The 72,089-nt window shown below is 33.0% G+C and overlaps 4 protein-coding genes and 1 long non-coding RNA gene across 5 annotated transcripts; 1 reads left to right on the forward strand and 4 right to left on the reverse strand.

Annotated features, from left to right (window-relative positions):
- Nucleotides 1-5,373: 5,373 nt before the first annotated feature.
- On the reverse strand, nt 5,374-11,239 carry LOC133879731 (serine carboxypeptidase-like 40). The gene is made up of 7 exons (XM_062318450.1): nt 10,860-11,239; nt 9,621-9,728; nt 9,230-9,504; nt 6,981-7,241; nt 6,008-6,216; nt 5,762-5,867; nt 5,374-5,601 (listed from the first exon to the last, which is right to left on the reverse strand). The coding sequence occupies exons 1-7, from the start codon at nt 11,233-11,235 to the stop codon at nt 5,446-5,448; spliced, it is 1,491 nt and encodes a 496-aa protein (XP_062174434.1). The 5' UTR covers nt 11,236-11,239; the 3' UTR covers nt 5,374-5,445.
- Nucleotides 11,240-14,482: 3,243 nt separating this feature from the next.
- Nucleotides 14,483-16,251, forward strand: LOC133879734 (uncharacterized). Its single transcript, XR_009902142.1, has 3 exons — nt 14,483-14,747; nt 15,538-15,725; nt 15,855-16,251. It is a non-coding gene; the product is annotated as an uncharacterized LOC133879734 (long non-coding RNA).
- A 12,215-nt stretch (nt 16,252-28,466) lies between these two features.
- LOC133879732 (serine carboxypeptidase-like 40) lies at nt 28,467-35,747 on the reverse strand. Its single transcript, XM_062318451.1, has 7 exons — nt 35,622-35,747; nt 35,227-35,501; nt 32,534-32,794; nt 31,541-31,752; nt 31,284-31,389; nt 31,054-31,195; nt 28,467-28,625 (listed from the first exon to the last, which is right to left on the reverse strand). Exons 1-7 carry the CDS (start codon nt 35,695-35,697, stop codon nt 28,588-28,590), a joined length of 1,110 nt encoding a protein of 369 aa, XP_062174435.1. The 5' UTR covers nt 35,698-35,747; the 3' UTR covers nt 28,467-28,587.
- A 1,209-nt stretch (nt 35,748-36,956) lies between these two features.
- LOC133878984 (putative serine carboxypeptidase-like 53) lies at nt 36,957-37,466 on the reverse strand. Its single transcript, XM_062317540.1, has 2 exons — nt 37,091-37,466; nt 36,957-36,994 (listed from the first exon to the last, which is right to left on the reverse strand). The coding sequence occupies exons 1-2, from the start codon at nt 37,464-37,466 to the stop codon at nt 36,957-36,959; spliced, it is 414 nt and encodes a 137-aa protein (XP_062173524.1).
- A 20,060-nt stretch (nt 37,467-57,526) lies between these two features.
- Nucleotides 57,527-63,419, reverse strand: LOC133879450 (serine carboxypeptidase-like 40). The gene is made up of 7 exons (XM_062318021.1): nt 62,949-63,419; nt 62,442-62,549; nt 62,014-62,288; nt 59,111-59,371; nt 58,162-58,373; nt 57,903-58,008; nt 57,527-57,814 (listed from the first exon to the last, which is right to left on the reverse strand). The coding sequence occupies exons 1-7, from the start codon at nt 63,322-63,324 to the stop codon at nt 57,659-57,661; spliced, it is 1,494 nt and encodes a 497-aa protein (XP_062174005.1). The 5' UTR covers nt 63,325-63,419; the 3' UTR covers nt 57,527-57,658.
- Nucleotides 63,420-72,089: the final 8,670 nt, after the last annotated feature.

The raw sequence follows: 72,089 nt of genomic DNA on the forward strand, positions 1-72,089 counted from the left end.
AAGTCCAAAGAAGTTGGGTGCCTCCTCTGTGTATCACTACCGACGCATCAGCCTCTACAATATTATTTATAAGATCATCTCTAAGTTGCTTGCTAATAGGCTAAAACTCCTACTCAACAATATTATATCTCAATTTTAGACAGCCTTTGTACCTAAACGCCATATTCAGGATAATTCTATATTGGCCCATGAGATGCTACACTCTTAAATCTAAGCGAGGTAGAAGGGGCCTAATGGCAGTTAACATTGATATGGAGAAAGCTTTTGACAAAATGGAATGGTCTTTTCTGCTAGCAATTCTTACAGAACTTGGTTTTCATCCAAAGTGGATCAACTGGATCAGGCTTTGCATTTCAACCTCCTCATTTTCAGTGTTACAAAATGGCAGCCCTTTCGGGTTATTTTCCCCATCTAGGGGTCTTCGTCAAGGTGATCCACTATCCCTTTTTCTCTTTATTATTGGCAATGAAGTTATCTCCCGTATGTTTCACCAAAGCCTCCGTGGTTTCAAAATAGCTAGATCATGTTCTCCATTAAACCATCTTTTATTTGTTGATGATCTAGTCATTTTCACCACCGCAACCTCTAGTGAAGCCATTATTATTAAGGATTGTCTTAAAAAATATAGCTCTTGGTCTGGATAAACTGTCAATGCCAACAAATCAATTATTATGTTTTGCAAAAACATAGCTGCTTCCAACATCTCAGCTATCCGGAACGTTCTCCCCTACCAGATTACTCCGACTAATGCAAAACACCTTGGTCTCCCTATCCCGTATGGCAAATCCAAAGCAGCAGTTTTCTTAGATATATTAGACAAGGTTAATGGGAAAATCGAAGGTTGGAGATCCAAAGCTTTGTCTCGGGCAGGTAAAACTATACTAATGAAATCAGTGGTCTCTGCTATACCTTCCTATGCCATGAGCTCTTTTCTTTTCCCAGATAGTCTTTGTAAACAATTGGATAGGGCTTTTAAAAATATCTGGTGGGGTTTCCTCAAGGATAAAACCCGCAACTTCTCACTCAAATCTTGGAGTTCCTTATGTTTACCAAAAGACCAGGGTGGCCTTGGATTCAGACTTATGAAAGATGTGAACTTATCTCGAATATCAAAACTGGGATGGAAATTGCTCTCCAGTTACAATAGCCTATGAGTTTCTCTTTTTTCAGCAAAAGTACATCAGGTATGGAAACTTCTTATCCTCTTCTCTCAAATCTGGCTCCTGGATTTGGAATGACATCAAGGTAACTCTCCCTATCATATTTGTTGGAGCTTGTTTTATTCCTCATAATAACTCAAGCCTTACTATATGGTCCTCACCATGGATTTCTACAGCCCCATCCTTTACACCAATACCTAGATTGCCTTCCATCCCCTCCAACCACCCCCTAATCATTTTGATTTAATTCACTCCCCTACCATGTCCTGGAAGCAAAATGTTTTGCATTTCTTGTTCGATCCTACCACCATCTCTGCAATTTTAAAAATCAATATTCGTCCACACTTTGATTCCCTTCTTTGGACCACATCCACCACCGGTGTTTTCTCGACCAAATCTGCCGATCACCTTATTAGCTCATTCTCCCCTTCCAAATCTTTACCTCTCCCTAAATCTTGTTGGAAAGCACTCTAGAAGCTCAAGTCGAACCATCGCTTAAAACGTTTTCTTTGGAAAATGGTATGGAATATTGTTCCTACCAAATTTTGAATTTCTCAATCCATACATTCTTCCCCTTCAAACAATAGTTGCTCCCTTTTGCTCTTATCTCACAGACTCTCTTTCTCATCTCTTTTTCACTTGTCCCATTGCACGTGTGGTTTGGCGCCAATCTTTTTGGCCTTTGGATACTATTGCATTAAATGTTACTAACATGACAGATTGGCTCCTTATCATTCTCCATCCGTACCATATGCTTGGCATCCCTCCAGCAGAGACTCATAGGTTCCAAATTTTTGTTGCTGTTGCATGTGACTACCTCTGGTTTACCAGGAATAAAGCTTATCATGATGGCATTATCCAGAATGCTCTTCTCATATCAACTACAATCAACAAGACTGCTTTGGAGCACTACTCTGCGTGGACAACTAAATATGATAAAACTCCTGAAGTTTGGAAGAGTCCATCTCCTCCCTATTTCAAGATAAACTATGATACTGCAATCAAAGCCACATTTTCTGCTCAAGTTGCAGTCTGCAGAGACTCTACTGGTTCTATAATCAAATGTATCTCCCTAATTAGCTCACCCTGCTCTGCTCTTTATGGTGAGGCTACTGCTGCTTGTTGGCAACTTCGTTAGGGTTATCTTCTTTTATCTTAGAAGGTGATTCTCTCAATGTCACTTTGGCGCTTCAACATCCGGCAACTACTACAGATTAGAGAATTGATTCCATCATCTCCAACATTCTCTCCATCATCTAACCAACAGCTAGCTGTAAAACTAGTCATGTTAACCGAAGTGCAAACTTCTGTACCTACCATGTGGCAAATTGGGCCGCAACTAGAATTCATTTTGACTGCATTCCCCTCCTCTCCCCTTTATCAACATCTTTTCCTCCATGTATTGGAAAAAACACCCCCTCCACTTTCTTTGTTCCATAAGTTAGTTTCTTTATTTTCTTTTTCGTTTTTTTCTACAATATACTTACAAAAAAAAAAAAAAAAAAAAACTTGTTTCAAAGTGTATTTGAGAATTCTGTATATTACTAAACGCATCATTTAACAAATATGCTTTAATCGACATATTGGAATTCGCAAACCTCCTCATACAACTCACAGTCTTACGCAAATAAATGTTTTGGTCAACACAACGTAACTCAAGCTTTATTTTTTAAATGGTGCATTTTGTCATGTACTACACTTGAAACACATCATTTGTATTGTATTCCTTCTTCGTGATTCTAACCTAATTTCTAAATCTCTGAAAGACTGAACTGTGAAGGCTGAAAATCTGAAACAGTGAGTAACCTAAAGCTCCGAAAAGACTGGAAAAGCTTTGCCTGTAATGTGAATGCCCCTTGATGAGTTGTTGAGGGAGGGCAAATAGAATAATCAGAGGAGTTTTACCGGGGGTAAGAGAAATTTTTAGGGGTTGAGAGGGGCAAAATGGTGAAATTTTACACCCAATTTTTTTTGGTGCGAAATTTTCACTAAAGCACCATTTCCCGCTCCGCCTTTCATCAAAACGGGCTGTTTCAGACAAGTTAGAAGCGCTCGAGTGCACAACAGAAGGGCTTGAGCACAACAGCCCTCGTGCGCACATCTAGAAGATCAAGCGCAGGAATCCAGCCAGTCAGCATGGTGCGCTCAAGCGCAAAAATTAAACGCTTAAGCACAATATTTTCTTCATATGCATGATGGTTGTATAACCTAGAGGATTGCAACTATTGTAATTGGTTTTAATGTTTAATTTCAATTTTGATGAAATACTTATCTTGTCTTAGAAAATTTCTTATCTTGATTGAACTCATCAAATGTTATTTTCTGTGATTATGAGAATGATGGTTATGCAATAGTTTTCTTTGACACGCAATTAAGAAAGTTTGATAGGTCGCGCCTAAGGAAGACGAATCGTAATACAACTTTAGTGTAATGTAGGTAAACAATTCATGCTAACCAAAGATGAGTTATGTTGATTCCTTGATTGTTTTAATTAAATTAAGAGATTTGATAATTCATGCCTAGGGAAGCCGGATTGTGCCACAAATTAGTGGTAGGTTGATGATTCGTGCCAACCAATGATGGTGTTTTCTTGATGACATTGTTGGGCGCTTGACAAACACACACAAGTCATATCATGCATAGAATGAATTTTCATTGTTAAATACAATATCCATTGTTAAAAGGTTAGTGGTGAAATCAATTCCCTTTAATCTACTATAATTTATTTGCATTTCAATTTATGTTTAAGCATTTAGTTTCAAAACAAAAACAACAAATCATTTTTCCGTTGAGTTAAGTTAGAGTAAATTTTGTTAAGACTTGATAACAAAACCAACTCAATCCTTGAGGATCCACACCCTCTCTAGTCCTATTATACTATGACACAAATGGATGGTCTTATCACGATCAATCAAACTAATGCACAAGGATCGATAAGATGTTCTTATCATGATTAATCGAACTAATGCACAAGGGTAATACAAAAATCCATAGAGTTACGATCAATTGGACTATTGCACAATGATCGATCGGGCGATTGATAAGTTGTTCAATCGGACGATTGATCGGTTGTTCGATTGATCCTACGATCCTATCACAATCAATCAGACTAATGCACTAGGATCGATCAGATGTTCAATCAAACCAACAATCCTATCATGATCAATCTTATAATCCTATCACGATTGATTGGACTAATGCACTAGGATCGATAATGCATATGATCGGTCTTATGCACAAGGATCGTCCGGATGGTCTTATCATAATTGATTAGACTAATGCACAATGATTGATCGGATGTTTGTATTATGATTGATCATTATAATGTACAAGGATAATAAAAAAAATTCATAGAGTGATGATTAATCAAAATAGCTGCAAAATGATTGATCGGATGTTCTTATCATGATTGATCGGACTAATGCACGAGGATAATACAAAATCCATACAGTTATGATCAATTGGATTAGTGCATAAGGATCGATCGGATGTTCAACCGATCCTATCACGATCAATCTTATGATCTATCATGATTGATCGGACTAGTACACTACAATCGATTGGACATTCGATCGAACCTTTACTGTGTCAATTAATCAGACTCTATCATGATTGATCAGACTAATGCACTAAAAATGTTATACATTAGATCACTTTGTTGTGTTAATGATACATTGACCAAATATGTTTTAATAGGCAAATATGTTTTTTATATGCTAATATAATTCTAATAGGATAATATCTTTATTATTAATAGTTTTTTTTTAATGTGTTAACTAATATCTTTCTACAACAGCCCGCCCTTTAAAAAAAAACCCTCCAACTTATTAGTGGCAACCGTCAAAAGTGAATGCTAATAATCGACTATTAGCAGCGCCTTCTAACTGTCGCCGCTAATGATCAATTATTAGCGGCAACGTATTAGCGTCGACCAAAAATTCGACGCTATTATTAATGCTTTTGTATATTAGCGTCGACTATTAGTAGTGACATTTAAAGGTCGTTGTTAAAAAGTTGGACACTAATGAAGCAGATTCTTGTAATGAGAATATTGCAAAAATTGAAAGTTTGAGAAACCTTACAAATTGTTTGGTAATTAATTATAGGGGATCGAGTATATATACTTTTTCTAACAAAAAAAAAAAGGAGCAAATTTGGGTTTTTCTCTAATTAAGTAGCAACTTGCTACTTTCTTTATAAATGATGTTAGCTAGATGAAACCAAGCAAATGTAAAATAAAATTAGCATTGAAAAGGCAAGGAAGCCTAAGATGAAATGAAAGCAGTCAGGATCTTTTAGAGTTTGGAAGAGGTGTGCCATCAAGGAAGTGCTTGATCAAAGAAAGTCCTCTGGCGGGCTGGAAGCTTGGCACTTGATGCCCTGCATCTCTCACTGTCGCGAATGTTAGGTCTCCCTTGTACACTTCAGTGTACCCACCAACCTATTACACAAACCCAATCATTCAAGAAATTAATTAATACTACACTTTTGTTTGTATATATGTTGAGAATATATGAGAGAACACAAGCAAATTAAAGCCTAACAGATCTCTCAACTACTAGAAGAAATAGACAAAAAAGATATAATTAATTAATTTATACCTCTCCCATGAGGAACCAAGGGTGCCAATCAATCTTCACAGGAAGCTTCATTTTGTCTAGAGAGTACTTTGTTGAAGTAACAGGAATCATTCCATCAGTGTCGCCACTGCATTTCATCCAATACTTACATTATTTTAGTTGTATAATAGTCTACTAAATAGCATTACTCAATTACGCAACTACTAACCAATGAACAATAGCGATGATGACAATGACAATTAGAAATATAAATGAAGTTTTATTTACCTAAAAACCCAGACTCTGAGACCATTGGCCATCAACTCCTGGAGAAGGGGAAGGATGGTTGAAGGGCTATCTAACCAGTCAATGATATCACTGCATGGCTCCCAGTCATGTGTAAGTTTAGTTACATTGGCATGAATGGCTGCTTGAACATCAGGTCGGTTTAGATAAGCATACACATAATAGTGGCTACACGGATCAAAATTTAGTATCTGCACAAGAAAAATATAATTAATCCAACTTTTATTTTGATTTTTCCAGAGCATATATATGTCATTTAATGATTTAAATAAGGTAAGTTTACTTCATTAATTACTATACCAAATCCTATTTCAATATGAATGCATCATAACTAGTGCATCACATTACCTTATTCAAAGAAAATTCTATTATAATAACTTTTTTCTTTTTAGCTAAATCACATTTTTTGTACACATTTTAAGAACTATTTGGAACCTAGGGAAGCATATTATAAAGGAAAGATACCCTGACCCCGAAATTAGGGTGTTTATTCAAATCTTGTTCTTAAGACCATGTCTTACTTCTTTCTTTCTTTTGTTTCTTTTCTTTTTTTTCTTTTTCTTTTTTTTTTTTTTTTAAAAAAAAAAATCTTTCATTTCCTCTCATTCTTTACAAACCAAAATGGAGGATAAAGAACCAAATTCGCTTCTCTTTTCAAAGAGTCACTAACAATACATATATATATATATATGACGGGAACCCTTAGGGACACTTTGTGCACTCACCCCAACTTTTGACCCGTGCAAGACACCCTTCTCACACGAATTGGTCAAGACCCGATGGAAAAATGCCACCAAGTCCAAGGCATTTACTACCTAAGCTAACCCCTTAGTTGAATTTTGCATATTACTTTTGTAGACCTCTTTTATATATATATATATAGACACACACACACACTCAAGGTCTCCCTAGATCTTTAATACTTGTTAATTAAAAGGGAAAAGCTGTAACTTACAGAAGCTTTTTTGGGCCGGGCTGTGACATTGGTAGAAAAACATAGGGGAGCATAGATGTTGTAGATATTAATTTTGTCAATATTTGGGTCGATTGCATTAGTAGCTGCATTACACTCACTTGACCGATTTTCAGTTTTGAGTGAGAAATCACAGTATTTTTGTATTTGAGACACAGCTCTGTCCGAAATGAGGGCATGTGTTGCATAGTAATCGTACGTTCCTCGTTCATCAGTTTCATCATTGATTACTGCATTTCCAATCTGCAATATGTTGCATGAATTAGTTTTTGGATCAACACTTGTAAAAATAAATAAGGTAAGAATTGATTTTTACTGTCACTCCATTTCAGTTGCATAACAGATATATAACAATCTATTAAATAGCGTACTATTTAAAAGTTACGAAGTTTTCAATATATGATTTTATAAAATAAGAAGAAGAAAAAAAATTAATTGTAAACATCCACTTTCATCTAGTCGACACTTTTGCACCATCCAATGTGGGCAGGGCAGTGCATCAACACTAGCCCAAAGAGAGCAAAGCTTCGATGGTCCATGCACAGAACAAGCCTTTCTATTTTGAAAGGTAGGTAAGAAGAAATTTTTTCAATTCTACCTATATTCTTAAAGCATTTAATTTTCACATATAGTTTCAGAACAAGTGATATTTATCTTTAAAGCGTGTTATTCTCACATGCACTTTAAAAATACATATGCTCTAAAGATCCATATCAATTCTATATACTTGATGGAAGAAATTTCATTTAATTCGATTTGACAAAAAAAAAAAAAAAAACTCTCATTTTCTTTTGTTTATCTATTTATTCACGGATTCGAAATTTCGAATCTCCAACAATTTATTGTTTGAATTGCTACCTATCCCAATAACTGAACGGGCTGCACGGCACTTAATTAGTTGAACAGATGGGTCCTTAAAAACTATTATATTTACCATTCAAATTACTAACAATTTAGACAACAAAATTACGGACCCCTCAGAATCATTGTCACTATCAACAGATGTAGCACATGAAGTGGGTGCTGGGCTGAATGTGACCCAGATGGACCAGAGATTAGCCCAATTTGTTTATATATTTCTGGTGCCAAATAATGACGGCTGAAACAAAATGACGACAAACTAGAAGGCATAAAACAAAAGAAACAGAAGAAGCCTAATTTTTGCACTTACGATAAATTCTATACGTTAATACATAAGAAGAAAGAACGCGCGTTTTGAGTTGATAAGCCCATTGTTCATCTCGTTTTAGCATGTGAAAAAGTAGTTTTCCCATCAAATCAATAGCATTTCACACATCATGAAGCTAAAGTAATAGTGTGACACACCATAAAGTTAGTTTGAGATCTAGAAAATATATATATGGCCGGAGTTAGCATTTGGGATTTGAAGGACCAAATTGAAAAAAAAAATTAAAGGGAGAAAAATTAAAAATTAAAAAACAAAAAATTTAGGGGTAAAATTTAAATTTTTTTATATATAATTTGATTAGTTTTTTTGGAGTTATAGTACAAATGTGGTTTAACATATTTCTTAAGTTGTTACAAATAGTATTTGAGTAACCTAGTGACATTATGTAGCGTTGAGACACTGCATGCACAATGACGAGTACATTAGGAATTTTAGTAGGAGAGTTTGTGTCGCCTTATAAAGTAAGAGTTATAATTCAAATGTAACTAGCATTTTTTCAAGATTGTTACAAACTCACTACTACGCTATTGCCTAAAGGCAAAAAAGGGTTGGTTCGGGATGCCTAATATTGTCATGGGTTTAGGTCCACTTCTACGAGGTCTAACCAAGTATAAGGTTCATATGATTTTCTTTGTTAATGTTAAATTATTGGTTATTTGATGCAGGTACGATTATATTTTGTATTTTTTTTTTTCTTCAAGTATTCTTCTTAGAAAATACTGAAACTTTGCCTATATAAAGACATGTCTGTATTATTTTAGAATCAAGTTTTGAAGTATCAATTAAATTTAAATATTTCAAAGTTATTTATTTTTTTGTTTATTTGAAGAAATTAAGGTCTTTCTCTTCACTATTTTTTATTTTCTCTCTTCCTGAATTATCTTTTCAATCTTTAATTCTTAGAAGCAACAATTAATTTCCATGATTTCTTCATGTTGAAAAGCTAAGGGTAAACACTTTCGAGTTATGATTACTAATTATTTGCTATAGAACTTGAACTTTCCAATTATTGGCCTATGTGGAGAGAGAGAGAGAGACTTACAATGATCCCCTTGAGGTTGATAATGGTCCTATTAGCCTTCTTGTTGTGATGAAGAATGGTGTGTGCAAGTTGAGGAACATAATGCCCAGCATAACTTTCTCCAGAAATATAAAAAGGTCGATTCTTGTACTCAGGAAATCTCTCTAGCCAATTCACCAAAAACAAATAATTATCTGCTGCGGTGATTCTATCCCCCATTTTATCATAATCCGATGTCGTATTGGAGTAAGAATATCCTACCCCAGCAGGTGACTCAAGGAACAGAACATTAGCAGCTGAAGAGAAAATTCCAAAACAAAAGTTAGAATTGAAACCAAAGAAGAAAAGAAAATCTAAACTCTTCATATTTTTCGTTAAAAATAATACAACAAATATCACTAAATAAATTTACCATAATTCCAAGAAAATTTGTTTTTGAAAAGTGTTTTGCCATCGCTACCCACACGAAATGGACCCAGCTCTTGCATTGCTCCATATGCAAGAGATGAACAACCTGGGCCTATACAGACAATAATTAAGTAAGGTTAATCAACAAATTATAACATAGATTATTAAAAATACAAGTTGGTAAAAAACTGTTAAACAAATGCTAAAGAGACAATTGTTTTATAATTTTTTTTTTTTTTTACATTTATTTTTTTTCACGTGCCAGCATATAATTGAATGGTGCTAAAAGGTATTAAACGCTTACGTACAACTTTTAGCTCCAATTACATATTCCCACGTGTCAAAATTTGTTCCAACGACAAGTTTAGTAGTAGTGGTATTAAATGCATGCACTTATAACAACTAACAAATTAAAGTAACAATAGTTTAGAAAAAGTTTCTAATATATTTTGAATATTTTGTATTAATTTTCTGATTTCTTTATTATTGTATTTATTATATCAGCTTCATTCCACCATATAGATTTATTAGGCATGAAATCTACATATTATTAACAAAAGAGGTCACCATATAAGTCCAAATGCATGCATGTTAACGTTGACAATGCTAGAACAAAATAAAATATATATATTAATATATAATTTGACACAAGTTATTTCTACCTATTTTATAATCAAAATATATAATAGAGTAAAAATAGATAAGGGAATAATTAATACTCCAATCTATATATATATATGTGTGTGTGTGTGTGTGTGTGTGTGTGTGAGTTTCCTCCAATTAAATTTCTCTCATTCAGTTTGTCATATTTGTCAATTTAATTTCACGTACGTTTTTAAAACATGTCTAAATTGTCTGAATTTTCTCCGACCAATTTTGAGGATAGTTAAATATTGTTCTCATTGAGTCTACTCCAAGGAAATTAAGGAGAGAAAACTTGGAATGAGGAACATGCAAAGGTGTGGCGTCACTTCTAGAGGAGAGAGAGATAGAGAAAGTAGGCAAGACTTCTACATCAATGGTGAACATATCAAGAGTTCTAGGCCAGGTTCTAAGTTCAATGATTATTTTTTTTTTTTGCAACTTTCTTTGTCTCCCTTAAAAAAACAGGAAACCCCTTAAAAAAAAAAAACCCAACATTAAAAAAGAAAAAGAAAAAAGAAAGAACAAATTACAAGCATTTTATTTGAGTAAAGTAACATGACATTTATTGTAGACTGTATTATATATGTTTAGTGTATACCTCCATTCAGCCAAAGAAGAAGAGGCAATGTATCCTTATACTGTTGAGCTTCGGCGAGGTAGTAATAGAGCGCGCGACCAGTGGCTTTATTCACGGTGACATAACCACCGTATTGAGAGAATTTTACGGGGGGTTGTCCTGGCCATGCCTTAATCCAGTCTCTCTCTTTCAATCCTTGCTGAGGAAGAACATTTGTTTGATCGATAACAAGGTCAACTGCTTGGAAAAGGCTTGTGTCGAGACCAAAATTTGGCTTCAAAATGGACTTGTAGAGATGGTGTAAGCCTTGCTCTTTCATCCTCCCATGAGTTTGACCCACAAAGCATAACAGAATGAAAAAGGCTAGAAGAACCCAACAAAAAGGCTTACTTTCCATTGTTCTTTGTGTAAGAAAAAGAGAAAGAAAAGAGAAAGGCAATGAGTTTAGATCCAAGCTAGATTATTGTTTGCATATATAGCAGAAGAAAGTGTTTTAATGGTGTATATATAAATACATATGTTAGAATATATATTTTTCATATATTCTATATTTGATTGATATTAAAATATTCTCTATTTACGGTTAATTATAATGAAATATTGAGATTGTAATGATTACCATACTTGTATTCTCTTGTGTTCTTTTCTCTTTTGCTTTTCTATATATTTAATATTTCATTATAATTAACATAAATAGAGAATATTTCAATATCCACCAAATATGGAATATAATAAAAATAATAATATATTTTTCATATATATATCTTTCAACAACGTGAAGGGTTAAAATTTTAGTGTTTTTTTCTTAATCTGATAACTATTAATGGCATGGACCAAATTGGTAGTCAAAAGTATGTATCTTTGCCACCAATCATGTTCTGCCATGTGAGTAGTGTAAAGTATGTGCTTGTTTCATTAATTATTGAGAAATGATAGGGGTACCAAATTTCTTTACCAAAAAATAGGTACCAAATGATGTGGAGCTTATTCATTGGTACTTGTAGCATTTCTTTTTATTAATTGTTTTGATAATTTCCAATGAATAAGCTCCACATCATTTGGTACCTATCTTTTGGTAAAAAAATTTGGTACACCTAGCATTCCTCTTAATTATTAACACATGCAATTAATGTTCAGATTCCAACCTTGCTGGCCGGCACCTTCCTCTTGGGTCAAGGGTTGCCCATAAAATTGGGATTTTGTTGATAATACGTACAGTAGAAATTGGAATTATCTTCTATTATTATTATTATTATTATTATTATTATTATTATAAATAAGGAGGATAAACTATGAGTCTTTGGTGCAGGGACGGAGCCGAAAACACTTACGGTAGAAGTCAAGAGTAAAAAAAAAATGGTTGGTAGGAACCAATAAATTAAGTTTTTATTTTTTTTACCTTATAACTTTTTTTTTTTATTATTATTATTTTAGAAATGGGGGGTCATAGCCTATATCGCCCCTCAATCCGTCTTTGCTTTGGTGAAATCATTTGGTGAGCAATAAGACAATGCAATATGATAATTTTCTTTCCTATTTTTATGCCAAGCTAATTCTATATAATATTTAATATTTTGAAATCCTCCATGCATGTTGAAATGCTGGGATTAATTTATTGTCGAACTAATAAACTTGTTACAAAGTGTATTTGAGAATTCTGTATATTACTAAACGCATCGTTTAACAAATATGCTTTAATCAACATATCGGATTTCACAAATATCCTCACACAACTCACGGTCTTACGCAAATCAACGTTTTGGTTAACACAATGTAACTCAAGCTTTATTATTTAAAATGTGTGTTTTATCATGTGCTACACTTGAAACACATCGTTTGTATCATGGATGGCTTGAGCCTTAGATGACTTAAGCGGTCACCTAAGGCCCTCAATTGAAAAATGTCCCCCAACTAATAATTATACAATAAATTTATATATATATATATATATAAGGCTCAAAAAAGCATTTTAAGGATCTAATATGGTAAAAAGTTAATATAATACTCTTTAATTAAGGTCCGCACTTAATAATTGTACAATAAAGGTTATTTTCAAAACAAATTTTAAGACTCTAATATGGTAAAAGTTTAATAAATAGTTTCTAACAAAGGCCCTCAATCATGGTAAAAGTAATTACAAATTGAAAGTCTCATTAATGTTCATATTAAAAAAAAACATCCATAAGTTCTTGAAAAGTTTCACTTATTTACTCTTTTTAAAAGCTCAATTTTTACTTTCATGAAATTAGTCCAACATGCATAATTTTTTCTCTAACGTTTATTTGAATTGAATGTTTTAGAAAATATGAAAAGTCTTCAAAGTGAATAAATTCTTATTGTTTGCATTATGCATAATAGATAGAATTACACCATCGATGAGTAGTTAATGTCCAACAATTTTTTTTCCATATTATGTTCTATTACACATCAATCTTTATATAAATTATTTCCATTTTTCTCTTAATTTTTCTTTAAATCTCATTATTTCATGTCTTAGAATCAAGTGATAAGTTATTCTATATCTAATAAGTTATTAAAGAAAAGTTTTTAAAATATATTTTACAAATAGAAGAAAGTGCTCTAATTGACATATTAAATAAAACAAAACAAAATATAATTATTAAAATAAAATAAAATAAATTTAATTAATATTTAAATATAAGAAAATGGCTTCACTTAAACTTGTTGCCTTAGACCTCAAAATTTATCGAGCCGGCCCTGTCTGTATTGTCTTCCTTCTTCGTGATTCTAACCTAATTTCTACATCTCTGAAAGACTGAACCATGAAGGATTGAAAGTCTGAAACAGTAAGTAACCTAAAGCTCTAAAAGACTGGAAAGCTTTGCCGGTAATATGAATGCCCCTTGATGAGTTAGTGAGGGTGGACAAAGAAAATATTCAGAGGAGTTTAATCGGGGTTAAGGGAAATTTTCGGGGGTTGAAAGGGGGGCAAAACGATGTATTTTTAGACCCAAAATTTTATGGCGTTAAATTTTCACTAAAGCACCATTTTCGCTTTGCCTTTCATCATAGCGGGCAGTTTTGGACAATTTATAAGCGCTCGAGCGCACAACATAAGGGCTCGAGCACAACAACGCTCATGTTCACATCTAGAAGATCAAGCATAGGAATCCAACCAGTCAACATGGTGCGCTCGAGTGCAAAAATTAAGGGCTCGAGCGCATTGTTTCTGCATATGCATGATGGTTGTATAACCAAGAGGATTGTAACTATTGTAATTGGTTTTAATGTTTAATTTCAATTTTGATAAAATACTTATCTTGTCTTAAAAAGTTTTTTATCTTGATTGAACTCATCAAGTGTTATTTTCTATGATTATGAGAATGATAGTTATGTAGGGTGTGTTTGGCAAACATTCGTGATTGTGAAATTTTTGTAGTAAAAGTTTAAATAGTAGTAAAAAGTGATTGAAATGATATAAAGTATATAAAAGTTTGAAATTATTTTATAAAAAAGTGAAAAAATTTTGTTTTGTAATTAATTTTTTATTTAAATAATAATAAAAAATTATTGATGTGATATAAAAAGTGAAAAAAAAAAAAGAGTGTTTTGAATTTGACTTTTTTGGAAGGAATGAAAAAAATAAAGAGAGTTAGAAATGGTTGCCAAACACCCCCGTAATAACTTTCCTTGACACGCGCACAATTAAGATTAGTTGTAAAATTTTCAATTCCCACGATTTCCATCGTCACAATCTTCTCTTCGCCGACATTTCCATTAGCCACAAGATTCCCCGATTCATCTTCCCTTCTATCCTTGTCATCTTCACAGCTCTTCCCGGCGGTAGACTTGTCGCTACTCGAATCTCTGACTCTTACTGGTGTGAGGCATTGTGGTGGTGGTGCGCGTGGTGCCTGTCGTCACTGATCTAGAGGATATATTTTACAGGTAAGATTTTTAGTTGTGGGTTTATTTGAATGTGTGGGTTTGGGTGGAAACTTCTTTGTCCATAAATTTCATTGTTTTTCGTTCAAATTTGTGTAATGCCCATGTGAAAAAGTTGCTCTATTGTATTCTTAGAGCGTGTATATGTACAAAAAATTGGATTAATTTGTCAAATTGTCTTGAGAAAACCCCATAGAAAATTTTGCCTATCATATGTTTGATGAAATGTCTGCAAACAAGACGCAATGGGAAAGATTTGAAGGAGGATAATTTGTTTATTGGATTTGCGTTGGAGTTTCAGAGTTGAAAAGTGCAATACGCAGAAGAATAATCATTAAAGCACTAGCATAGGTTAGTTCATTGGTTAAAGTGTTGTTGCTCTCTGACTCATTTTTGTTCCTTCACTTTATGTTTATGAAAACAAAAGAAATTGCAAATTTGATTGAGTGGCTATCCAGAATGATTATGGTTACATCTAACTTCCTTGAATCTGTGATTTATTCTTTATTTTTTGAAATCTAAAGAGATGAACTTCTACATTAGTCTGTGTAAAAACAAAAATATAAGTGTAAGATTTCTTTCTAAATACCTTTGTCTATCTTGCAGTTTTTATTCTATTCTACATTGGTTCTTCGGCTTCTAAGACTAATGTTTTTTTAGTTCCAATCAAACACCCTAAAACATTTGTGATTGTTAGCAATCCATATATATATATATATATGGGATTTGAATATTGTATGCTTTGGCAAAATGGCAAAGTGAAGTTAATCAACTAAAAGCTCAAGTTACGTAGATGCAAATGACGTATGAGAATCAAGTTACGTAGATGCAAATGGCGCATGAGAAGCAAGAGAGTGAAATGATTGAAATGAGAAAGCTTATTGTCATGCTAATGGAAGGGAATGCGCATAGGGACAATGTGCCGAGCATTATTCCAAACACAACTTTCTTACTTGGGCATATACGTGGGTAGTGGAGCAGGTGATATTTTATTTTAGTTTCATTTCTAAACTAAGAATCACTGAGTTTAAATGTCATGTGACACAATAGAACACAATACTTATTAATTGGCGTAAAGTCATCAACATTATGATTCTCCTCTTGTTGCAGGTGAACACCCAATTGCGGTCGTGACGATGATCAAGCGAAAGATGACGGCGAAAGACAAATCAGAAGGTGTCTTAAGTAACAATATTTAGTTGGACTTATTTTACCAATTTTTGGATTACTAGTAGGTCTCAAATATAAGAAGGTCCTTCCTGCCTATCCATGTACAGACCATTACAGATCTGGGCTTTTGGTTGTTGGAAAGATATCATAATGGAATGGCATCATGCTGTCATATGTACAAAGAATATATTTTGTGTATGTTGTTACATTTCTTCTACGTTTCATTTGTATCATAGTTACTCTTTTTTATCTGATTGAGAAACTGTGGCTGGCTTGTAGATTAAACTGTGATTGATAATGTCATAGCCAAATATATTCAAGGATGATTAGATTGCAAGTTGGGCATTTTTTTGATGAGCTAAGAATCATCAGATCTCAACTGAAGCTTAGGCAGAATTATGCTTGTTCATTTTAATTTATGGTCACGCTCTTAGGGTTCATCTTTTATTGTTATTATTATTATTATTTTTTATATTCTCTTATACCTCATGTGTGACGCCCTGCTTTTTCAAAAAAAACGTAAGTGAAAGTTTTCAATTTTCACGTGACATTACGACGTCATTAAAGTTGAGATTTGACACCGGAATATATATATATATATTTCACTAAAAGACTTGGGAACATAATACAACAGAGCTGACTAAATTACCTCAAAATATAATTAAATATAACCAACATGTTCTCACATAATAATTACATACAAGGCATTAACATATGTGCCACATGCAGCACTAAAAAAATGTAACCATTGTTCAAACCATAGAATATTACATATTAAAAGTCTCATTCCAGTATTATAAACCTAGTAGTCCTGACCTTTCTTCATCCTCCATAAACATGCACATGATTGTGGTTATCACCATCATCCTATATTGAGATCAAGTGAGTCAACTGTATTTAATAATATAATGAAATACTTATCTATTTAAAAGTACATTATGCAACAATATGATGACATTTATATATACATATGCATAATCTCATTTATTCATCTAATTAGCACTTCTCTTGTTTGGAGCCATACCTCCGGTTATCATGTTATTTTAAGCCATACCTCAATTACTGGAGCCTTACCTCATTATTAATAAGTTCATTTATCGGAGCCATACATCCATTGTTGATAAGTTCATTTACCGGAGCTATACCTCCGTTACTAATAAAATCATTAATTAACACAGTAACATGTGCAAATTTCCAAACAACTCGCATACAATAAAATAAAGTAGAAATCACAACATATAGAAACCAGTATCAATCTCAATGAGTAGAATACTCACAATTCTTTGCTTCAAAGAGAGATCCACAGAAATAATAATGGCACAGTTATATACATGTGATCATATATTAGTATAAAATACTAAGAACTTATTTTTACACCTTTATCACTTTCGACTTCAAAACTACTTAACTCAATTTCTAATATCACTTAGATATTATAACATCATATAAAATGGACCTATTGTAATACCACATATTTCATTTGGGCATTATTATGACATTTATTAATTAACAAATAAAGTATCTTTTAAGTTAAAACTGGCATTACCACGGCATTATTATTAAAAACTTATATATTTTTCTTTCAAATAAACATAATAACTTCATTAATATAAACAATGGATTTTATATTTTAAAATATTTGGATAGCACAACGGCATAAATATAAATAATCCTTATTTTAATCTTTATAAAATTGGGCAGAATAACGGCATTAGTGTTACTAGTACTTAAAAATAGTTTTAGAATTTTGAGCGGTGTAACAACGCTTTTATAAAATATTATTTTTTACTCGGACATCACAACAACGTGATTTATCTTTTAAATACGCCACTTGGAATACCCTATTAAAACACAACTTAAAACATTAGATAACTTTTAAAACTTAAAATAATTAAAACTTATAAAACCACAAAACATTAAAACAAATCTTTTTAGCACAAAGGGCCGCAGCCAGTGTAACAACTATCAGTATTCCCAATTTTTTTTTTTCAGTTATCGGTCTCTAGGCTCCTCAATCCAAATTGTCAGTGGGAAAGATCCACCTTGTTACGCTAGTTTGGTTTGGGTTCTTGTTTGGTTTCTTGTGTTAGTTTGGTTGTTTCTCTTCCACCATTCTTATGGTGTTTGTTTGTTGGTTTGTTTCCAAAGTACTTATTAAAAAAAAAGAAAAAAAAAAAAGAAAAAAGAAAAAAAAAAAAAGAGCACTTCAAAACATCATGGATCGGTTGAGAGAGATTTGTTCCCTTTTCTTTTTCTTTTTCTTTTCTCTTTTCTTTTCTTTTCCTAGTTGACCGAGAGAGAAGGGAAGACTTTTTGGAAAGTCCTTTCCCTCTCCTCGTTTCCTTTTCCTTTTTGTCTCTTCCTTATCTTATCCTTTTTATCTCATTTTTCCTCCTTTACCGAACACGCGCGCGCGCGCACGCGCACTCAGATACAAAAACAGAGAAAGGGAGAGAGATGAAAGATCTTACCCACGGTGAGAGTTACTATATTGGGCTGTGAAACAGGGGAGGTTTGAGAGAGTTTTTGAAACTTAACTTGTACTGGCCGAAGGGGAGGAACAAGGGAAGAGTTTCTGAGATTCTTTTACAATGACTAAAACAGGAAGGAAGAAGGTTTCTACACTTTCTTCTTCGCTGTTTTAAGAGGAAGAAATTGAGAGAGAAAGGAGAAGAAACCACACTGCTGCTGTAAAGGACCGAAAGAGGGAAACACAAAGAAGGTTGAGAGCTTTCTCCCTTCTTCCTGACGTTCTATTTAAGAAGGAACTAAGGCTGCTGTGATTAAAACAGAGGAGAAGAGAGTTTCTGCCTTGACAGAAAAAGAGAGAAATAGAGAGAGAGGTAGACAGGGCCGACCCGATATATTTGGGGACTTAGGCGAAAAGTTTAACTGAAGCCTTTTATTTAAAATTAAATATAAATTAAATATTATTTAATTTAAAATTATATTTTTATTTAAAATGCATTTTTTTCACTTTTTGGGATGCAAAATTACTTATTAAATTTTTATATTCAAGTTTTTTTAACATTTATTTTTCAATTGATAATATGGCTAATCCATTTAATCTTTCTTGTGACATTATTGATCTTAGGTAGGATTTTATTAATTTTAATTTTGAAAAACTTCTTTCTGCAGAAGCAATTGTAACTAATATTGTCAATAAAATTCTATAAACGATACTTGTATTTGGAAAAGAATCAAATATTTTTATATAATTTAATGTGTCAATTGGAACACTTTCTTCTATTTGTAAAATTTCTGTTAAAACTTTTAGTTCTGAAAATAAATCTAAGCCATCAATATCATCTTTTAGAAAACCTTCAAGATTAAGACATTTTATTTTATTTTATTTTTTTTGTTTTGTTTTGTTTTTTTTTTTTGAAGTTCTTCATATTCAAAAGCATATTTTCTAGTAGACATCTATAACTAAAAGCAATTACAAATTAAATAAATACGATTTATATATATATATAATGACTATAATAAAATAAATTAAAAAATAGAACAAGAAAACCCGATTTGTCAAAGATTGAATTCTCCTTAGGCATCGTTTGGTTTGCGGATTAGACCCATGGAAAGGAATAGCTATTCCTACGGAATAGCTATTTTTTTGTTTGGTTGTATATTATTTAAGGGAATAGTTATTCCCACGGAATAGCTATTCCCTTACGAAGAGGAATAGGTATTCCACTCAAAAAGGAGTGGAATACCTATTCCTTTCCTATGGGAATAAATTAAATTCGTCTTTTGCCCAAAAACCCCAACCTTCTCAACACCCAAGTCTCTTATCCCTCTCTCTCTCTCTGTTTCTCAACTCATGGTGTGTTTTGATACGAAATTTTGACAATAAAATATAATTCTGATTCTACTTTTTTCAGAAATAAATCATATTTTATTCAACTTTTTAAAAAACAAATTATATTTTATTCAACTTTTTATAAACAAATCATATTTTATTCAATTTTTTCTAAAAAGTCAAATTTCAAAATTCGCAAACAAAATAAGAATTTAATTCTGATTTCAAAAATTCATCACTCAAGTGCACCATCAATATCTTTCTCCATCTCTGCAATTATATTCTCATCCCCCTCTCTCTGTTTCTCAACCCAACTTAATTTGTTGTGGGGTAGTCTTTCTTCTTCTTTTTTTTTTTTTCCTCCTCCTATGATTTAGCCTATAGTAGATGTAGCAAAACGAGTACCTCTTAATATCGGGAGGACTCTAATTGCCTTGCGGAGGTTTGAGAAAAACTTTATAAGCAAAGAACGAATGTTTGTTACTGAAAAACAAATAAAAAATAATAAAATAAAAAGGGCTTTGTAGATGATTTATTTTTTTATGATGATTATGTTTTTTTTTTTTTTTTTTTTTTTTTTTCTCTTATAAATTATTTTACTTTGTAAGCAAAGAATGAATGTTTGTTGCTGGAAAACAAATAAAAAAGAATAAAATAAAAAGGGCTTTGCAGATGATCTATTTTTTTTTATGATGGTGATATGATGATTATGTGTGTGTGTGTGTGTGTTTTTTTTTTTTTTTTTTCCTTATAAATCATTTTGTAGCGTAATTGTATATGAAAAAAAAAAAAAAAAAAAAAGAAGCTATGAACTCTATGAAATTAAAAAAAAAAAAAAAAAACAAAAAAGGTCATAGTATGATTGTTTATGTTTCTTAAATAAAGAAAAAAAAAAATGTCCTCAAGAATATAAATTATATTTGTATTATAAGGGTATTTTAGAAAATTTGATTATAATATAATTCCATTCACCAATGTATTGCACTGTACCAAACAAAAGAATACATATGCAATGTTCTATTCCACCGTTACAACCAAACAAAAGAATAGGAATAGTTATTCCATTCCACTTTCATCTATTCCCATGAATAGTTATTCCTTTTCCTAATGGAATAGACATTCCGCAAACCAAACGAGGCCTTAATCTTTATGATAGGATTATCTTACACTTTTAACCTGCACAAAAAAAGACAAATTAATATAAAAATATTTCCTAAAATCAAATAAAAAAATTAATGCAATTGATTGATTGAGTAGATATGGAATGATTTTAAGGACTTGAATAGTAAGTTATAGGGAAAGAATGAAAATGGAGAAAGAAGAGAAAAATTCAAATTTTGAATAAAATTGACTTGAATATAGAACTTGAAATAAAAAAGAAAAAAAAAAAAGAAAAAAAAAAGAGAAACTTATGTAGACTCTAACACATGAACGTTGGATGTAGCTTAAAAAAGAAAATAAAAAAAAAAAAATAGAGGAACGTTGGGCGTGCTGCGTACAGGACTTTCCATCTTCAATATCTGAGGCTTTCCATTTTTCAAAAAATCTTTCCATCTTCTTTCATTCTTAGCATTTAATTTTATTTTTTTTTCATCCTAAACGTTGGGCGTAAAGGACAATCTACTTAATTATGTCTTTTTTTTTTTTTTTTTTTCTTAATGAGACTTTCCATCTTCATTGATTTTTCCTAAATTGGAGCCTTATTAATTTTATTTTTACCAGATTTTGGGGTCTTATTAATTTTATTTTTAGTTTTTTACCATGTTTTGAAGCCTTATTAAAGCGTATTGATGACAATTAAAGTTTTTATTTTTTAAAAAAATTATTAATAATTTTTTATTAGGGGCCTTATTAAATTGGGGGCCTTAGGCGACCGCCTAATTCGCCTAAGGCCCCAGCCGGCCCTGGAGCTAGAGAAAGATGACCGAAGAAGAAGAAAAGAGGGAGTCTGTGATATAAATAGATTTGGACGACCAAGATTGCTCCATTTTAATCGTATCCAACGGTTGAGAGAGATTGGAGATAAGAGATATTTTTTTCTAAAAATCGGAGAGATGTTCGGTGCATGAATCTGCATCTGTAGAACGTTTGGTTGAGCGCATAATGTCCTTGCGATTGAGCACAACGTGCCGAGAGCCAGTGTCGGGGCTGAGCGTTTCTTCAACGTGTGTAGGCTGCTGGGTCTTTTTAAGCATGTGGGCAGGGTTGTAAGTTTCTTCAATGTGGGCTGGGTGTCTATTATTTTATATGGGCTGGGTTGGGTTTTCATTTGAACTAAAAACCATCGATGAATAATGATGATTTTTTATAAAAATTAGAGACTCATTGATTAATAATGTTGTATATGAAGTTTTGTCAAATAAATATTTAATCTCATAAATATCTATTTTAAAAAGTGATGAATATTTATTCCATAAATATTCATATTTATTCTATTTTTATTTTAGGTTTTAAATTCTATTTTAAGACGTTATATTTTTATGTCTTAAAATTTGAGGCGACAAATATACAGTCCTGCAATATTTGAGAAACGATAATAAATTGTTCATATTCCTGTAACTTTTAATATATATGTCGTGAAGAATAGTATTGGGGTTTCTTTTTGGTTGGGATGTCCTTTTGAACATTTCAAGTATCTGACAAAGTAACATGTTTTGCAGATTACTGCCCCAGATGACTAGTTATCCGATTTGTGGGTTATTTCTTATTTCTTTTCCTTACTTTTTCTTTCAGTAAAATATCTAGTAATAAGAAGCTTTGTATGCTGAAAACATGTGTTTTAGAAGGTCCGACCCGTTCATAAAGATTGCAGGTCAGGGTTTTGTAACCTTTTTTTTTTTTTTTTCGTTTTTGTTTTGGTGTAGGGCATAGTTGAAGAGAGAGCCAAGGGATTTGTGCTCATCTTTTTGGAAGAAGCTGATCGAGGGGTCCAAAATACGAATTAGGATCCTCTCCGGTTGTACTTCAACTGGAGATGAGCCAGTTAGTTGTGAGTAAGGGTATTTTGGTAATTTCACACAATATGAAATTACCAAAATACTCCTATGTATAACCAATTGGCTCCTCTCCAGTTGGACCCAACTGGAGAGGATCCAAGTCCCCAAAATACACCCATCCATTCGAATTTGTGCTCATCTTTTGTAATTAAGGAATTGAAGCTATGGTACTATGAGTACACTGCTTTTAGGTGTTTTCTTATTTTGAAACAATGGTTTTTTTAATAGCATATATAAAATTGGGAATGGTTTTGTTTTGGATTTAGTTGAAACATTGGATGAATGTAATTGTTAGCAATCTAATTATAGTATTTTGTCCATATGATTTTGTTTTCAATTAAGTTATTTTGCAGATGTTTTATCATGATGTGAAAACATATTTAAAAAGGGGGGAAATTTCATAAAATAACCATTTTTTTTTTTTTTTGGTTCAAAGAAAATTTTGTTTGTTGAATGTTGATGACGTTTACTGAGTAAACGACATAAATTTGCGACACTTGCACAGAAAATGTCATAAAACTTTAACATCCTTTATACATTAGGTGTTACAAAATAATGACGTTTGATACATAAGCGTCGTAAAATTTTAATGTCTTCTATACCGAAGGTGTCACAAAATAATGATATTTATTATATAAGCGTCGCCCAAAAAACGAGTCCTTTATTAAAAAGAAAAAAAAAAGACATTATTGTAATTTATGACGTTTACGGAAGAAGCGTTGTTAAAAAAAAATTATGATGCTTACGGAAAAAGCGTTGTTCAAAAAAATTCCAGACTTGTGGTAGCACGACACTTAGCAAGCATTGCGAAATAAATGACACCAACTAATTCGTGACGCTTTTTTAGTGAAAAATTTCATTTAAAAAAACGTCATTAAATGCCCCCCCTTCCACCCCCTTTTTTTTTTTTTTTTTTTTTTTTTTTGTAGGGAGTGTTTGATAGGCTATGCCTAGGGAAGACGAATCGTGCCACAACATAGTTTAGTGTAGCTTTTTGGTAAATGATTCGTGCTAACCTAAGATGAGTTATGATGATTCCTTGATTGTTTGTAACCAAATTAAGAGATTTGATAATCCATGCCTAGAGAAGACGTATTGTGCCCCAAATTAGAGGTAGGTCGACAATTCGTGCCAACAGATGATGGTGCTTGACAAACACACACTAGTCATATTATGAATAGAATGAATTTTCTTTGTTAAATACAATATCCTTTGTTACGAGATTAGTGGTAAAATCAATTCCCTATCAACTACTCTCATTTATTTGCATTTCAGTTTATGTTTCAGCATTTAGTTTCAAAACAAAAAGAACAAATCATTTTTTCGTTGAGTTAAGTTAGAATAAATTTTGTTAAGACTTGATAACAAAACCAACTCAATCCTTGAGGATCAACACCTTCTCTATAGTCCAATTCTACTATTACAAAATTGGATGATCTTATCATGATCGATTAAACTAATACACAAGGATTGATCAGATGTTTTTATCATGATTAATCATACTAATGCACAAGGGTAATACAAAAATTCATAGGGTTACGATTGATTGGAGTATTGCACAATGATCGATCAGGCTATTGGTCGGTTGTTCGATCGGACAACCGATCGTTTGTTCGATCGGACGATTGATCGGTTGATCGATTGATCCTACGATCCTATCACAATTAATCAGACTAATGCACTAGGATCAATCAGATGTTCGGTCAAACCAACAATCCTATCACGATCAATCCTACGATCCTATCACGATCTATCAGAGTAATGCACTAGGATCGATAGTGATTAATGATCGGTCTTATGCACAAGGATCGTTCGGATGGTCTTATCACAATTGATCGAACTAATGAACAATCATCGATCAGATGTTTGTATTATGATTGACCATTATATAATGCACAAGGATAATAAAAAAAATCCATAGAGTGATGATTAATCGAAATTGCCGCAAAAGGATCGATTGGATGTTCTTATCATGATTGATCGGACTAGGATAATAAAAATGCCATAGAGTTACAATTGATTGGACTAGTGCATAAGGATCGATCAATCCTATCACGATCGATCTTATGATCTATTATAATTGATCGGACTAGTACATTATGATCGATCGGACATTCGATCGAACCTTTATTGTGTTAATCAGTCGAACTCTATCATGATTGATCAGACTAATGCACTAAAAAGGTTATACATTAGATCATTTTCTTGTGTTAATGATACAGTTAACCAAGTCTAGAATCCAATGCAGTAGGATTGATCGTGAAGAAAATAATTAATATAGATACATACATGCTTATATATATCTTAAAAAATTAGAAAGCAGTGTATATATATTAAATAAGAATAAAATAGAAAATTCGCTAGTAATATATATATATATATATATATATATAAAATGTATAGGTTTAAGAGGAAAATATGTTTTTTATATGCTAATATAATTCTAATAGGATAATATCTTTATTATTAATAATTTTTTAAAGTGTCAAGTATTAGCGGTGATTGTCAAAAGTCGCCGCTAATATCTTTCCACAACAGGCTGCCTCTTAAAAAAATCTTGCCAAGTTATTAATGGCAATCGTCAAAAGTAGCTGCTAATAATTGACTATTAATAGGGCCTTCTAACTGTTGCCGCTAATATCTTTCCACAACAGCCCGTGCATTGGAAAAAAAATCCCGCCAAGTTAATGTCAATTGGATTGAATACCTCTCTTTGTGAGGGTTGTCGTATTATATAGAAAATAAACCGTAATTACAATGCTGAATATCCACAATTACATAATTCTAAAAAACTAAAGAAGGCAACTATAATCAACCTATAATTACAGAATATTTACAGCTATCATTAAGGCTAAATATAAGCTGAATAAAATATATGTTAGATGTATCGAACTAACATCCCCCCTCAAATTTGATGCTGATCGATCAAGAAGCATCAATTTGCCAGCAAGAAATTGATGGCGATGTCGTGTCATGGCCTTCGTGAAGATGTCAACGAGCTGGAGATTAGTAGAAATATGAGGAAGAGTTATAACTCAAGTGTCCATGGCTTCCCAAGTAGAATGACAGTCTACTTCAATATGCTTGGTACGCTCATGGTAAAAGGATTAGCAACTATTTGAATGGCACTAGTATTATCAGCATGAAGACAGGGACGGATTTAAGGGGGGGCTGGCAGGGGCCATGGCCCCCCCTCAATTCCAAAAAGCAACAAAAAAAAATTAGGTAAAAAGAAATTGTAAGGTAAAAAAAAAAAAAAAAATTTAGCCTATTGGCCCCTACCAATAATTTTTTTGGGCCCTTGGCCCCTGCCCATAAGAGTTTCTGACTCCGTCCCTGCATGAAGAGGAGTAGAATCAGATTGAGAAAAACCAAGCTCAGCCAGAAGCCCACGTAACCTGACAATCTCAGAACAAGCAGCAAACATTGCCCAAGATTCAGCTTCAGTAGAGGATTTAGAAACGTGAGCTTGTTTCGTACTTTTCCAAGGATCAAAGAATCACCAAGAAACATGCACTAACCCTTGACGGACTGTCGAGTATCGGACATCTGACCCAATCAACATCACTATAAGTAACAAGGTGAAGCGGAGAGCCAGTTGGAAAGAACAACCCACGGCCAGGTGACCCCCGAAGATATCAAATAATACGGCGAATAGCAGCTAAATGAAGGTGGCGTGGAGTTTGGATAAACTGGCTAACCTGCTGGACAACGAAGGAAATATTAGGTTGAGTAATAGTCAAATAGTTCAAGCTCCCTACCAACTATCGAAACATAGTGGGATCAACAAGAAAATCATCCTCCTCACTTCGATATTTCACATTGACCTCCATATGAGTATCCACCGAAGGCAAATCCTGAAGACCAGCCAAACCAATCAAATCCTAGGTATATTTGTGTTGATTCAAGAATATACCCGAAGAATCCGTGTGCACTTCCAAACCCAAAAAATATGTAAGAAGACGAAGGTCTTTCATATGAAAAGAAGCCTGAAGATTATGCTTGAGGTGGGAAATCAAGTTGGAGTCAATGCCAGTAATGACAATATCATCCACATATACAAGTAAAAGAACGAGACCTGTCGGAGTCTTGCACAGAAACAAAGAGGAGTCATATTGGGTTTGAACAAAGGAGATGTGAAATAAAGTAGACCTGAATTTTTCAAACCACGCACGTGGATCCTGTTTTAAGCCATAAAGAGACCACTTTAACTTACACGGAGCGGAAGACGGAGTAGAGAACAAACCCAGAGGAGGAGTCATGTAAACATCCTCTTTGAGATCACCATGAAGAAAAACATTTTTGATGTCCATCTGGTGAAAAGTGGCCAGCCACTATAATCATCTTCGCCATCGGAGCAAATGTCTCCTCATAGTCCACCCCATATACTTGCATGTTCCCAAGGGAAACTAATCGTGCCTTATACCGGTCCAGAGTTCCATCAGAACAGAGCTTAATTGAAAAAACACATTTACAACTGATGGCTTTAACAATATAGGGGCAAGGAACTACATCCCATGTATGATTGTCCTGAAGTGCCTGAAGTTCCTCCTCCATCGCTTTTCGCCAATATTCATGTTTAACAGTCTCTGAAAAGCATGTAGGAATGGAAATAGAGGACAAAGTAGTGTTAAAAGAAGTGTCGTAATAACCATATCGATTAGGAGGACGTGATACTCGGGCAAATCATCAAGGACTAGGCTCAGGGGGCATGGGAGAACTTATCGGATCTGTCTCGGAGGACATGTCAATCTCATGAGAAGTTGTCGGAGCAGTTTCAGATGAAGGTTTAGCCTTGGGAACGGTCAAAGTCAGTCGACGTCGAGTATACACAATTCCAGGTTTAAATCGTTCAGGGAGAGGAGTCAATTCATCAAAATAAGGTAGAATACTAATCTCAGGCAATGACTCAACATAGGTAGAAAAGAGACATTGATTCTCAAAGAAAACAACATTATGCGATATACGAAATTTGTTAGCACACGAATCATAGCAAACATATACTTTGTGTGAAAGGATATAACCCATAAAGGCACATTTAATAGACTGAGCAGAGAGTTTGTGACGTTCATGAGGAGGTAAACGAACGAAACAAACAAATCCAAAAGTATGCAGGATTAAGATAGCTAGGATGCGGATGGTATAAACGGTGATAAAGAGAATCAAAATTCAAGACCTGAAAGGGCAGCCGATTAATTAAGTAAACTACAGTAGATAATGCCTCAACCCAAAATTTAGAAGAAATATATGATTCAAGCAATAAGGTGCGAACAACATCCAAGAGATGTCGGTTATTTCGCTGGGCTCGCCCATTTTGCTGAGGTGTATAAGACAAGAGTACTGAGAGACAATGCCTTTGTGATGTAAGAAATCATGAAACTCGTGGGACATGTATTCTCCACCAGAATCAGACCTCAACATCTTAATACATGTAGAAAATTGGTTCTTAATATATACGACAAAGGTCTGAAAAACAGATAGGACCTCAGATTTGGCCAGAAGAAAATAGACCCAAGTATATCGACTGAAATCATCTATAAATGTCACAAACTATTTATATCGAGCATGGGAAATTACAGGAGAAATGCACCAGACATCACTATGCACAATATCAAAGCATTTTGTAGCACAACTACCATGAGAAGGAAACGAAAGAGACTTATTCTTACCAAGTTTGTATACAGAACAATAAAATGACAAGTATTTAAAAACATGTTCTTTATTACCTAACAAACCAAAATTTAACATATGAGACAAAATAACAGAGTTTGGATGGCCCAAACGTTTGTGTCATACTTTACTCGGAGTATTAACTGTCATACAAGCCAAAGATAAACTACTAGGAATAGAAAATTGCAATGGAAAGAGTCTGCCAACTTTAGGCCCCTTTGAGAGTATCTTCTCCGACACCTGATCCTGCACAAGACAACCATCACGAGAAAAATGGACATCACAATTTTTCTCAACTAACTGGCCAACCAAAATAAGATTATTAGATAGTTCAGAAGATACATAAACATCTGTGAATGAATGATTGATATTTCTTATTTCATTAATAGCTAAATGACTCCCATTAGCTACTTGAATTTGGGATGCACCATGATGTGGACGAACATTGCACAACGTATCAATTGATTTGGTCATATGATTGGATGCAGTAGAATCAATAAGCCAAGACTTATGTGAAGTATTACTTTGAAGCCCTAACGTAGAAAATGCTGACATAATCATCTGCTGGACCATCTCAAAGGTAAGGGTAGAAGATCTGGTTGTAGGCAAAGAAGCTGAGGACACCCCTGGAGCAAAATAAGTGTTCAATGTAGCCTGATAAGGGGTAGCGCGACGATTGGGAGGCCGAGTGGGACATTCTTTGATAAAGTGGCCTTATTTCTTACAGTAGTTACAAATTTTCTTTGCACAGTTGGTAGCAATATGACCATACTCCTTGCAGCCGAAGCACTGGACCTTGCACATATTCTTACCCTTCCCTCTCCCGTAGACTGCATAGGCAACATGATTCGGGTTGGCGATCTGCTGGAACGTAGCCTGTGTGAGAAGATGCTGCTCCTCGCAAAGCAATTATCCAAAACAAACATCCAAAGATGGTGAAGGATCTCAGTTCACTAAATTTGAGGGAGTAGCCTTAAATTTAGGGACCAATTTCATCAGAAATTGATCTCTCTTGCTCTGCTCATGAACAACCTGAACAGCAAAGATAGATGCAGCAAGTACCTTCTCATAAACCACATCAGAGAATTCTCCCCATAAATTCTAAAAACCAGAAAAATATTCCTGAATGGAGAGATTGCCTTGAGTGTAACTGCAATCTCATATTCCAACTGAAATCTATGTACGGTATTATCCTGGTGATAAACCTTCAGCAAGTACTCCCTCATAGTCTGCGCAATCTTATAGGCCCTTAAATTGAGCACAATAAGAGGATCAACATACCTTAAAATCCAGGACATCACACGTGCATTCTTCACCTTCCACTTGGCCAACTCCTTAGGCTCCGTAGGAGCTGGATCACTACCATCAATCTGGCCCCACAATTCTTTTCTAGTAACAAATAAGCGAAACTGGAATTCCCAAAGAGAGTAATTTTTTCCAGTAAAACACACCCCAAAAGAATCACCCGAAGACATGATTAAACCCAATAAAATTGAATCATAAAATATAAAACCTGATTCACCAGAAACAACAGCCACCACAGACTGCTGAAAACAATGTCGAAAAACACTCCAAAACTGTACAGATCGTCGGAATTGCTCCTGTCCACCACAAACCGTCGGAACTGCTCCAAAAGTTGGCATAGAACCTTCCGATACCTACCAAGAATCTGACCGGAAACCCAGGAACCATCCAAGCACCAGGAACCTTCCACGCTCACCGCACCAGAATCTGACTGGAAATGTAGCACCCACCAGAAACTGTTGCTAACAACATGAAATTGAGCAGAAACCTAGCACCCACCAGAAACCCACCGTAAACCCAGCAGGAACTGCCAACAATCACCAAACTCTAGAAACTGTCGACTACCCAGGAAATTACCAAAAAAAAAAACCCACCGAAATCCTACAGCAACACTCTGCTACTTACTGACAGAGTTCACCTCTATTTGATTTATCAAGAGCAAAAAAATAAAAAATAAAAAAATAAAATTGAACAACCCTAATTTAGATGAGGGCTCTGATACCATGTCAATTGGATTGAATACCTCTCTTTGTGAGGGTTGTATTATATAGAAAATAAACCGTAGTTACAATGCTGAATATCAACAATTACATGATTCTAGGAAACCAAATAAGGCAACTATAATCAACCTATAATTACAGAATATCTACAGCTATCATTAAGGCTGAATATAAGCTGAATAAAATATATGCTAGTTGTATCTAACTAACAGTTATTAGCGGTGACCACAAAGTTGACGCTAATAATAATGCTTTTGTATATTAGCGTCGACTATTAGTGGCGACTTTGATTTCGCTGCAAATAAACGATTATTAGCAGCCACTTTGAGGTCACAGCTAAAAAGTTGGACACTAATGAAGCCGATTCTTATAATGAGGCTTTGGCGGAGGAGGCTTTGTTTACGGAGGATATTGCAAAAATTGAAAGTTTGAGAAACCTTACAATTGTTTGGTAATAATAGGGGATCGACTAAATATACTTTTTCTAACCAAAAAAAAAAAAAAAAAAGCAAATTTGAGTTTTTCTCTAATTACGTAGCAACTTGCTACTTTCTTTATAAATCATGGCAACTAGATGAAATGTACAATAAAATTAGCACTGAAAAGGCAAGGAAGCTTAAGATTAAATGAAATCAGTAAGGATCTTTTACTGTTTGGAAGAGGTGTGCCATCAAGGAAGTGCTTGATCAAAGAAAGTCCTCTGGCTGGCTGGAAGCTTGGCACTTGATGCCCTGCGTCTCTCACTGTCACGAATGTTAGGTCTCCCTCATACACTTCTGTGTACCCACCAACCTGTGACACAAACCCAATCATTGAAGAAATTAATTAACTATATATGCTAAGAAAAGAAATAGACAAAAGAGAAGTAATTAATTTATACCTCTCCCATGAGGAACCAAGGATGCCAATTAGTCTTCACAGGAAGCTTCAATTTGTCTAGAGAGTACTTTGTTGAAGTAACAGGTATCCTTCCATCAGTGTCGCCACTGTATTTCATCCAATACATCATTTTAATAGTATAAGAGTTTACTAATAGCATACTCAATTACGCACCCACAAACTAATGAACAATAGCAACAACGACAACAACAATTAGAAAATATAAATGATAATGACAATTAATGAAGTTTTATTTACCTAAAAACCCAAACTCTGAGACCATTGGCCATGAACTCTTGGAGAAGGGGAAGGATGGTCGAAGGGCTATCTAACCAGTTACCAATGATATCACTGCATGGCTCCCAGTCATGTGTAAGTTTAGTTACATTGGCATGAATGGCTGCTTGAACATCAGGTCGGTTTAGATAAGCATACACATAATAGTCGCTACATGGATCAAAATTTAGTATCTGCACAACAAAAAATAATTAATCCAACTTTTATATTTATTTTTTTCCAAAGAATATATATGTCATTTAATGATTTAAATAAGTTAAGTTTACTTCATTTTACAAAAAAAAAAAAAAAAAAAAAAAAAACAGACAACTTATAAAACTTTTGAGGCCTAAGTTCATCACCTCTTTCTGAAAAAAATAAATAAAAAATAAAAAAATTACTATACTAAATCCTATTTTAAGATCAATGCATCATAACGATCTAGCTAGTGCATTACATTACCCTATTCAAAAAAAAATTTTACTATAATAACTTTTTTTTTTTTTTTTAGCTAAGTCAAATTTTGGGTACACATTTTAAGAACTGTTTGGATCCTAGGGAAGCATATCATAAAGGAAAGATGCCCTGAGCCCGAAATTAGGGTCTTTATTCAAATCTTGTTCTTAAGACCATCACTTACTTCTTTCTTTCTTTTGTTTCCCTTTTTTTTTAAAAAAAAAAAAAAAAAAAAAAAAAAATTCCCTTCAATTCCTCTCATTCTTTACAAACCAAAATGGAGGATATATCTATACATCTATATTTTCTTTACAAACCAAAATGAAGCATATTTTCTTTAGGTGAACCTTTTTTATACCTCCTATACACTTAAGATCTCTCCTTCTAATAAACCATTATCACTTTTTTTTTCCTAGTCAAAATTTTATTACTTTTGTAAACCTCTTTTATATGTATATACTTAATGTCTCTCCTAGATCTTTGATACTTGTTAATTAAAAGAGAGAAACTGTCACTTACAGAAGCTTTTTTGGGCCGGGCTGTGACATTGGTAGAAAAACAGAGGGGAGCATAGATGTTGTAGATATTAATGTTGTCAATATTCGGGTCGACTGCATCAACGGCTGCATTGCATTCACTTGACTGATTGCCGGCTTTGGGTGAGAAATCACAGTATTTTTGTATTTGAGACACAACTCTGTCCGGAACGAGTGCATGTGTTGCAAAGTAATCATACATTCCTCGTTCATCTGTTTCATCATTGATTACTGCATTTCCAATCTGCAATATGTTGAACCTATTAGCTTTTTGATCAGCATTTCTAAAAATAAAATAATTAAGAGCTGATTTTTATTGTCACATCATTTTAGTTGTATAACATATATATAAAAATTTATTAAATAGCGTAGTATTTAAAAGTTACAAACTTTTCAATATATGATTTTATAAAATGAGAAAATAAAAATTAGTTGTAAACTTCCACTTTCATCTAGTCGACACTTTTGCACCATCCAATGTGGACAGGGCAATGCGTCAACACTAGCCCAAAGAGAGCAAAAGCTTCCATGGTCCATGCACGGAACAAGCCTTTTTCTTTTGGAAGGTAGGTAGGTGGAAATTCTTTCAGTTCGACGTATATTCTTAAAGCATGTGATTTTTACATTCAGTTTCAGAACAAGTGATAATATTTATCCTTAAAGCATATTATTCTCGCATGCACGTTAAAAATACACATGCTCTAAAGATTTTTATCAATTTTATATACTCGGTGAAAGAAACGTCATTTAACTCAGTTTGACAAAAAAAAAAAAAAAACTCGATCTCATTTCCTTTTTGTTTATCTATTTATTCATGGATCCGAAATTCCAAATTAATCTTCAACAGTTTGTTCCGGGCTGGCTGTAGACACTTGTTTGAATAGATGGGTCCTTAAAGACTATTATATTACTATTCAACTTACTAACATTTGAGACAACAAAATTACCGACCCCTCGGAATCATTTTCGCTATCAACAAATGTAGCACAGGAAGTGGGTGATGGGCTGAATGTGACCCAGATGGACCAGAGATTAGCCCAATTTGTTCATATATTTCTGGTGCCAAATAATGACGGCTGAAACAAAATGATGACAAACTAGAGGGCATAAAACAAAAGAAACTTGACAAACTATCAACAATTTTGCACCACAGGAAGTGGTCAGTGGACCAGCAGAAGCCCAATTTTTGAACTAACGATAAATTCTATTCCTTAATATATACATGTGAAAAGTAGTTTATGGGGGTGCCAATAACGTTAAGCCCCCCGGCCAACACTCGTAGACGAAGTACTGGAGCAAGCTCCTTGTTAATTAAACCCTCTTCCGGCTTTTCTGTGGTGCTCAGGCCGGCATGTTATATTTGGATTGTTGATGTCTGTTTTCTTCTTTTGAATGCCATGGGTGGTTGTCTAAAACATAAGTTTAAGCTTCTAAGAGAGGAAAGGAAAAATTGTTGCAAGATGTGATCCTTTAACTTCATTTAAGAAAGAACGTTTTGAGTTGACTGCCCATTGTTCATCTTGTTTTAGCATGTGAAAAGCAGTTTTCCCATCAAATAAATAGCATTTCACACATCATGAAGCCAAAGTAATAATGTGACCCTATAAAGTAATTAGTTTCGGATCGATCAAGAAAATCATATATATATATATATATATATATAGTCCTTTTAAAGTTATAGTGCAAATGTGGTTAGTTTATTTTCGTTGTTACAAAAGGTATTTTAGTAACCTAGAAACACTATGTAGTGTTGAGGCATTGCATGTACCTTGACAAGGACTTTAATTAAGAATTTGAGTGAAGAGTTTGTGTCGCCTTATAAAGTTAGTCCTACATGCATTTAAAAAATAAATTTTCCACATGAGTTGGGCGGATTATAAATTTAAGGAAAACCTTGACTTATCCTTTTAGAGTTATAATTCAAATGTAACTAGCATTTTTCCTAGATTGTTACAAACCCACTACTATACGCTATTTCCTAAAGACAAAAAAGGTTGGTTTGGTATGCCTAATATTGTCATGGGTTTAGGTCCACTTCTACAGGTTGGACCAAGTGTAAGTTTCATATAATTTTCTTTGTTAACGTTGAATTATCGGTTATCTGATTCATGTACAGTTATGTTTTGTATTTTTATTTATTTATTTCCTTTTTTTTTCAAGTATTCTGCTTAGAAAATACTCAAATTTTTCTTATATAAAGACATGTCTTTATTATTTTGGAATCAAGTTTTGAAGTATCAATTAAATTTAAATCTTTCAGAGTTATTTCTTCTGTTTGTTTATTTGAGAAAATTATGGTATTTCTCTTTCCTATTTGTAATTATTTTCTCTCTTCATGAATTCTTTTTTCAATCTTTAATTCTTAGTTTCTACGTTGTGAGAACAATCTTAGTTCTGCTCCGCGTCATTATCTCAAAAGTTTATATTGATAAAAAAAAATTATAAATTTAATTAAATTTTATTAATATGAAACCTTAAGAGAAAGACAAGAAAAATGGAAGCAACAATGAGTAATATAACTATAGTTTGCTAACTTCCAAGTTAATTAATTTCCATGATTTCTTCCTGTTGAAAAGCTAAGCTAACCACTTTCCTGTTATGATTTCTAATTATTTGCTATAGAGCTTGAACTTTCCAATTATTGGCCTATATGGAGAGAGAGAGAGAGAGACTTACAATGATCCCCTTGAGGTTGATAATGGTCCTATTAGCCTTTTTGTTGTGATGAAGAATGGTGTGTGCAAGTTGAGGAACATAATGCCCAGCATAACTTTCTCCAGAAATATAAAAAGGACGATTCTTGTACTCAGGAAATCTCTCTAGCCAATTAACCAAAAACAAATAATTATCTGCTGCAGTGATTCTGTCTCCCATTTTATCATAATCCGATGTCGTATTGGAGTAAGAATATCCTACCCCAGCAGGTGACTCAAGGAACAGAACATTAGCAGCTGAAGAGAAAATTCCAAAACAAAAATTAGAATTGAAACCAAAGAAGAAAAGAAAATCTAAACTCACCATATTTTTCATTAAAAATAATACAACAAATGTCATTAAATAAAAAAATTTACCATAATTCCAAGAAAATTTATTTTTGAAAAGTGTTTTGCCATCGCTACGCACGCGAAATGGACCTAGCTCTTGCATTGCTCCATATGCAAGAGACGAACAACCTGGGCCTATACAGACAGTAATTAAGCAAGGTTATTCATCAAATTATAACATAGATTATTAAAAATACGAGAAGATAATAAATTATTAAACAAATGCTAAAGAGAAAATTGTTTTATCATTTCTTTTTACAACTTTTTACACGTATCAGCATATATGATTGAATGGTGCTAGAGGGTATTAAATGCTTACGTACAACTTTTAGCTCCAATTACATATTAACACGTGTCAAAACTTTTTCCAACGATATGTTTAGTGGTAGTAGTACTATTAATGTAATCTAGAGGTTGCACTTATAACAACTAACAATATATAGTTTAGAAAAAGTTTCTAATATATTTTGAATATTTTGTATTAATTTTCTGATTTCTTTATTATTGTATTTATTATATCAGCTTCATTCCACTATATATAGATTTATTAGATATGAAATCTACATTTTTTTTAACAAAAGAGAGGTCACCATATAAGTCTAAATGCATGCATGTTAAAGTTGCAACGCTAGAGAAAAAAATAAATAAATAAATTAATTTAATTTAATAAAATTATTTAATAAAATCTAACATAAATGATTTTTTTGAAATATTTTTTAATTTTAAATTGCATGATTGTCACACACGCAAGCGAGAATTCCCATGCACGCCGAGAAATCCTCCGTAAGAGTGAAGTGTGGGATTAGATCGTCACACTTCCACAAAAAGTGGCGGCAGGCCACACCCCATGAAGGGGGTTAAAATTAATTTATTTAAAACATTAATATATAATTTGACACAAGTTATTTCTACCTATTTTATAATCAAAATATATAATAGAGTAAAAATAGATAAGGGAATAATTAATACTCCTATATATGTGAGTTTCCTCCAAATTTCTTTGATTCAGCTTGTTATATTTGTCGATTTTCATATACGTTTTTAAAACATATTTCTAGATTGTCGGAATTTTCTCCCAACAATTTCGAGGATAGTTAAAAAAGTGAACAATATTGTACTATGAAAAATAAATGATAAAAAAAACATTTTTCCATGGTACAATATTGGTCAATAAGAACAATATTTAGCCACAGTTTACTCCATATATGGAAATTAAGGAGAGAAAACTTGGAATGAGGAGAGAGAGATAGAGAAAGTAGGTAAGACTTCTACATCAATGGTGAACATAACAAGAGTTCTAGGCCAGGTTCGTTCTATGATTTTTATGGATTTTTATGGATTTTTATTTATTTTTATGCATCCCTACCATCTTTCTTTGTCTCCCTTATAAAAGGAAAGCCCTTCAAAAAAAAAAAAAACACAACAAATTACAGGTGTTTTATTTGAGCAAAGTGACATGACATTGCATGTAGAGTACTGTATTATATATGGATTACCTCCGTTGAGCCAAAGAAGAAGAGGCAATGTATCCTTATACTGTTGAGCTTCAGCGAAGTAGTAATAGAGCGCACGACCGGCAGCTTTATTCACGGTGACATAACCACTATATTGAGAGAATTTCACGGGGGGTTGTCCTGGCCATGCCTTAATCCAATCTCTCTCTTTCAAGCCCTGCTGAGGAAGAACATTGGTTTGATCGACGATAAGGTCAGCTGCCTGGAAAAGGCTCGTGTCGAGACCAAAATCTGCCTTCAAAATGGACTTGTAGAGATGGTGTAAGCCTTGCTCTTTCATCCTCCCATGAGTTTGAGCCACAAAGCATAACAGAATGAAAAAGGCTAAAAGAACCCAACAAAAAGGCTTACTTTCCATTGTTCTGTGTAAGAAAAAGAGAAAGAAGGAGAAAGGTAATGAGTTTAGATCCAAGCTAGATTATTGTTTGTATATATAGAGAAGAAAGTGTTTTAACGGTGTATATATAAATATATATGTTAGAATATATATATTTTTTTATATATTCTATATTTGGTTGATATTAAAATATTCTCTTTTACGATTAATTATAATGAAATACTAATGGAATTATAATGATTACCATATTTGGGTTATGCTCAAATTACAACAGCACTACAAATGCACAACACCAAGGTACATTGGGAGGACCAACATGTGTGGGCTCCACTTCAATGTGCATTGGTATTGTGCACTTATAGTGCATGTATTATCTCCCTATTTACTTGTGTTCTTTTCTCTCTAGCTTTTCCGAATATAATAAAAATATAATATATTTTATATATTATGACAAAATATATATATATATCTCTCTCTCTCTCTCTCTCTTTCAACAACAACAACCGTGAAGTGTTAGAATTTTAGTGTTTTTTTTTTAAAAAAAAAAAAAAAATCTGATAACTATTAATGGCATGGACCAAATTATATATCTCTTTCAACAACAACCGTGAAGTGTTAGAATTTTAGTGTTTTTTTTTTAAAAAATAAAAAATAAAAAATCTGATAACTATTAATGGCATGGACCAAATTGGTAGTCAAAAGTTTGTGCCTTTGCCACCAATCATATTCTGCCATGTGAGTCATGTTAAGGATGTGCTTGTTTCATTAATTAATAACACATGCAATGTTCAGATTCCAACTCGGCAACTCCGCCGGCCGGCACCTTCCACTTGGGTTAAGGGTTGCCACTAAAATCGGGATTTTGTTGATAATACGTACAGTAGAAATTGGAATTATCTTCTATTCTTCTTATTATTAATATTATGGATAATTGCACCGTTGGTCCTTGTGGTATGCCATAATTATTTTTCATTACCTATGGTTTAAAAAGTGAATGGGAGGTCCCTGTGGATTACAATAATTATGTTTTACTCCCTGGGTCGATTTTTCGTCCACCAGTTTGACGGAATCTGTTAGCCCTACACGTCAGCGTCAAGTGTCGCCAATAAGATGGTGACACGTGTCCATCTTAATAAAAAAAATATAAATTTATTAAAAAATAAATAAATAAACTTATTTTTTAAAAAAATTAAAAAAAAAACAATAAGAAAAAAAAAGAAAAAAGGCAGGCCATTGGGGGTGGCTGGGGCCACCCCCTGGCCTGCATTTTTTTTTTTTTTTTTTAAAAAAATAAGTTTATTTATTTATTTTTTAATAAATTTATATTTTTTTTATTAAGATGGACACGTGTCGCCATCTTATTGGTGACACATGGCTCTGACGTGTAGGGTTAACAGATTTTGTCAAAATGGTGGACGGAAAATTGACCCAGGGAGTAAAACGTAATTATTGCATACCACATGGACCTCCCATGCACTTTTTAAACCATAGGGAGTGAAAAATAATTATGGCATACTACAGGGACCAATGGTGCAATTATCCCTTAACATTATTATGATAAATAAGGATGATAAAACTATGAGTCTTCGGTGTAGGGATGGAGCCAGAAACTCTTATGGGCAGGGGCTAGGGGGAAAAAAAAATTGTTAATAAAGACCAATATACTAAATTTTTATTTTTTACCTTATGATTTTTATTTTTTTACCTTTTTATTTTTTTATTTTTTTATTTAGGAATTGAGGGGGGCCTTGCATGGCATATACTGCCCCCTTAATCCGTTTATGCTTTGGTGGAATCATTTGGTGAGCAACAAGACAATGCAATATGATAATTTTCTTTCTTGTTTTTATGCCAAGTTTTTTTTTTTTTTAACAAAAGATCTGAATATTTCATTGATCAAAGATCACGAGCATAAAGCTCTTACATCACAAAGCATAAAGCTCTGCAATCATAGCTACAGAATATGAGATTACAAAGTCATAGACTCATAGATACAAATAAAATTCTTACAATAAAATACTATCTATGACTTTCATCTTCTGCTAACCCATGTACACAAAAAGTTAAAGAGCAGATCTGCTCTAAACAGACTAGATCTAAGATAAGGGTAGCCAAATATCTTAGAAAAATTTATTTAAACCGGCAGTGAGAGATAACCTCTTACATCGAAATTATCCAGGCCTTGAGAGATAACTCCTCACAACAAAACTATCCAGGCCATGCGAGATAACCTCTCACACCTGACTAACCTTCATCTCATAGATCGTCCATAAGGGCATATCTATAGAGAAGAAAACTTTTATTCAAAGTAAAAATACAAATCAGCAAATAGCAGCAGCGGCCATAGAAGATATGAATGACACAACACGGAGGTAGATGGACGGATGCATAGCGAAGATGTCAAAATTACTGATTTGGTAGAAGAACACCTACAAAAAAAAAAAAAAAAAAAAAAAAAAAAAAAAAAAAAAAAAAGAAAAGAAAAAAAAAAGAGGAGGAAGAGGGATCGGAGTAGATTTACTCTCTCCTCTTCTCAAATTTGTTTTCTGAAATTTTTTTCTCTAGAGCCAGCTGAGACAGGGTTTATGTTTGTCGCTTTTATGCCAAGCTAATTATATATAACATTCAATATTTTGAAAGCCTGCATGCATGCATGTTGAAATGCTGGGATTAATTTATTGTCCTTTGTTTGTTTGATGATTGTCGGCTGTTACTACAATATTTTTTAAAATTAAATAATTAATTTGTTTACTAAATTGTACTGCAAATTAACACCAAGCGCAGCTGGTTGATTCAATCTGTATAATATATTAAGACACTTCCAGAAGGCCCCTTTGTTCGGCTGTTGGTGGATTTTTCTGTTCATTGTTATGCAATAATTAATGTATGAGAGACAAAGGCAGACTGATTTTATATGCATATATAGAAACTATTAAAAGAATAAATCTAGGGTTTCCTTATTAATTAGATTATCTTATAATTATACAACACAATATAATACAATCATATCGAGTCAATACAATAAAGATGTGTTCCTAATTAAGCACATTTATGAGTAATGGATCTAGGCCTCTAAGGCCAAACCACCCCAACAGTCGATTTTAAGCAATTGATTTTTGATAAACCACCACTTATGTTTTAAGAATAAGCTTAATAATAATGAATAAATTTAATCATTTAATCAATATTTTAAGACTCTCCTCATACGTGTGAACGTTCATATTCAAAACCTCTAAGTTGGTTTTAAAATGAATTTACAAATTTTGTGATATGCTTTGTAACAAAATGAACCCTTCATATAAATTGCGATTTTTTTTTTTTTTTTTTTACAAAGTTCTTATAAAATTACAAATAAATTCTTTAAATACAAAAAATAAAATAAAACAAAATAAAAAGGGGTGGGGTGGGGTGCGCAGCTAACCAATAAGCATAGTTTGATTATCCTAAAGATTGATTCAGAGGGTGTTCGACCACCCCCCGCCACCCCCAAACGATCAATTCTAAGATGGCCAACCACCTCTGTCCCAAAATAAGGCTAGCAATTCAAGTTGACGTATCGAGTCGGCTCACAAATTAACCTGAACACAGACAATTTAGTTAGGAATTCCAATTCAAATCCGTGAAAACGAATTCTCGTTTTCCTTTTAGGAAATGGTGGACCAAAATAGAGAGAAATGGGAGAGTTTTGATCGGTACGTACTGTGAATTAATTGGGACTGTGATGCAATGATTGAGACGGTCAGCATTGCAATTTTCTGAGGCCCTTTTCTTAAGGAAAACTGTTGGGAATCTAGGATTAGAATAAGACTAGCTAGTAGCTAGTAGCTAGCTATTCCTTTGGATTGTTTCGTTTTACAAATATTCAATTTGAATTTTTCTCAGATTTGTTCTAACAGAATCGAGAAGATATACCAAGAGTACTCTCTAGCAGATTTGAGTAGTCTTAGTCTTGATATATGTTACGATCGTGAGTGTGAAACACTCACATGTTTTAAATACAATCTTAAATATGTGTACGTAAGTATTTAAGTATAAGAGATGTTAGACATAGATGATCATTCTGATATACAATGGAATGATTTTTATCACTTTTCTTTTAAGCATATGTCCTCTATTTGCAAGCCAATTTTCAATATATGGTAAATTATACGTGAGGCTTGTATCATGGTACGGGCATGAAAAAGATGTTTCATTGTGATGGTATATATATTGCTACGATATTTAAGATTTTTAAATAATATTACATTATGTATATCATTAGATGCAACAAAATTTATCCTGGACGATAAAATGCATTTGTTATGGGCTTAATTTCTCAAGCACATAACGGATAGAATAAGAGTAGTTTGAGGAATCCTAACACCTCCCAAATCAACTCTATAGCTGAATAATATTAATATTTACTTTGCTTAATTTTATTAATGAACTTATGGTGTCTTTAAATAGACACTTACAATGCATAGTAAAAGTAAAAAACTAACTAGAATAAACCACTTCTAATGTTATCAATAATGATAACATATTATTTGTAACATTTAAATCCTAATCTAATCATAATTCTAATGTTATCAATAAAGATAACTTATTATCTCTAAGTTATTCTAGTCTTAAACTTCTAATGAAATTATACATTCTTATTCTAAATTAAGAGAGTCTTGCTACTACAAGACTTCTTGTGCCATAAGATGTAGACCTGTAACACTCATTTCCCTTTAAAATGACCTTGTCCTCAAGGTCCTAAAAAATTTCCTTTTTTCGCTTCTTGAACAAATCAAATAGGACAAAATTCTTTTTCTTCCTTTTCATGAACCACAAAAGATGAAACCTTAAAGATTGAAACTTGAATGTGGGTGCTACTGAGATGCAACTGATGTGGTGGCATTGCAGGAACCATGGCGGTGCTGGCGAGATTTGCGGAGGCGCGATTGGGGTGGTGCGACTAAGATGCTGAGTGCGCTGGGGTCTAGCGTATTTGTGATCTTTGGTGGGGATGATGGGTTTTTGGTGGATTTGTGGTGTTTGGGTTGCAGACTGTTGGATTTTCCTAACTCATGAGTTTTGGGGTGGTTGAATCTAGGGCTGGCAAAACGGGTACCCGACACGACCCGTTTACGACCCGTTAAGACCCGCGACCCGTTTAGGCTAGACCCAGACACGACCCGTTTATGTTAACGGGTCGGGGCTCCAGACACGACACGACACGGCTATTTCACGGGTCACCCGACACGACCCGTGAAACCCGTTTATCATAACGGGTCGACACGACCCGTTTAGCTCATCATGACTCTAAAACTATATGCACTCCTTGGCATTTCTTGATGCCTTTACAATATGGTAAAAGCTATCTAGGAAACTACTCTGTTTGTAGATCCTATTCTTAAAAGTTGTGTTTATCCAAAGTTTTATATTCTGAAGAACTGCATCTTATAAGAATCTATCTGAGGACTTTATCACATGGGCATCCATTATCTGCTACATTAGGCAAAAGGAATACAAAAGCTGCAGAATGATGTGAAGTAACATCACGTATATATTCTCACAGCTTCATCACTTGAACGGGAGGGGGGAATTTATAATCAAGCAACAGAAATCTCATCATTACAAAATAGATTACATGACAACATGAACTTGTTCAAATAAGTCCTTTCTTTTTTCTGAGCAACTGTTTAGATACATGTTACTATTGAGATTATAAGTCCCAATTTTGCAGAACAAGGAACAAGAAATCAAAGCTATTCATATATGTTGGTAAGAATAATGTGGGGTTATCCTCATCACAAGTTCATATGTTCACCAATTGATAAAGCAAAATAAAGTAAAGGGAGCCATTATCTAAAAATTTGTACAGATGATTTCCAGTGCAACAACAAGCTATTTGAAAGCACATGGAACATATAGCAGAATATGTGGCTATGAAGGGACAGGCTCCATCTAACATACAAGATGAAGCCTTCATCTCAGAGAGTTTGCAGATGCAAGTGTTGGCAATCTGACTGCTTTTGTTAAATCTGTAACATCTTTTTTCATTCAGGAATCACAATTTCTTCTACAATTTAGGAATTCTGGATTTTTAATGTTGTGTGGCAGTGGCACTGATTCATTAAAACACTTTTCAATCAATTTGTTGCCCAACAAGTAAAAAATTATGCAAGCAGGATAATAAGGTTCATCATATTAAGCAATTACTTGCTCTATATGCAAAGGTAGAGGAATTACAGAAAGAGAAGAGGAGCAAAGAGAGGATATTTACCTGATGTCTACATTATGCAGTATGCACGAATCAGTCTAAAGACCTCAAATTCTAACACAAGTATCAAGAAAGGCAAAAGAGGCCCCCTATGCCCCTATGCAATGTCCATCAAAGAACTGCCAAAAACCAGAAATCAAACAACCTACTAGAAACTCAAGTTTGAAACATTAAGGCTTAAGCATTAGCAAAATCAGTGTAGCACCCATTTTAGTTCAGTCAGATCCATGGTAGGGTGAAAAGTAAGAGCGTTGATACTTCTACAAGAAGCTGAAGCTGAAGCTGTATCCACGGCTACCTTATTTGTTATGAAAGGAAAAATTATGATATGAATCTGATATGAACACCTTATTTGTTAAGTACAGATTGCATTTCAATTGTATTGAAAACTTGAATACCTTTCTTCAGCAATATTTGGTTTATCCATAGCTGCATGTGCTGCTAAAAAATGAAGAGCCCACCATTGCAAGGTTTGCTGGTTTTATCTTTATCTTAATAAAATATAGGAATAGAGGGGAAGGCAGAAGCTTCTCCGTAATTATAATATCATTGCTACAAAAAATCTGGAGTTCATGACAAAATTGGCCCAGGTTTACTTGGCATTAATAGATATTTTTATTTGACCAATCATTCCCACAGCCAAATTCTGGTACCCTCTTCACTTTAACAAGTCAACAGATCAATTGTCATTATCAACAATCATATAGTGAAAATATGACTTACAGAACTGTTAGTGAAAATCTGTGACTTTGTCTTTCTCAAACATGAACACTTCTATGCAGTCAGAAGAAATAAAGCATGCAATCAAAATTGAGGCATGTGTAATTGCTAAAATTTTCAGATCATCCTCAGTGCATAAATAAACTCTATGAGAAAAGTGATAGCTCACCTTCATCAATTCCTTCTTTCTCCCAGCAGATATCTAGATAGCGTAAAGCCTTCCGATACTTTCTAAGAGCCATCTTATAGTCTTGTTTCTGTAGACGGTAATTCATAGTGTCGTAAAACGCAGGAAAGATTTTTAACCAAAAAAAGAAAAGAAAATGAAGCCACTGAACACCACTAACAAAAACTGGTATGAACACCTTATTTGTTATGAAAGGAAAAATTATGATATGAATCTGATATGAACACCTTATTTGTTAAGTACAGATTGCATTGCAATTGAATTGAAAACTTGAATACCTTTCTTCAGCAATATTTGGTTTATCCATAGCTGCATGTGCTGCCCATAAGAACAAACTCCTGGTACGATCATGTTGAAATGGCCAGAAAGCATTCTTCAGATTTTTCAAAATCTGCACATTTCATATGGCAGGATTAATGTTCTAAAGATGATTATGTGGTTATGTTATACTCAAATCCTATATTTGGCTTGGTAATAGTCTACAGAACATGAAACTCTATGTACCATAGAACATGGCACATATATAGAGGCTGCAACCACAAATATAGTTAGGGAGAAGCCTTAAGTAAAAAGAATGTTCGATTTCCCATTTAAAGGTAACAGATAAAAATGCATTATTACAAGCATTGCAGTTATAACGTACTAAAAACTTAGCAATATAGGGAATACAAAAGAAGGAAAAAAAATGAGAAGCAAATAACAATAAATCACTAAAGAAAATGGGATTACTAGTCCTGGGAAATCTCCTAGATGGAAACAACTCGGGGATGTACAGCTTCAAAAGGTTGCATATTTAATAGCATGCATTACTATTGATTGACAGACTTCTTTACACTCTAGCTGATATCAGAGATTGATATATAAAAATGACAAATCAAATCATCAGCTTCCTCTGGATATCCAGCATTATCTGCAATATGTATCATCACATAACAAAGCGTGAGAGTTTAGAGCACAAAAACAAATAAAATATAAAGGCATTCTTTAAGGAGACAGATTCATACCTGCAGGCCCAATATTACTCAAGATACGTTGCAGGTATTCCAACTTCACCGGTTCAGATGAAGAGGTTCCTTCACTAGTTACATCCGCATTTGAGCCAACCAAGTTTCCAACTCTAGACATCATATTTGGAGATCAAATCAAACTAATGTCCAGCAAAGACTCAAAGAGTAACAAATAAAAATCTTGCTCCGAAGGACCGAAACCCACAACCCACAAAAGTCATGCTCTGAAACCACAGAGAAAATCTTAGACTTGCCGGTGATAGATTTGATGAAAATCTGAAATTTGTTTGAAATTTGAACAAATTTTGGACTCTTACCGTGATGGATTTTGTCAGCCAGTGGAGAGAGACATTGCTTAATTTGCTTGGACTTGGAAATTTGTTGGACTCTTGGAGAGAGTCAGAGAGGGGCTGAACAGCCTGAACTGATGATTAGGTGATTTAGTGATTAGATGAAAGAAGAAGAGAAGGGGCTGAAGTGCTGAACTGTTGATTCGCTGAAGGGCAGTGGAACCGTGGAAGTGGAATTGTGGAAGACCGTGGAAGTTTGGAATTGTGGAAAAGGTTAGGGTTTTCACTTCTCACTTTTCAATTTGATAGCTTTACGCCTTTACCCTTTAGTTGTCTTATGAAATTTGTTTTTTGAACTTTTGTTTTCGACTCTTTTCACTGTTTTGTGATTTTTGAACATTTGTTTTGTGATTAAAGCTTAAAAGTTAAAACATAAAATGATAAAATCAGACAATCAGAATCAGAATTACTATTCTTATATCATATTTAAATTTAATCAAATGAATTTTTAAATCATTCTTAATCATACAATGATACGAAATAAGTATTGTTGATATGAATATTACATTATATAATAAATATACATTGTGCCATATCACCTAAGATTTAATATCACATAAATTGTTAGATCATATGATAATACTTAGAGATCATATGATCTTATGATCATTTTATATAAATTCTAATGATAGCAGTTTAATTTTTCATTAAATCATATGATTATCTTTTATCATTAAATTATATATTAAATATATAGATACTTATAGATATAAGTATGTTACTTAATAATTAATATATATTAATTATTGTTAATTTGTTACTTAATAAGTAATATACGATATCTTATGGGGGCATATTTGTTAATAACCTATTAAAAAATTATTATTTATACTTAAAAATAATTAATTCTAACTTATAAGTTACATTGTCATATCATATAATTATACATTTATACTTAATTAGTTAATCTGTTAAATGTTAATCATAAATCCATAATTAGTAATTACATATTTACACAAATTACACTTAATCATAATTCATAGGCTCAAGAGTCAAAGCCTATGAATTATGAGATAGGACCATAAGATTAATGCATTGTCATAACTTCCTTAGTATGATAGACCGATAGTATCTAATAATAACATTTATATTATATAATATAACTAGATAAGCATTAATATATTATTATTATAATTCGCATATATAGGAGATATAACTATGGGATTATTAGATTCTATAATAAATATACATTGTGTCATATGACATAAGATTTAATATCATATAAATTGTTAGATCATACTTAAATTTAATCAAATGAATTGTTAGATCATATCACCTAACTATTGTTATTAGATCATAATACATTGTTAGAACTTGGATCACACTTAATTACACAATAATACAAAATAATTATTGTTGATATGATTATTAGATTATACATTGTGCCGTATAACATGAGATTTAATATCATATAAAATGTTACATCATATTTAAATTAAATCAAATGAATTGTTAGATCATATCATCTAGCTATTGTTATTAGATCATAGTATATTGTTATAACTTGAATCACACTTAATTATATAATAATACAAAATAAGTATTGTTGATATGACTATTACATTATATAATAAATATATAATATGCTATATCACATAAGATTTAATATCATATAAATTGTTAAATCATAAGCATTTCATATAAATTCTAGTGATAATACATACGATCATATGTACTTGCGGAGCAAGCCTTTTCTGGATGATTTTATAAAAGATCTATGATTTCTCAAATATATATATATATATAATATGAATTATAATAATTATACTTAATTTGTGATTATAAGAAACACATTGTTGATTTTAATGCTAATCAATTGATTTGGGATTATACCAATTACATTGTCATTGTATATGATATAATTATTTGAATAACACGATTAAGTATCAAGATTTTCATTAAATCATATGATTAACAATTTATTGTTAATTCAACAATCATTAGATATTTAATTATTAAACTTAGAGTCTTAGTCTCTTAGATCATATAAGATATAATCATATTAATTATCTTTTATAATTAAATTATATATTATATAGATACTTATAGATATAACTAATAAATAATAATTATATATTGTATAACATTAATTAATTATTGTTAATTAATAACTGATATATTAAATAAGTTATATATATTAAAAAAAAAAAAAAAGGTAATCGTGTCCGGCGGGTCACCCGCGGGTGACCCGCGACACGACCCGTTTAACTGAGATAAACGGGTCATAAACGGGTAGACCCGTTTATGACCCAAACCCGTTTAAGGTAGACCCAAACCCGCTAATTTCGTGTCGTGTTCGTGTCGGGTTGTCGTGTCGTGTCAAAATTGCCAGCCCTAGTTGAATCATGTGGATTGATGGATTGGTTGTGGTCGTTGGAGATGTCTGGTGAAGATTGGAAGGATTTTTCCGGCTAGCGGCAACATGCTGCAATCTCATCTCTCCATTGCTTGAAAAACTTATCTGATCATGTCAAAAATTCTTCTTGGGAGACTCTGACAGACATGGTTGGCTTTGTCCATAGTCACAATGTGGCTCTGATATCAAGTTGTTATGGGCTTAATTTCTCAAGCACATAACAGATAGAATAAGGGTAGTTCGAGGAATCCTAACACCTCCCAAATCAACTCTAGAGCTGAATAATATTAATCTTTACTTTGCTTAATTTCATTAATGAACTTATGGTGTCTTTAAATAGACACTTACAATGCACAGTAAAAGTAAGAGACTAACTAGAATAAACCACTTCTAATGTTATCAATAATGATAACATATTATCTGTAACATTTAAATCCTAATCTAATCATAATTCTAATGTTATCAATAAAGATAACTAATTATCTATAAGTTATTCTAGTCTTATACTCTTAATGAAATTATACATTCTTATTCTAAATTAGGAGAGTCTTGCTACTACAAGACTTCTTCTGTTATAAGATGTAGACTCGTAACGACATCATATTCATAGCGGCCACATGCGCATGTTAAAATTCAAACTAGAGATAAATTTTTTGCTTATCAAATTATATTAATAATATATAGGGAAACCCTATTTCCACTACAATTGTTTAGTCCACAATCTCATTATCTCACAAAAGAAAGTGTCTTTTTCCAATCAAACCCCGAGGGTTGAGGGTCGACAACAGTTACAATCTTACATATATTTTTAAATGACATGATACTATGTATACTGTTAGATACAACGAAATTGAACCTAGACGATAAAGTGCATTGTAATAATAAGCATGTCAAGATTCAAAGGGAAGATATAATTTTGTTGTTGATAGATCAAATTATGATAATAATAGGTTATGTACAGGGAAGAATAGTTTTTTAAAAAAAAGGGGTTAAGAGGGGTGGAATCAATAAGGGATAGAACAGAAGACTGCGTTAGACGCCGCCGAATGAGGAAGCCAGCTATGTGCTTGTTCATTTATCTTTCAAGGAAGATGGGTAACGACAATTGGCCAACGTTGCCGTTTCTCAAGCCAACATTAACAGTCAACCCAATCCGATCAGAGATAGGCTGGCAAATGTTGAAATAAATATATAAAATATAGAATATATATGTGAGAGAGAAAGAGCGGAAATATATTAAGGCCTACGTTGTATTGAATAGTATATCCATAACATATTACAAGAGACCTCTATATATAGCGAGGCTATGAGTAGTGACCAAGAAACCCTAGAGTAATTAAGGTAGGGAATAAATTCTAATAGGAAATGCAATAATATATTTTAACATCCCCCCTCAAATTCAGGTAGAAGATTCTGGAACTTTGAGTTTGAAATTAGAAGCCGAATTTAAATGCAGCCGAAGTCGATGGTTGGATCAAAACGGTGTCGGTGAGAAAGGCTGAAAGTGACAGCCGGAGAACGGAAACAAGTCATTAATCCCGTAAGGGCCAAGCCACAACTGACAATAATGGTTAGAGAACAGTAACTAACTGTCAATCCTGTGAAGAGCCAAACCACATTGTGCCAAAAGGCTGAAGGAGACGGCCGAAGAACGGAGAATATCCGTCAATCCCATGAGGGGACAAACCGCAACTTACAATGATGGTCGAAAATAGAAATTAACCGTTAATCTTGTGAAGAGCCAAACCATATTGTGCCAAGTTTCGCCAATGAATTGAGCCACAGATCACAACAAAATAGGCAAAATTAAATCCAAAAGTGGGATCAAAATAGGCTCTGATACCATGTTGAGTAGTATATTCATAACATATTACAAGAGACCTCTATATATAGAGAGGCTATGAGTAGTAACCAAGAAACCCTAGAGTAATTAAGGTAGGGAATAAATTCTAATAGGAAAGGCAATAATATATTAACAGCAAATGTCAGCTAAGTGGCCCTCAAAAAGGAGCCCGACAACTCAGAAGCCTCCGATCCTTACGAGCCGGAGAAGTAGGAGGGTTGAAACCTGAAACTTGAATTGGGCTCGCCAATTATCAGATTGGGTAACCTGAGATCCGAAAATGCTCCAAATTGAGTAACCTGTTTTCTTCACTGTTTGTATGAAAATGCTGTTCAGAATAGCTGAATACAATAGATCAAGATCTCCTCAAATTCTCTGCTCGAATTTGAGAGAATTCGGGCAGGTAATTATGAGAGAGTACTTATAGAACCCACCTGGCAGGATAAGTAGTTGGGTAGCCTAATTTTTATTTGGTTAGGACTCAGGTGGGTTCCATAAGTGCTCTATCACAATCACCTGCCCTAATTCTCTTAAGGGATTTGATTCTTGTACAATACCAATACAACAACTGTACAACAACCCCTCACATGAGGGTGGGCCCCAGTATGTGGGACCCACCCTCATGTGAGAGATTGTTGTACAGTTGTTGTATTGGTGTTGTAAATCTAACATTTTCCTTCTCTTAAATTCACGCAAATAATTTGAGGGGATCCTTATTCGAATACGATATATAAAAGCAGTATGGGTAAAACCCGATGGAAAAATGCCACCAAGTCCAAGGCCTTCACTACCTGAGCTAACCCCTTAGTTGAATTTTGCATATTTTCTTTAGGTGAATCTTTATTTTATACCTCCTATACACTTAAGATCTCTTCTTCTTCTAATAAACCTTTATCACTTTTTTTTTTTTTTTTTTTTTTTTTTTTTTTTTTTCTAGTAAAAATTTTATTACTTTTGTAGACCTCTTATATATATATATATAGATACTCAAGGTCTCCCTAGATCTTTAATACTTGTTAATTAAAAGGGAAAAGCTCTAACTTACATAAGCTTTTTTGGGCCGGGCTGTGACATTGGTAGAAAAACATAGGGGAGCATAGATGTTGTAGATATTAATGTTGTCAATATTCGGGTCGACTGCATCAGTGGCTGCATTGCACTCACTTGATCGATTTTCAGTTTTGAGTGAGAAATCACAGTATTTTTGTATTTGAGACACAACTCTGTCCGGAATGAGTGCATGTGTTGCATAGTAATCGTACATTCCTCGTTCATCAGTTTCATCATTGATTACTGCATTTCCAATCTACAATATGTTGCACGAATTAGCTTTTAGATCAACACTTGTAAAAATAAATAAGGTAAGAATTGATTTTTACTGTCACGTCATTTCAGTTGTATAACAGATGTATAACAATCTATTAAATAGCGTACTATTTAAAAGTTACGAGCTTTTCAATATATGATTTTATAAAATAAGAAGAAAAAAAAATAATTGTAAACATCCACTTTCAACTAGTCGACACTTTTGCACCATCCAATGTGGGCAGGGCAGTGCATCAACACTAGCCCAAAGAGAGCAAAAGCTTGGATGGTCCATGCATAAAACAAGCATTTTTATTTTGAAAGGTAGGTAAGGAGAAATTCTTTCAATTTGACCTATATTCTTAAAGCATATGATTTTCACATATAGTTTCAGAACAAGTGATATTTATCTTTAAAGCGTGTTATTCTCGCTTGCACTTTAAAAATACACATGCTCTAAAGATCCATATCAATTTTATATACTCGATGGAAGAAATTTCATTTAATTCGATTTGACAAAAAAAAAAAAATCTCATTTCCTTTTGTTTATCTATTTATTCATGGATCTGAAATTTCAAATCTCCAACAATTTCTTGTTTGAATTGCAGCCTATCCCAATAAATGAACGGGCTGTACGACACTTAATTGATCAGATGGGTCCTTAAAGACTATTATATTTACTATTTAAATTACTAATAATTTAGACAACAAAATTACAGACCCCTCGGAATCATTGTCGCTATCAACAGATGTAGCACAAGAAGTGGGTGATGGGCTGAATGTGACCCAGATGGACCAGAGATTAGCCCAATTTGTTCATATATTTCTGGTGCCAAATAATGACGGCTGAAATAAAATGATGACAAACTAGAAGGCATAAAACAAAAGAAACAGCAGAAGCCCAATTTTTGCACTAACGATAAATTCTATTCGTTAATATACAAGAAGAAAGAACGCCCGTTTTGAGTTGATAAGCCCATTGTTCATCTTGTTTTAGCATGTGAAAATGTAGTTTTCCCATCAAATCAATAGCATTTCATACATCATGAAGCCAAAGTAATAATGTGACACACCATAAAGTTAGCTTGAGATCTAGAATATATATATATATATGGCCGGAGTCAACATTTGAAATTTGTGGGGCCAAATTTAAAAAAAAATTTAGGGGTAAAATTTAAATTTATATATATATAATTTGATTAGTTTTTTTGGAGTTATAGTGCAAATGTGGTTTAACATATTTCTTAAGTTGTTACAAATGGTATTTGAGTAACCTAGTAACATTATGTAGTGTTGAGACACTGCATGCACAATGACGAGTACGTTAGGAATTTGAGTGGGAGAGTTTGTGTCGCCTTATAAAGTTAGAGTCATAATTTAAATGTAACTAGCATTTTTTCAAGATTGTTACAAACTCATTACTACGCTATTGCCTAAAGGCAAAAAAGGGTTAGTTCGGTATGCCTAATATTGTCATGGGTTTAGGTCCACTTCTACAAGGTTGAACCAAGTGTAAGGTTCATATAATTTTCTTTGTTAATGTTAAATTACTGGTTATTTGGTGCAGGTACCATTATATTTTGTATTTTTATTTATTTCTTTTTCTTCAAATACTCTTTTTAGAAAATACTGAAACTTTGTATATATAAAGACATTTCTGTATTATTTTAGAATCAAGTTTTAAAGTATCAATTAAATTTAAATATTTCAAAGTTATTTATTTATTTGCTTATTTGAAGAAATTAAGTTTTTTCTCTACCCTATTTTTTATTCTCTTTTCTTGAATTCTCTTTTCAATATTTAATTCTTAGTTTTTGCATTGTCAGAACAATCTTAGTTCTGCCTCGCATCATTATCTTAAAAGTTTATATTGATAAAAAAAAAATTATAAATTTAATTATATTTTATTAATACGAAAATTTAAGAGAAAGAGAAGGAAAAGGGAAGCAACAATGAGTAATATAACTAACTTCCAAGTCAATTAATTTCCATGATTTCTTCATGTTGAAAAGCTAAAGGTAAACACTTTTGAGTTATGATTACTAATTATTTACTCTAGAACTTGAACTTTGCAATTACTGGCCTATGTGGAGAGAGAGAGAGACTTACAATGATCCCCTTGAGATTGACAATGGTCCTATTAGCCTTCTTGTTGTGATGAAGAATGGTGTGTGCAAGTTGAGGAACATAATGCCCAGCATAACTTTCTCCCTAAATATAAAAAGGTCGATTCTTGTACTCAGGAAATCTCTCTAGCCAATTCACCAAAAACAAATAATTATCTGCTACAGTGATTCTAGCCAACTTCTATATATATATATATATATATGAGTTTCCTCCAATTAAATTTCTCTCATTCAGTTTGTTATATTTGTCAATTTAATTTCACGTACATTTTTAAAACATGTCTAAATTGTCAGAATTTTCTCCGACCAATTTCGAGGATAGCTAAATATTGTTCTCATTGAGTCTACTCCAAGGAAATTAAGGAGAGAAAACTTGGAATGAGGAACATGCAAAGGTGTGGCGTCACTTCTAGAGGAGAGAGAGATAGAGAAAGTAGGTAAGACTTCTACGTCAACGGTGACCATATCAAGAGTTCTAGGCCAGGTTCTAAGTTCTATGATTTTCTTTTCTTTTTTTTCTTTTTTTTTTTTTTGCAACTATCTTTCTTTGTCTCCCTTAAAACAACAGGAAGCCCCTTAAAAAAAAAAAAAAAAAAAAAAAAAAAAAAAACCCCAACATTAAAAAAAAAAAAAAAGAAAGAACAAATTACAAGCGTTTTATTTGAGTAAAGTAACATGACATTTATTGTAGACTGTATTATATATGTTTTGTGTATAACTCCATTCAGCCCACGAAGAAGAGGCAATGTATCCTTATACTGCTGAGTTTCGACGAGGTAGTAATAGAGTGCACGACCGGCGGCTTTATTCACGGTGACATAACCACCATACTGAGAGAATTTCACGGAGGGTTGTCCTAGCCATGCCTTAATCCAATCTCTCTCTTTCAATCCCTACTGAGGAAGAACATTTGTTTGATCGATAACAAGGTCAGCTGTTTGGAAAAGGCTTTTGTCGAGACCAAAATTTGGCTTCAAAATGGACTTGTAGAGATGGTGTAAGCCTTGCTCTTTCATCCTCCCATGAGTTTGAGCCACAAAGCATAACAGAATGAAAAAGGCTAAAAAAACCCAACAAAAAGGCTTACTTTCCATTGTTCTTTGTGTAAGAAAAAGAGAAAGGAGAAAGGCAATGAGTTTAGATCCAAGCTAGATTATTGTTTGTACATATAGGAGAAGAAAGTGTTTTAACGGTGTATATATAAATATATATGTTAGAATATATTTTTCATATATTCTATATTTGGTTGATATTAAAGTATTCTCTATTTACGGTTAATTATAATGAAATATTGGGATTGTAATGATCACCATACTTGTACGTATTTACTTGCGTTCTTTTTTCTCTTGCTTTTCTGTATATTCAATATTTCATTACAATTAACCGTAAATAGAAAATATTTTAATATCAACCAAATATGAAATATAATAAAAATAATAATATATTTTTCATATATTCTTACTATATATATATATCTTTCAACAACGTGAAGGGTTAGAATTAGTGTTTTTTTCTTAATCTGATAACTATTAATTAATGGCATGGACCAAATTGGTAGTCAAAAGTTTGTACCTTTGCCACCAATCATGTTCTGCCGTGTGAGTAGTGTAAAGTATGTGCTTGTTTTATTAATTATTAACACATGCAATTAATGTTAAGATTCCAACCTCGCCGGCAGGCACCTTCCTCTTGGGTCAAGGGTTGCCCATAAAATCGGGATTTTGTTGGTAATACATACAGTAGAAATTGGAATTATCTTCTATTATTATTATTAATATTATTATGTTAAATAAGGAGGATAAACTATGAGTCTTTAGTGCAGGGACGGAGCCGAAAACACTTACGGCAGAAGTCAAGTGTAAAAAGAAAATGGTTGGTAAGAACTAATAAGCTAAATTTTTATTTTTTTTAACCTTATAACTTATTATTATCTTTATTATTATTATTATTATTATTATTATTATTTTAGAATTGGGGTGTCATAGCCTATATCTCCCCTCAATCTGTCTTTGCTTTGGTGAAATCATTTGGTGAGCAATAAGACAATGCAATATGATAATTTTCTTTCCTATTTTTATGCCAAGCTAATTCTATATAATATTCAATATTTTGAAATCCTCCATGCATGTTGAAATGCTGGGATTAATTTGTTGTTGAACTACTAAACTTGTTTCAAAGTGTATTTGAGAATTCTGTATATTACTAAACGCGTCATTTAACAAATATGCTTTAATCAACATATCGGATTTCGCAAATCAATGTTTTGGTCAACACAACGTAACTCAAGCTTTATTATTTCAAATGTGTGTTTTGTCATGTACTACTTGAAACACATGCATCGTTTGTAAAATTGTATTGTCTTCCTTCTTTGTGATTCTAACCTAATTTCTACATCTCTGAAAGGTTGAACCGCGAAGGATTGAAAGTCTCAAACAGTAATGATCCGTTTGGGTATTGAATTTTTTGAATAAGAATAATATTTTGAATCTGTTTTCAGATTTCAAGGCAATGAAAATGTGTTTGGATGTTAAATAGAATTCAGATTCTTTTTGAATTTGTGTTTGGGTGTTGAATAAGGGAATTTGAAAATTAGAATATTTAAATCCGGGTTTTTATTCGGGTTGGATGTGGGTTTCCAAGTTTTTGAATAAAACTCGATTAGAATATTGAATAATATTTAAACCAAACAAACCTATGTAACTACTTAAAGCTCTGAAAGACTGGAAAGCTTTGCCAGTAATATTATTGCCCCTTGATGAGTTAGTGAGGGTGGACAAATAGAATATTCAGAGGAGTTTAACCGGGGTTAAGGAAAATTTTCGGAGGTTGAAAGGGGGCAAAACGGTGTATTTTAGACCCAAAATTTTTTGGCTCGAAATTTTCACTAGAGCATTATTTCCCGCTTTGCCTTTCATCAAAACAGGCAGTTTTGGACAAGTTATAAGCGCATGAGCGCACAACAGCGCTCATGTGCACATCTAGAAGATCGAGCATAGGAATCCCACCACAGATCGCTGAAACTGCTCCAAAAAAAAGAAGCATAGAACCTACCGGAACTGCTCCTGTCTAACACAGATCGTCGAAACTGCTCCAACAGTTCGTACAGAACCTGCCGACACCTACCAAGAATCTGATCGGAAACCTAGCACCCACCAGAAACTGCCGCTAACAACACGAAATTGACCGGAAACCTAGCACCCACTAGAAACCCACCGGAAATCCAGTAGAAACTGCTGACAGTCACCAAAACTCCAGAAAATGCCGACTACCCAGGAAATTACCAAAAAAAAAAAAAAACTCACCGAAAGCCTAGAGCAACACTCTACCGCTTATTGACAAAGTTCACCTCTATATGATTTATTAAGAGCAAAAAAAATAAAAACAAAAATTGAACGACCCTAAATTAGATGAGGGCTCTAATACCATGTCAATTGGATTGAATACCTCTCTTTGTGAGGATTGTCGTATTATATAGCAAATAAACCGTAATTACCATGCTAAATATCAATAATTACATGATTATAGGAAACCAAATAAGGCAACTATAATCGACTTATAATTATAAAATATCTACAGCTATCATTAAAGCTAAATATAAGCTGAATAAAATATATGCTAGTTGTATCTAACTAACAGTTATTAGTGGTGACGAGCGGTGACCAAAAAGTTGACGCTAATATTAATGCTTTTATATATTAGTGTCGACTATTAGCGGCGACTTTGTTTTTCGCCGCTAATAATTGATTATTAGCAGCCACTTTGAGGTCGTTGCTAAAAAGTTGGACACTAATGAAGCAGATTCTTATAATGAGGCTTTGGTGGATGAGGTTTTGTTTACGGAGGATATTGCAAAAATTAAAAGTTTGAAAAACCTTACAAATTGTTTGGTAATTATAGGGGATCGAGTATATATACTTTTTCTAAAAAATAAAAAAGCAAATTTGGGTTTTTCTCTAATTAAGTAGCAACTTACTACTTTCTTTATAAATCATGGTAGCTAGATGAAACCAAGCAAATGCACAATAAAATTAACATTGAAAAGGCAAGGAAGCTTAAGATTAAATGAAATCAGTCAGGATCTTTTAGTGTTTGGAAGAGGTGTGCCATCAAGGAAGTGCTTGATCAAAGAAAGTCCTCTGGCTGGCTGGAAGCTTGGCACTTGATGCCCTGCGTCTCTCACTGTCACGAATGTTAGGTCTCCCTCATACACTTCTGTGTACCCACCAACCTGTGACACAAACCCAATCATTGAAGAAATTAATTAACTATATATGCTAAGAAAAGAAATAGACAAAAGAGAAGTAATTAATCTATACCTCTCCCATGAGGAACCAAGGATGCCAATTAGTCTTCACATGAAGCTTCAATTTGTCTAGAGAGTACTTTGTTGAAGTAACAGGAATCCTTCCATCAGTGTCGCCACTGCATTTCATCCAATACATCATTTCAGTAGTATAAGAGTTTACTAAATAGCATTACTCAATTACGCACCCACAAACTGTTGAACAATAGCAACAACGACAACAACAATTAGAAAATATAAATGATAATGACAATTAATGAAGTTTTATTTACCTAAAAACCCAAACTCTAAGACCATTGGCCATGAACTCCTGAAGAAGGGGAAGGATGGTTGAAGGGCTATCTAACCAGTTACTAATAATATAACTGCATGACTCCCAGTCATGTGTAAGTTTAGTTACATTGGCATGAATGGCTGCTTGAACATCAGGCCGGTTTAGATATGCATGCACATAATAGTTGCTACATGGATCAAAATTTAGTATCTGCACAACAAAAAATAATTAATCCAACTTTTATTTTGATTTTTTCCAGAGCATATATATGTCATTTAATGATTTAAATAAGGTAAGGTTACTTCATTTTACCAAAAAAAAAAGAAAGAAATCAGACAACTTATAAAACTTTTGAGGCCTAAGTCCATCACCTCTTTCTGAAAAAAATAAATAAAAAATAAAAAAATTACTATACTAAATCCTATTTTAAGATCAATGCATCATAACGATATAGCTAGTGCATTACATTACCCTATTCAAAGAAAACCTTACTATAATAACTTTTTTTTTTTTAGCTAAGTCAAATTTTTGGTACACATTTTAAGAACTGTTTGGATCCTAAGGAAGCATATCATAAAGGAAAGATACCCCGAGCGTGAAATTAGGGTCTTTATTCAAATCTTGTTATTAAGACCGTCACTTCTTTCTTTCTTTCTTTTGTTTCTTTTTTTTCTTTTTTTTTTTTTTTTTTTTTTTTTTTATAAAAAAAAAATTCCCTTCATTTCTTCTCATTCTTTACAAACCAAAATGGAGCATATTTTCTTTAGGTGAACCTTTTTTATACCTCCTATACACTTTGGATCTCTCCTTCTTCTAATAAACCATTATCACTTTTTTTTTTCCTAGTCAAAATTTTATTACTTTTGTAAACCTGTTATATATATATACTTAGTGTCTCTCCTAGATCTTTAATACTTGTTAATTACAAGAGAGAAACTGTCACTTACAGAAGCTTTTTTGGGCCGGGCTGTGACATTGGTAGAAAAACAGAGGGGAGCATAGATGTTGTAGATATTAATGTTGCCAATATTCAGGTAGACTGCATTAGTGGCTGCATAGCACTCACTTGACTGATTGCCAGCTTTGGGTGAGAAATCACAGTATTTTTGTATTTGAGACACAAGTCTGTCCGGAACGAGTGCATGTGTTGCAAAGTAATCATACATTCCTCGTTCATCTGTTTCATCATTGATTAATGCATTTCCAATCTGCAATATGTTGAACCTATTAGCTTTTGAATCAGCATTTGTAAAAATAAAATAATTAAGAGTTGATTTTCACTGTCACATCATTTTAGTTGTATAATATATGTATAAAAATCTATTAAATAGCATAGTATTTAAAAGTAACAAACTTTTCAATATATGATTTTATAAAATGAGAAAATAAAAATTAGTTGTAAACTTCCACTTTCATCTATTCGACCCTTTTGCACCATCCAATATGGACAGGGCAGTGCGTCAACACTAGCCCAAAGAGAGCAAAAGCTTCCATGGTCCATGCACGGAACAAGCCTTTATCTTTTGAAAGGTAGGTAGGAGGAAATTCTTTTAGTTCGACGTATATTCTTAAAGCATGTGATTTTTACATTCAATTTCAGAACAAGTGATATTTGTCCTTAAAACATGTTATTCTCGCATGCACGTTAAAAATACGCATGCTCTAAAGATTTTTATCAATTTTATATACTTGGTGGAAGAAATTTCATTTATCTCAGTTTGACAAAAAAAAAAAATTCTCATTTCCTTTTTGTTTATCTATTTATTGATGGATCCGAAATTTCAAATCTTCAACAATTTGTAGTTAGAATTGCTACCTATCCAATAAATGGACGGGCTGTAGACACTTGTTTGAACAGATGGGTTCTTAAAAACTATTATATTTATTATTCAAATCATTAACAATTGAGACAACAAAATTACCTACCCCTAGAAATCGTTGTCGCTATCAACAAATTAATGTAGCACAAGAAGTGCGTGATGGGCTGAATGTGACCCAGATGGACCAGAGATTAGCCCAATTTGTTCATATATTTCTGGTGCCGAATAATGACGGCTGAAACAAAATGATGACAAACTAGAGGGCATAAAACAAAAGAAACTCGACAAACTATCAACAATTTTGCACCACAGGAAGTGGTCAGTGGACCAGCAGAAGCCCAATTTTCGCACTAACGATAAATTCTATTCCTTAATATATACATGTGAAAAGTAGTTTATGGGGCCGGGTGCCAATAACGTGTAGCCCCCCAACACTCGTAGACGAAGTGGAGCAATTAAGCTCCTGGTTAATTAAACCCTCTTCCGAGTTTTCTGTGGTGCTCAGGCATGCATGTTATATTTAATTGGATTGTTGATGTCTGTTTTCTTCTTTTGAATGGCATGGGTGGTTGTCTAAAACATAAGTTTAAGCTTCAAAGAGGGGAAAGAAAAATGAGAAATGATCCATACACTCATTTTTCATAACAACTCCACAACAAGCTGACGTGGCGAGTAATATTTTATTATTTTTTTTGTTTTCTTTTGTTTTCTTTTTGTAAAAAAATAATAAAATATTACCAGTCACGTCAGCTTGTTGTGAGGCTGTTGTGAGAAATTAGTGTTGGGATTATTTCTCAAGAAAAGTTTTTGCAAGATGTGATCATTTAACTTCATTTAAGAAAGAACGTTTTGAGTTGACTGCCCATTGTTCGATCATCTTGTTTTAGCATGTGAAAAGTAGTTTTCCCATCAAATCAATTGCATTTCACACATCATGAACCCAAAGTAATAATGTGCATGACTCTATAAAGTAATTAGTTTCAGATCGATCCAGAAAATCATATATATATATGTCTTGATTAGTCCTTTTGAAGTTATAGCGCAAATGTGGTTACAAAAGGTATTTTAGTAACCTAGTAACACTGTAGTGTTGAGCAATTGCATGCACCTTAATTGACAAGGACGTTAATTAAGAATTTGAGCGGAGAGTTTGTGTCACCTTATAAAGTTAGTCCTACATTTAGAAGATAAATTTCCCTCATGAGATGGGCGAATTATAAATTTAAGGAATAACTTGACTTATCATTTTAGAGTTATAATTCAAAAGTAACTAGCATTTTTCCTAGATTGTTACAAACCCACTAGCTACTACGTTATTTCCTAAAGGCAAAAAAGGGCTGGTTTGGTACGTCTAATATTGTCATGGGTTTTGGTCCACTTCTACGGTCACACCAAGTGTAAGGTTCATATAATTTTCTTTGTTAACGTTAAATTATCGGTTATTTGATTCATCTACGGTTATGTTTTATATTTTTATTTATTTCTTATTTTTTTTTTTTCAAGTATTCTGCTTAGAAAATACTCAAATTTTTCTTATATAAAGACATTTTCGTATTATTTTAGAATCAAGTTTTAAAGTATCAATTAAATTTAAATCTTTCAGAGTTATTTCTCCTATTTGCTTATTTGAGAAAATTATGGTATTTCTCTTTCCTATTTGTTATTTTCTCTCTTCCTGAATTCTCTTTTCAATATTTAATTCTTAGTTTCTGCGTTGTGAGAACAATCTTAGTTCTGCCTTGCGTCATTATCTTAAAAGTTCATATTGATAAAAAAAAATTATAAATTTAATTAAATTTTATTAATATGAAAATTTAAGAGAAAGAAAAGAAAAAGGGAAGCAACAATGAGTAACATAACTATAGTTAGCTAACTTCCAAGTTAATTAATTTTCATGCTTTCTTCATGTTGAAAAGCTAAGCTAACCACTTTCGAGTTATGATTTCTAATTATTTGCTATAGAACTTGAACTTTCCAATTATTGGCATATGTGGAGAGAGAGAGAGAGAGAGAGAGAGAGAGAGAGTTACAATGATTCCCTTGAGGTTGATAATGGTCTTATTAGCCTTCTTGTTGTGATGAAGAATGGTGTGTGCAAGTTGAGGAACATAATGCCCAGCATAACTTTCTCCAGAAATATAAAAAGGACGATTCTTGTACTCAGGAAATCTCTCTAGCCAATTCACCAAAAACAAATAATTATCTGCTGCGGTAATTCTGTCTCCCATTTTATCATAATCCGATGTCGTATTGGAGTAAGAATATCCTACCCCAGCAGGTGACTCAAGGAACAGAACATTAGCAGCTGAAGAGAAAATTCCAAAACAAAAATTAGAATTGAAACCAAAGAAGAAAAGAAGAAACCAAAGAAGAAAAGAAACCAAAGAAGAAAAGAAAATCTAAACTCTCCATATTTTTCATTAAAAATAATACAACAAATGTCATTAAATAAATTTACCATAATTCCAAGAAAAATTATTTTTGAAAAGTGTTTTGCCATCGCTAAGCACGCGAAATGGACCCAGCTCTTGCATTGCTCCATATGCAAGAGATGAACAACCTGGCCCTGTACAGACAATAATTAAGCAAGGTTAATCATCAAGGAAATTAAGGAGAGAAAACTTGGAATGAGGAGAGAGAGAGATAGAGATAGAGAAAGTAGGTAAAGCTTCTACATCAATGGTCAACATATCAAGAGTTCTAGGCCAGGTTCGTTCTAGGATTTTTTATGTCTTTTTTTTTTTTTTTTCTTCATCCCAACCATCTTTCTTTGTCTCTCTTAAAAATGGTAACCCCTTAAAAAAAAAAAAAACCCAACATAAATATATATATATATATATATATATATATATATATATATATATATATATATATATATATATATATATATATAAAAGGAACAAATTACAAGTGTTTTATTTGAGCAAAGTGACATGACATCGTAGACTGTATTATATATGTATACCTCCATTGAGCCAAAGAAGAAGAGGCAATGTATCCTTATACTGCTGAGCTTCTGCGAGGTAGTAATAGAGCGCGCGACCGGCGACTTTATTCACTGTGACGTAACCACCGTACTGAGAGAATTTCACGGGAGGTTGTCCCGGCCATGCCTTAATCCAATCTCTCTCTTTCAAGCCTTGCTGAGGAAGAACATTAGTTTGATCGACGACAAGGTTAGCTGCCTGAAAAAGACTTGTGTCGAGACCAAAATTTGGCTTCGAAATGGCCTTGTAGAGATGGTTTAACCCTTGCTCTTTCATCCTCCCATGAGTTTGACCCACAAAGCATGAGAGAATGAAAAAGGCTAAAAGAACCCAACAAAAAGGCTTACTTTCCATTGTACTTTGTTTCTCCTTTCTCTAGCTCTATAGAAAGAGAGGAAGAAAAAGAAAAAAAAGGAGAACGGCAATGGGTTGAGATCCAAGCTAAATTATTGTTTGTATATATAGTAGAAGGAAAGTGTGTTTTAAGGGTATATATATATAAATATATAAGTTAGAATATATTTTTCATATATTCTATATCTGATTGATATTAAAATATTATCTGTTATGGTTACTTATAATGGAATATTAATGGGATTATAATGATTATCATACTTGTATTTACTTGTATTCTTTTCTCTCTTGCTTTTCTGAATATAATAAAAATGTAATATATATATATATATATATCTTTCAACAACAACCGAGGAGGGTTAAAAAAAAAAAAAAAAACAAAACAAAACAAAAAGGAGGAAAAAATCTGATAATTATTAATGGCATGGGCCAAATTGGAAATCAAAAGTTTGTGCCTTTAATTTGCCACCAATCATGTTCTGCCATGTGACTGATGTGAGTAGTGTAAAGTATGTGCTTGTTTCATTAATTATTAACACATGCAAGTAATGTTCAGATTCCAACCTCACCAGTTGGCACCTTCCTCTTGGGTCCAGCATTGCCCGTAAAATCGGGATTGTGTTGATAATACGTACCTTAGAAATTGGAATTATCAACTATTATTATTATTATTATGATAAATAAGAGGATAAAACTTTGAGTCTTGGTGCATGTCGGGGGTGTAAACGATCTGAGCCACTTGCGAGCTTATTCGGGATTGGCTCGATTTAAACTCGACTCGTACTCGAATCGATTATTAAATGAACTGTTCGCAAGTCGATCCTTATACGAGCGGGTTCACGAGCTTTAACCGAGTCGAACAATATATATATTATATTAATTTGTTAATATATAACTTATTTTTATAATATAGTATATTAATAAACAATATACTAATGTAAGTATAAATTAAATAACAAATAACAGTAGTTATTAGTCAGTATATATTAATTGGTTATAATTTATTGGTTATATGTATAAAAAATAGTAAAAATGAATAGTATCAATATTTAATTGTTAGTCATATATATGATATGATGACAATCCAAATACTTAATCATATTATTCATGTAATATAATAGGATTAAAGGAATATATGATCATATAATAATATAACATTGTTTCAAATGACTTGTAATCATTTTATTATATGTTATAAGACAATGGTAGCCAAATATCCTAGAAAAATTTATGTAAACCGGTATGAGAAATAACCTCTCACACTGAAACTATCCAAGCCATGAGAGATAACTCCTCACAACGAAACTATCCAGGCCATGAGAGATAACCCCTCACACCTGACTAACCTTCATCTCATAGATCGTCTATGAGAACAAATCTATAGAGAAGAAAACTCTTATTCAAAATAAAAACACGAATCAGCAAACAGCAGCTGCCATGGAAGATATGAATAGCACAACACGGAGGTAGATGAACGGATGCATAGCGGAGATGTCAAAATTGTTGATATGATCGGAAAACACCTAAAAAAAAAAAAAACCCAAAATAGAAGGAGGAGGGTAGGAGTAGGGAGTAGAAAGGGAAAGAGAGAGGAAGAGGGAGTAGATCTACTCCTTCCTCCTCTCATATCTATCTTTGAGAATTTTTTTTCTAGTGCTGGCTGAGAGAGGGTTCCTGTTTGCCGCCTTTACGCCAAGCTAATTATATATAACATTCAATATTTTGGAAGCCTGCGTGCATGTTGAAATGCTGGGATTAATTTATTGTCCTTTGTTTGTTTGATGATTGTCGGCTGTTACTACAATATTTTTAAATTAAATAATTAATTTGTTTACTAAATTGTACTGCAAATTAACACCAAGCGCAGCTGGTTGATTCAATCTGTATAATCTATTAAGAGACTTCCAGACGGCCCCTTTGTTCGGCTGTTGGTGGATTTTTCTGTTCATTGTTATGCAATAATTAATGCATGAGAGACAAAGGCAGACTGATTATCTTATAATTAAATACAATCATATCAAGTCAATTAATACGATAAAGATGTGGTCCTAATTTTATTTTATTTATTTTATTTATTTATTTATTTTTATGAAAGATGTGGTCCTAATTAAGCACATTTATGAGTAATGGATCTAGGCCTCTAAGGCCAAACCACCCCTGCCAACAGTCGATTTTTTGCAATTAATTTTTGATAAACCACCGCCTATCCTTTAAGGATAAGCTTAATAAAAATTGATAAATTTAATCATTTAATTAATATTCTAAAACTCTTATCTTACGTGTGACCGTTCAAATTCAAAACCTCTACATTAGTTTTAAAATGAAATTACAAATTTTGTAATATGCTTTGTTACAAAATGATCCCTTCATATAAATTGCAATAATATTTTTTGAACAAAGTTCTTATAAAATTACAAATAAATACAAAAAATACAAAAAATAAAAAGGGTTGGGTTGGGTTGGGTTGGGGTGGGCAACTAACCGTACATTAGGGATAGTTCGATTATCTTAAAAATTGGTTCAGAGGGTGTTGGACCACCCCCACCCCAAACTATCAATTCTTAGATGGCCAACCAACCCTATCCCAAAGTAAAGTTGGCAATTCAAGATGATGTGTCGAATTAGTATATAGTCGACTCACAAGTTAATCCGAACAGAGCCAATTTAGTTAGAAATTCAAATCCATGAAAACGAATTCTCGTTGTCCTTTTAGGAAATGGTGGACCAAAACAGAGAGAAATGGGAGAGTTTTGATCAGTGCGTACTGTGAATTATTTCGGACTGTGATGCAATGATTGAGACATGAGGCAAGCAATTTCTGAGGCCCTTTTCTTAAGGAAAACTATAGGGAATCTTGGATTAGAATAAGACTAGCTAGTGGGTAGCTATTCCTTTGGATTGTTTCGTTTTACAAATATTATATTTGAATTTTTCTCAGATTTGTTCTAACAGGATCGAAAAGATATACCAAGAGTACCCTCTAGCAGATTTGAGTAGTCTCGGTCTTGATATCGTAAGATATTATCATCATATATGGCCTATATGCCTTATATACGATATTTATTGTATTTAATAAATAAATATAATATACGATATTACGGTTATATTAATTTAAATTACCGTTATAAAATTATTTAATTGATTTTAAAATCAATTAATAATATTGTTTCCTTGATAGTAGGAACAATACGGTGTTTATCATATTTGATGGTCCCTAACTTAACCTATAAATATATAGTTTGTGTACACCATCAGTACGGCAATACAGTAAGGCATATGTTAGATAACATTTTTCTTGTTCTTCAGATCTCCGTCAAAACGCTTGAGCAAAGATGGCTAGAGGTAAGCCTGAATCTTGTTTTTTTATTTTCCGTTGTGTATGTTAGTAGTGCATAATATGTTTTTATGTTTTAACATGTAGTATCAGAGCCACCTTTATGCTATTTTGCTCAGCATTAAGTTACATTGATCCTCAGTTTCTATGTTTATGGTTCACATATAGTTTTTACATCCGATTATTACACCTTTTTTGCAATATTGTTTATGTTCATTATTGTTTATGCAATATTGCAATATTATGGCTTTTGTACCGTGAAACTACTGTACACTTGCATTGTAATATGTTTTGTTGTTTCTTTCTTTCTTTCTCTGTAAAGTAGATTTGAAGTGAAACCAGTGTCACCACTAACGGATTCTCACATAGCAACACCGGCATTCGCCAATGAAAGACTGCATAAAGGTGAGCGAGTTCTACCGTAGGCAGTAGGAGGCAGCCCTTTTCGTGGCCGCCGTCGTTGTGTGAGATAGCGGTGGGGCTAAGGGCTGTGACAGTATTGGCGGCACTTCACAGGCCACCAGATACCTTAGTGAACGGCGACCCTTAAGGGTCGCCATGACCTGCTGAGCGGCAACCTCTCGTGGCCGCCGCATGAAGTTGCAAGGGGTGGCTATGCAACACTTAGTGTTTCATCAGGGCCATCGGTGTTTGACAGCAACGACGGCCCTATACGGGCTACCTGTCAACTGGTCGGTACAGCGGCATGATGCCGCCTACAATGGGCGGTGGCCCTTCATGGCAGGCGCATAGGGAAGAGGGTGGTGGCGCAGGGGAAAAAGAAATTTTGAGTAAGGGTTTCGACCCATTAAGGTTTCTAGGTCGAATATGTTTTCGGGTTGGGACTTAAAGTTTTCTGGTTAACTTTCCGGATAGGGTTTCAAACCCATAAGGATTTCGAGTCATAAGGTTTGGATTTCGGGTAGGGTTTTCTAACCCATATCTAGCCCAATTTTTGTTTATTCAAAAAAAAAAAGAAAAAAAAAAAACCATTTAAGTGGGCTGACCCGATTTGGGCCAGCACTATACAAAAACCCAAGAGCCCAACCCGACCCGATTTTACTTTAAATGCTTGACCTGGCCCAATTAAGTGGGTTGACCTAATTGGACCAACCCAATACAGTGGCCCATTTGGATTTTGTGAAAATAAAGAAAAATTGGGCTTAGGTGGGGATTTGAACTTGAAACCTTTGAGTTCATTAAGTGACAAGTTTCAAACCATTAAGCTAAGCCTAATTTTATGCTTTCAAACTAAGATTGTATTCCCTTTATTATTTACAGTGTGGTGTATTAAAATTATTATTTCTTTAATACATGATCTTGGATATATATTTGATTATTTAATTTATATCATTTATATATAAATTGCTTGATGCTTAGACCTAAGAATAATTAACAATACCATATATGCTCGTGTGTTTACAGTAATATCCAAGAATGCAATATCTAAAAAAGTTCTGGTTAGGAAAGTCGTGGGATTTAAGTGTGTCCAAGTGGACCCCCTCACTTTTTTGAGAACTCACCTGGTTGCACATTGAAAAATATTGTTTACCCCATTTAGGTATTGGTTTGTTATATTCCTAGGGCCATTTGTGGGCATCTATAAAGTTGTTAGATGTTAATGAAGTCGCAATTATTTTAATAATTTCGGGAGAGCCACAGCATCCCAATTTTTTTTAATAATAATTGCATCAGAATTATACACGTAATTATCATGATAATTTCAGGAGAGCCATAACATTCAATTTTTAATGATAATTACATCAGGATTACATATATGAACATTATAAAGAATTTTATTAGATGTTCATGAATTGCAGCATGATTATTATGATTTTGGGAGAGCCACAGCATCTCAATTTTATAATAATTGCATAAAGATCATACACATGAACTTTATATAGAAAAATTAACATCATCTTGTAATTAATTCATAAATTTAATTATCTATCCCCACATGAAAGGTTTTTTTTTTTTTCGGTTGCCCACAGGTATGAAGAATTTTATTTATCAATATTTAAATTTGTTTTTAGTCTTATTAATAAGGAGTAAATTTCATGCCTGATGCAACATTTGCCCACAGGTAGGTTGAAATTTACTATTTAAATTGTCATTGGCTAATTTAAAATAAAGTTACTTCATAGCATTAAATTTTCTTGGTGATTGAAGCTATTCCTATTTCTCTACATTTTGGTAGTTTTATGTTTCAATACTTTATGATAATATTTTTCTGATTAGAAAAAGATTAATATGCTTTTTCATTTGAGTGTTTTTAATCTCATTATAGGAATGAAGGATATTATAGCTTAGCTTAAGTCCCTAAAGATTGAGATTTTGAGTCATTATTGGTCTATTTCATTTTTTGAATTCTTTCTTCTAAATATGAAATTTTATATTGAGGCATACATAAAGATAATTGGTTAGTAAATAAACTTCTGACCATGTATGTTCAAGAATATGAGAGAATCCATAATGTGTTCACATGGTTTCATGTTAAAGGAAATACCAATAAATGTAATCATACCCAACAATTAAAGCATGAGAATAAGGTGCCAATAAAGTATTATGGCAATCAAGATACCTATTTCTCTTGCAATAAGGAAAATTAAGAGCATATAAAAAAAGATTGCATGAAGTATGAGAAATGACTTAAAATAAAGATAATCTCATTTATCTAATATGCCGTGAATCTCTTTTAGTGACTCATTCAAATATGTTGTGGATTGATTATAGTTTAACAATCCACATTGTTAACAAACGCAGAACACGTATTTTTCATAATTGGAGGTTGTTGGGATCTATAGGTTATTTTTGAAATTTTGTTATATTTTTTACCTCAAAAATGATTTATATTCCATAATCTTTTAGAAATTCATTTTCTAGTTTGGTTTGTTAAAAAATTTCAATTTTATTTTAAACTTGAAATTTTTCTTATTTTGGGTGAAATATTGGTTGATGGTCTATTTAAAGTCTATTTAAAATTGACCTATATCCCAACTTTTGAAACAAAATTATTTCTACATATTGATGTTGACATAAAGTGGAGTCTTTGTGAATTTAAAAATGCTCTTGTTATGACATTGGAAATTGAAATATATCTCCATACAGAAAATAAAAGTCAATAAATAATAATTTACTGACTTTGGTACTTGTATGAACTGTATAAGGGACAGCATACCAACAAGACCATTAAAGGTGCCGAAGAGAGCCTTTTGAAATTCTTGAGATCATGTACATTGAAATGTGTTGACCTTTTTCATACTTATTGCCTAAATTGTCAGAAATATTTTTATCTCTTTTAGTGATGACCATATAAGGTTTATGTATCTCTATCTTCTAAATGATAAGTCTGAGGTTTCAATACCTATAAAGAAGAAGAAGAGAAACAACATTAAGATCATAAAATCTGATATAAGCAAAGAGTAGTATAGTAGGTATACACAAAAGGAAACTGATTAGTAATACTAATCTGCTATTACCCTTATAGTGTAAAGCTTTGAAAACCGTTGTGTATATGTTGTCCTTAAGACACCTTTTATGAAATAGATGGAAGCCAAGTTTAAATTATTTACACATATGGGGTTGCCTTGCTAAAGATAGGATTTACAATCCTCCCCTAAGGAAATTAAATTCAAGGACAACCAGTGGATCTTTCATAGGCTATTCAATAAACTCCAAGGGGTTTTAGGTTTTATTATCCTTCGTATAATCTTAGAGTTATTGATTCCAGAATTTCTAGAGGATGTTAAACCTAGTGGGAGTGCTTATCCTTAACAGTTTTACTTAAAGGAAGCACGAGAGTTGACTGAGGCTCCTTCATATCAATGATGTTTGATTGTACTAATGAAAAATCAAATTGATTACCCTAAGCCATGATCAGCTTTAGAGCTGTCAACTCATGAAGAATAAGTTCGGTTTGAATCTACTTAGACTTTGCAAAATGCAGATGAAGTAGAATTAAAAAATCCTATAGAATAAGGAGATCAACAATCTCTAGTGATTATGTTGTATACATCAAGAGTATGATTTTGATGTTGGACCTAAGGATGATCCAAATTGTTTTCACAAGCCATCAGTGGAGATAACTCCACATTGTGGTTCAATGCCATGATGTAAGAGATAAATCCATGACTAAAAAGTCAAGCTAGACTTGCAACCAGTCCTTTTACTCATAAGGAAGGCATTGATTATCATGAAGCATTCTCTTCAATGTCTAAGAATAGTTCATTAATATAATCATAGCATTAGTAGCTCATTTTGACTTAGAGCTACATCAAATGGATGTGAAAACAACTTTCCTGAATGGAGATCTTAAGTAAAAGGTTTACATGAAACAACCAAAAGGTTTTATAAATAACAGTCAGAATGCTTGCAAATTAAATAATTCTATTTATGGGCTGTGGCAGATCTTTCATCAGTGGTATACTTTTTACATAGTTATTGCTTCGTTGTTTATTGAAAACCTTGTTAATTAGTATATATGTCTTAAGGTTAGTGGGAGTAAAGTAATATTTCTAGACCCATATGTAGATATTATTTTTTACAAGTGGTGATTTAGGTTTGCTATATGAAGTTCCTGTCACAAAACTTTGAAATGAAGGATTTGGGTGAAACTTCTTATGTCTTTGACATAGAGATTCACATAGACATAAATTAAAGAATATTAACATTGTCTCAGAAGGCCTACATTGAAAAGGTTTTGGAAAGATTAAGGATTAAGGATTTTGCACCTTCAGTGGCAATTAAAAGGGACTAATTCAATACAGATTAATGTCTCAAAAATGTATTGGAACAAGGGCAGATGAAAAGTGTTTTGTAAGCATCTGCATTATGCAACCTAATGCAAGCATATGCTTGCACTAAACTTAACAATTAGACTGACAGTAAGAATACTGGGTCAATAAAGTGCTGCAAATAAAGTCTTACGGTAAACGCAAGGAATCAAGAAGTACAACTTAACCTAAAAATAAATTTTCCATTTGGAGGTGGTTAGTTGTTCAGATTTGAGTTTTGCTGATTGTGTAGATAGTAAAAAGTCTACTTTAGGGTATATATTTTCTTATTGAGGGATATATCCTAGAGATGCAGTAAGCAGACTATAATTGCTACGTCTACCAAGAAAGCTAAAATTCTTGTATGCTGGGAATTTAGTACACAGACATGATGGATGAGACATTTTGTTAAAAGTCTCAATATTGCCGATTTTACAGTTAGACCATAAAGATACTCTGCGGTAATTCTACTATAGCTTTCTTTTATAAGAATAAAGAGTAGAAGCAGAAGTAAATCGACATTAAGTATCTCAGTACGAGAGATAACATTAAAAGACATAAAGGGTCTATTGAGCATATAAGTACTGAATTAATGATTGCGGATCCCATGACTACAAAGTTACCGGTAAAGAAAGTATAAAATTATGCGAAGTATATGA

The sequence above is a fragment of the Alnus glutinosa genome, chromosome 10, assembly GCF_958979055.1.
Source record: "Alnus glutinosa chromosome 10, dhAlnGlut1.1, whole genome shotgun sequence".
Lineage (NCBI taxonomy): Eukaryota > Viridiplantae > Streptophyta > Magnoliopsida > Fagales > Betulaceae > Alnus > Alnus glutinosa.

Coding starts and splice junctions, on each gene's coding strand:
- LOC133879731 (XM_062318450.1), bottom strand. CDS start 11,235: ATGGAAAGTAAGCCTTTTTGTTGGGTTCTTCTAGCCTTTTTCATTCTG. Junction 9,729..10,859: donor TCTTCTTTGGCTGAATGGAG/GTATACACTAAA, acceptor TTGTCTGTATAG/GCCCAGGTTGTTCATCTCTT. Junction 5,602..5,761: donor CTTGGTTCCTCATGGGAGAG/GTATAAATTAAT, acceptor TTTGTGTAATAG/GTTGGTGGGTACACTGAAGT.
- LOC133879732 (XM_062318451.1), bottom strand. CDS start 35,697: ATGCAAGAGCTAGGTCCATTTCGCGTGCGTAGCGATGGCAAAACACTT. Junction 31,390..31,540: donor CTCAGAGTTTGGGTTTTTAG/GTAAATAAAACT, acceptor GATGAAATACAG/TGGCGACACTGATGGAAGGA. Junction 28,626..31,053: donor TGGCACACCTCTTCCAAACA/GTAAAAGATCCT, acceptor TGTCTTGTGCAG/GATCAGGTGTCGGAGAAGAT.
- LOC133878984 (XM_062317540.1), bottom strand. CDS start 37,466: ATGGAAAGTAAGCCTTTTTGTTGGGTTCTTTTAGCCTTTTTCATTCTG. Junction 36,995..37,090: donor TCTTCTTTGGCTCAACGGAG/GTAATCCATATA, acceptor TTTTTTTTGAAG/GGCTTTCCTTTTATAAGGGA.
- LOC133879450 (XM_062318021.1), bottom strand. CDS start 63,324: ATGGAAAGTAAGCCTTTTTGTTGGGTTCTTTTAGCCTTTTTCATTCTC. Junction 62,289..62,441: donor TAATTTTTCTTGGAATTATG/GTAAATTTATTT, acceptor TTTTCTCTTCAG/CTGCTAATGTTCTGTTCCTT. Junction 59,372..62,013: donor TCAACCTCAAGGGAATCATT/GTAACTCTCTCT, acceptor AACATATTGCAG/ATTGGAAATGCATTAATCAA.